The sequence below is a fragment of the Nuphar pumila genome, chromosome 17 (genome assembly GCF_984573655.1).
Source record: "Nuphar pumila chromosome 17, dmNupPumi1.hap1.1, whole genome shotgun sequence".
NCBI lineage: Eukaryota > Viridiplantae > Streptophyta > Magnoliopsida > Nymphaeales > Nymphaeaceae > Nuphar > Nuphar pumila.
In genome coordinates, this window is record NC_143265.1 from 4,258,981 (window position 1) to 4,331,069 (window position 72,089).

General features: G+C 39.7%; 3 protein-coding genes and 2 pseudogenes across 5 annotated transcripts; 3 read left to right on the forward strand and 2 right to left on the reverse strand.

Moving 5' to 3' along the window:
- Positions 1-1,186: 1,186 nt before the first annotated feature.
- LOC149811400 (uncharacterized) lies at positions 1,187-11,926 on the forward strand. Its single transcript, XM_089992746.1, has 11 exons — positions 1,187-1,520; positions 2,059-2,121; positions 2,293-2,393; positions 4,708-5,571; positions 6,915-7,011; positions 7,101-7,157; positions 7,246-8,088; positions 8,179-10,506; positions 10,623-10,686; positions 11,099-11,250; positions 11,343-11,926. The coding sequence occupies exons 1-11, from the start codon at positions 1,445-1,447 to the stop codon at positions 11,660-11,662; spliced, it is 4,965 nt and encodes a 1,654-aa protein (XP_089848872.1). The 5' UTR covers positions 1,187-1,444; the 3' UTR covers positions 11,663-11,926.
- A 2,549-nt stretch (positions 11,927-14,475) lies between these two features.
- Positions 14,476-16,664, forward strand: LOC149811401 (pentatricopeptide repeat-containing protein At5g66520 pseudogene; annotated as a pseudogene). The gene has a single exon (XR_016428475.1). The product of XR_016428475.1 is annotated as a pentatricopeptide repeat-containing protein At5g66520 pseudogene (transcript).
- A 351-nt stretch (positions 16,665-17,015) lies between these two features.
- On the reverse strand, positions 17,016-17,903 carry LOC149811402 (pentatricopeptide repeat-containing protein At1g08070, chloroplastic pseudogene; annotated as a pseudogene).
- Positions 17,904-18,963: 1,060 nt separating this feature from the next.
- On the forward strand, positions 18,964-28,580 carry LOC149811403 (mediator of RNA polymerase II transcription subunit-like protein). 2 transcript variants are annotated; one of them, XM_089993185.1, is made up of 3 exons: positions 18,964-19,455; positions 27,501-28,154; positions 28,267-28,580. In XM_089993185.1, exons 1-3 carry the CDS (start codon positions 18,995-18,997, stop codon positions 28,271-28,273), a joined length of 1,122 nt encoding a protein of 373 aa, XP_089849311.1. In that variant the 5' UTR covers positions 18,964-18,994; the 3' UTR covers positions 28,274-28,580. The 2 variants fall into 2 exon arrangements, with proteins under 2 accessions (XP_089849311.1, XP_089849312.1); XM_089993186.1 differs by having other exon boundaries at positions 18,966-19,455; positions 27,501-28,164.
- Positions 28,581-33,633: 5,053 nt separating this feature from the next.
- Positions 33,634-39,268, reverse strand: LOC149811404 (TPD1 protein homolog 1A-like). Its single transcript, XM_089993875.1, has 2 exons — positions 39,133-39,268; positions 33,634-33,950 (listed from the first exon to the last, which is right to left on the reverse strand). Exons 1-2 carry the CDS (start codon positions 39,266-39,268, stop codon positions 33,634-33,636), a joined length of 453 nt encoding a protein of 150 aa, XP_089850001.1.
- Positions 39,269-72,089: the final 32,821 nt, after the last annotated feature.

The window sequence follows — 72,089 nt, forward strand, 5'->3', positions numbered from 1 at the left end:
AATAAGTTCATCCCTGCCTCCATCCCACAAGGGGCCCCCATTTTTTTCCAGTCCGCTGCCATCCCTAATGATTAGCATGCCTTATCTCAACTACGTATGGGTCAGCTTCTTGTCTATCTGCATCTAATACTTCAGTTATTTTACAATATTTCATGTCATCTTTATCTGACAAACTTCACTTTTGTCTTAACGACAAAAACACAAAAAAATGCAGTTAAACGTAATAAAGAAATGGTTGTTCAACACAATTTTCTTAAATTTGATTTTTTGGTTTATATCGGTGTTTTGTTCATTGCAATATTTTTCAAATATGGGTGATGGTGTTAGTGACATAAACAAAAAGTATATAGACTTATCCAACAGCAAAAACACATTGACTACACTCTTTATTTCATTGATTTGACCCCTTAAATGTATTAGCATGGGTTATTTAACGAGAAAATGCATTTTTTATCATGTAATTTCAACATAAAAACATGGTTTTCTCAATTGTAAAATTTGTGAACATTGTAGACTACTAAATTTTGAAGCCTTTAAAAAATCTGCTATACAATATCTACAACTTGTTTTTAACCAAACAAACATGGTTAGATCCATAAAAAAGGAAATGAAGAAAATGCGATGGAATGGGCTATTTCCACTAGAAGGTAGCCAATATTTTCCTTTTTATCAAGAAAATCTTTTTGTACCATATGCACTAATTTTAAAATGAATTGACAAAAAATAAAAGCGGTACAACGTAATAATTGAAAAGATTTATTTTGATAAGTTTTTTATTTTTTTTAGTATTTATACAAAAAGAACCCACTCTCAAGATCATAGACCTATAGACCTAGCTGCATGAACACACCTGGCCACACCGGCTCAGCCTGCCATACTTACGGTCATCGTGCCAGCTGCATAAAACTCTAAGATTAATTTCCCTCATTGGCTTGTGCAGAGAAATGACACCCATGAGAATCGAACCTCGACGGATCGTTTAGCAGCCACGGCACCACCCACTACACCGACCCGTTTTTTATTAACCGGCAGCGTTTTGTAAATTATTTTTCCGGTAACATAATAAAAGTTAAAAAAAGGGGCTGCTCTGCAATTTTTGTTTTGAACCCCACCCATCTCGTCGATTCGATATCTCAAGAAACCTCCTTCCTCCCGCATTTCCAGCTCACTCCAATCCCAACCCAAACACTCTCCCTCTCCCTCAGAAAACCCTTTCTCTCTCTCTCGACTCCTCTTCCTTCTTTCCTCCTCCACCTTACGTGCCTCTCTGCTACGTCTCCCCGCCGGTTCTCCCTTCCATTCCCATTGCGATTCCCACCCCTCCTCGCCCTAATTCCAGCCGATTCTTCGCCTGATTCTTCCCCCGTTTGCCGGAGTTCCGAGAACTTCCGCTCCCGATCGGTTCGTTTATCTCGATCTTCTTCCGCCTGACTAAGGTTGAACGATGGCCGACGGGAAGGTCGATCTGCCGGGCGATCTTTTATCGGTGAAAACCCCTGATGATGCGTGGAACGTGAAAGGTAATCTAGGCTTCCCGGGATCGCAGCTGTGCGAATTTTTTGTTTTGATTTTGTTTAGGATGTTTGGCTTAAGGAAAGCTCGATAAGCTCGTTGTGGCTGTTGAGGAATTGTTCGATGCAGATCACTTCTTGTGGTTTTGAATGTGATTGATCTCGAAATGCGCGGGAAATTCGTCATTGAATCTGATTTTAGGTTTTTGTTTTGGTTCTGGAATGATTTTTCTGTTTAGATAGGCGTTTTGTTTTCCTTTTTTGATTTTTTTTTTTTATATTTTGTTTGCTTCCACTTAAAGTATCTTAGAGGATGTGACTAACATATTAAAAGTCATAATCATGATATCCGGCTGTTGTCTAAGTATCATTATCTGACTTAAAAAAAAACTTTGTATGCTTTATTTTCTCTATAAATGCTCTTTCTTGATTGTTATGTCTGTCGTTTTGCTTGGAAATTCAAGATAAGGGAATATTTTGGCCATATTTATCACTATGATTTTGTTCAGATGGTTCTTGTGATGATGATGTTTCCTTTGCTTATCAGATGAAGCCTGTGGAGGGCATCGGGAAGACAGAAGCGTGATGGGATTTTTCGATGAGTCAAAAGGTAATCAACTAGTCGCGCTGTTTTTTCAGTTTTAAGCTGCACATGATTATTTGGAATGCTTTGATTTTCTGTGCGTACTATTATCTCGTTGGATTCCCATGGTTGCGCTTTTGTGTCTTCTGCAGTTTTTAAGTATTTATGTTTTTGGTAAGTGAATTAATTTGTGTGCAGTTGATTCGGATCAACCGGTATCCGAGACTATACCGTTGTCACCACAGTGGCTCTACTCGAGACCCAGTGAGAGCAAGGCTTTTCTTTCAGCACCATCAGGGGTATGTAAATCACTGTCGATGCAGCTTGCTTTATTCTTGATGATGTTGATATTTCCAAACCATGATCCTCCCTTCAACTAAATAATGTGCATCAAACAGTTGCTAAGTATTGATTGCCTACAGCTTTCTGGGACTGATTTTATTTTGTGTGGCCTTCTCCTGTCAATAAAATGTAGATATTGATTTTAACAAAAACGGCCTCATCCTGTGGTCTCCCTTTGGTCGATGTTGATTTTATGAAATGCATTTGTTGCTGCATCTTCTTTTCACATCATACAATTCAATTTTCATTGTCTTGACACAGCCTTGCTAATTTGTATTTCATATTGCATATTCTAAATATTGCAAGATGGCTAGAATCTCACAAGACTAGGTAATAACAAAAGTCAGCTGCAGGAATAGTGATGTAAATAGTTTGGATTTGAGGTAGATCAAGATGGATTCAGGGATGTGTATTTATTACATTTTCCTAACTTAATCTTCCCAAGATCCAATTTGAACTGTTAAAAAATAGTCGGATTAGGGCACAGGTTAGATGAATAACCATTTCTGGTTTCTCAAGATCCAAGTGCGTTTGTGTTAATTGCTTCAGAATTCATGTTTATCAGGATATGGATAACTAGATCTAGTCAAATCTATTTCAGGATCCAAAGTGGCGCCTTTGGATATGGAGTTGAGATTTTAATCTCCACTCCAAACAAAATGGATCGAGAGTAACCATCTCAGATTTGACCCTTTCCCAACACTAAGCAGATAGCATTTGTACTATGGGCACACCCGGCACAGTGATAATCATATTGCTTATGTTCAATGGGTATAAGCGTTGGTGTCTGAGATATAGACATGATTTTAGATCCTTTGAGATTTGGAAAACAGGATCCAGATCAAATCTTATAAACTTGGCTGCGAACACCTATAAGATTTTAGCAGGAGTGTTCTACTCAAGTTTAACTGCGAGAGTTTTTTGTTTTTGCTCTCTATGTATGTTAGGTTTTAGTATAGTTATTGCCTTTTGCTTGTTTGTTTATCATCCAAATGTTATTGTTCTCAAGATTGCTTGCTGAATGTTATTAGATGCGGAGAGGAGTCCACGGTTGCTGGTTTTATCATCCTCATTCTCATCTTTTACCATTACAGCTATGGCCAAATGCTGTATACATGATTGCATCTCTTGTGGTTCACCATCTTAAGCAGCCTTTGGCACTAATATGTGATTAACAAGTTTTTTTAGTATAATATGTGATTAAAATGTTATAAAAATGGGTGTGATATTATAAAAATGGGCAGTTTAGCCAGTGTTATTTCTTATTGGCTATTAAATTGGAATAATACCACTCTACTCAAAGATGTAGGCCAATACAAATTGGCCAAGACCTGGCCTGCTAACTAGTGAAATTTAGGTGCCACTGACTTGACCTATTAAGCATCATGTTCCAATGATAAGGACACATTGTCCTTTGTTTTATCTTATTTGAAGATTGAACTTGGTGTGGCTGCATTTCTTGATGTACGTTAAAAAGAGTGGTGGAAAAACTGATGTATAAAACTTAAAAGAGAAGATTAATTAGTAAGATGTAGATAATGAAAAAGAAAGGTAAGATTATAGTGGGGGATAGTGCTGAGATGAAGAAATGCTTTGTGCCTTTGGACCTAGGTCAACAAAGCAGCCGGGCTTAGTTGTTGGACACAAGATGGATGAGAGAAGGTGCCAGTTACCCATTTAATGAGTCTCGTGATTAATTATGTTGGTGTTGTTTCTTTTGTTCTTTTATATTGATGAAACATGAAACTGATGTATTACCCATTATACTTTGTGGAAACATGATGCAATATACGTAATTAGTCAATGATATAAAATCTTGCATGTACAAGATTTTGGCTTGCCAGATATACAAGTTAATGACTATTTATCTTTTATGTTCAATCCTGATTTATTCATAAGATCTTTCAATAACTGGACATTTCTGGGACAATTTCCAATTCCAGTTGATCTATGTGTGTCCTATTCAAATTCCATCATTCTGTTGCTGCATATGACTGATGAGTTTTACTCTTGTTTTGTGGAAATCATGATGCATTCTATAGCCTTCTCTCACTATTTTATGGATCAGTTCCTTCTAGATGGAGGGTCGCAAAATTTTTTCTTTCTTTGGCTTGGTCTAGATAACTTTTCAAGTGCATTGTTGGTTTTGCCATATTCTGGTGCTTTTGGTAACCAAGGATGTCAAAAGCTTTTCCCTGGTCACTGGCTAACTTTTTTTTGATGATTTGGTGAATATATGTTGAAGTTTTCCAGATCCTTTCTGTTGTGCAGGATATCCGTGCTCTGGAACCTCAGAAAGAGGTGTGGCGTTCAGATAGCTCCCAAGATAAGAAAGACTGGAGAAGGAATGCATCTGAGATTGAAAGCGGTCGTCGCTGGCGCGAGGAAGAGAGGGAAACCAGTGCACTTGCTCGGAGAGATCGCCGAAAAGGAGATAGAGAAAGTGAATTCCGCAAAAGTGATTGCCGTATAGATAGTTCTTCAATAAGAGAAGTCGGTGAGGGAAGATCCTTTCCTTCATCAGATAAATGGCATGATGTTAATGGCCGTAATTCTGGACATGAAACACGGCGTGACAGCAAGTGGTCCTCTAGGTGGGGTCCTGAAGAGAGGGAGAAGGACTCTCGGAATGAAAAAAGAATGGAGGCTGAGAAGGAAGAGTCTTATAACGAGAAACAGTCTTTCTCTGGCACTAACCGTGAGCGTGAAACAGACTCTCGTGACAAGTGGAGGCCACGTCACCGGTTGGAAGTTCATTCCACAGGTTCGATGGTGCACCGATCTGCTCCAGGGTTTGGTTTGGAGAAAACACAGTCTGATGGTACCAATGTTGGATTTGCTCCAGGGCGTGGGAGGTCAAGGTTCAGTGGAAGTCAACAGCTTAATGGTCTATCTTTATCAATCCCTATTGGTGCCTCACAAGTAGAGGCAAATGGATCTCAGCATGGGAAGTCTGGTCTGTCTGCCAATGGTTTTTGCTACCCACGAGGAAAACTTCTTGACATCTACAGGAAACATGATATCTTTTCTTGTGCTGATATTGTGCCAAATGGACTCCGTGAAGAAGTTCCTCAAATCACACAGGCTGACCCTATAGAACCTTTAGCATTTGTATCTCCTGATGCAGATGAGGAGGTAAGCTAATCCTATACTCTCTATGTCTTCTTTTTTTTATAAATCTATGTTTTTGTATATTGGGATAGAAGAATAGGCTAGCCTTCTAACTTTATTCCACATGGTGTTACTTGGTTGATATCTCTTTCTAGTTCCATTGATGTTTTATCATCTAACTTTGGACAAGTTGTTGTGGAACAAATTTCTATGGCAATTTCATTGTTAGTGACATGCTGGCATGAGAGATATGGGATTATGTTGCCTTTGGGAATATATTCGAAATTATATAGAATGATATGGAGGTTGTCAGTCTCTATGTAATGAGACCCCAGAACTCGGGGGTGGGTTGGTGGGTGGGTGGATTAAATACCAATATACTTAAGAACATCATGGGAAGGTTATCAGGCTGTTCAAAATGCTAATGAATATAGAATTCAAATATTTTTTACTATTTTGCTTAGTTATGAATGTAGGAATTTCATACTGGGTTTAAGTCAAACTTAAACTACCAAAGTTTCTTTTTATTAAAGAAACTCCTTTAACCCAACTTGTTAACTATTTGTTTCTTTTTTTGTTTAAAACTAGCGTAGGAAGAATTGGATGATTTCCTCTCTCTATGTGTCTTACAGTGTTGAAGTGTACATTATCTTCTGAAGAGTACTTACAAGCATCCTATTAAAAAAGATGGGAAAAAAGTGACTAACGAAAAAAAGGACTCAATCTCAATGTCATTTTTTGAAATTCTTACAACAGCAAATTATGTTTGCACTTGGCTCAAAAATTTAAAACGGATAAAAAATATGCATGAATGCATGCATGTAAGTGTGTGTGTGTGTGTGTGGTGACACTTTGCATATGGATGGCCATGTCAAGCATGCTGGTTCGTGGTTGCAGGTTGTGTTCTGAAGTAAAGTAATGCTCATCATAACTCCAAATACCTGGATTGGTTATAGTTCTTTCTGTAATACTCCAACCACCCCATGAATTGGTTATTCCTAATATGTGTATGTCAGTTATATTTGCATATCTATGCCTATATGAGATAGGGTTGAAGTGTATGGGAAGCTTGAAACATATGATTCCTTGTCTATGTTTCTAGTGCATTGTCACTGATAGTTTAGTGCAGTTGTAGAATCAATTACGATCAATTGGACTTTTTTTTTGTATCTGTGCATTACTGTCAGCATTATCTTGTATTTTCTTTTTATTCCTTACATTACGCCTTTTCAAGTGTTTTAAGTTGCAAATGCCTGTCCTACATCAAAATTTAACCAAATAATGATGCTTTTGTTTTCCAGTAACCAATTAACCTTTATTTCCCCCTTTTCTGCTGTCTTGATTTACATTGTTAATCTGCGTTTCAGGCCATCTTGGAAGGTATATGGAAGGGAAAAACCACAAGCAGTGGCATGTCATATGATGCAACTAGAGATAGGGTGGGGAATTATGAATCTGGGGCAGGTAGACATAATTATCTACTTGATGCTTTATGAAGGGATTTCCTTTTTTTATTTTTGAGGGCATTTACAGACAATTATATCTTTCCATAGGTGTTCGAGATCCTAATGCAGCTGATAAAAATGCCGTACAAGCAAGCACATTTATTGGTAAATAATTGTGTTTTCCTCTCTGAATCAGTCTGATATTATCAGATGCCTTCTGTCTTTGCATCTGACATGGTCTTTGTGGTTTCAGAACAACATGACTTTTTTGGCTGGAGTCAGAAGAAGGTTTCCTCCTCTATGGAGGGGACCAGCTCTGGTGACTTTAGTTTGAAAGCTTCTAATTCTGATAGTGACACCAATACAGAAAAAGGTGATCCTAACTACAGTGATTTGGGTTTCATGATTGGCAATAAAAGTTCGATGAGCAGTGATGCACAGGTTTCCAATGCTGTTTCTCTCAAACCTTCAAAATATAGTGTTGCCGATCCTCCACTATTATCTGATATGCAGTCCAAGCTGCCCACCGATGCAGATTGCCTTTTTGATCTACCAAGTCTCGTGGAGACTTCTGTTCATGTGCCGAAGATAGTGGATAACAGTGACCTGACATCTTCTGATAAGAGCTACAATCCTGAAGAACTGAGCCTATTTTACAGGGACCCACAGGGGGATATACAGGGTCCTTTCCTTGGTGTTGACATTATTTCTTGGTTTGAACAGGGTTTCTTTGGCAGCGACTTGCCTGTATGTCTTTCAGATGTCCCAGAAGGGACACCTTTCCAGGAGCTTGGTGATGTCATGCCTCATTTGAAATTTAAGAGGATGTCTGGAGTTGGCACTGGAAATAAGGAAGATTTAACAGACGCTGTTGTAGAGAAAAATGAAGGTAGCAATGGTCCTGAATTCTCTTTATCTGTTCCTGTAAACAGCCAGACATGGTCTTTCTCTGAAATGGAGGGCCATCAAATGTCCAAACATGAAGAGTCAATGGAAGCTCTTTATGGTAGATTTTATGATGTTAATTCAGAAGCTCCACAGAACATTCTCAATGCTGACAATCAAGGTGGCAAGGATCTTGCACAAAATATTGATGGTTTGTGTTTCTGCCTGTACTTTTTAGGAAAAACTGGATTTTTCTTGTGTGCTTTACCCCCTAACTCCATTTGTACTGCTTTGGGTGCAGAAGCGTTATTCTTGAAGGGGCAACTAAGTGGTATCAGTAATCTGGGAAAACCAACTGAAAGCCTACCTGATCCTTTAGATCTTTCAATGAAGCATTTTCCTGCAAATGCATCAGTTAGCAGTGGTCTGAATCCAGTGGTTTCTGCTAAAGGTGATGCATTGCATCCACTTGGTTCCTTGTGGCGTGATTTTGAAGGGGCCAACCTTCAGCATTTCCGGTCATCAAACATGTCATCTGGTGCTGGCAATCCTGGGTACCTTGGCAATCATGAGATGGGAAACGATGCAAGTCTTTTTTTACATAGGCAGAATCCTCTTGGGGGTGTTACTGATTCTGATGTTGGAGAAACATGGTCTGATGTTGGCAAAAGAGGTGCAAGTGCAGGCCCTAGTGTTGTTCATGAAACAATGGATGCTTGCCGCTTATCGCACCTTGAACAAGAGGCCCATCAATTGGATCTAATGGACCACTTGTTCTCACAACAGTTGCAGAAGCAACAGTTCGAGCAACAGAACAGCTTGTCTCATCCAAATATGCCTTTTGGAGGGGCGAATATAGAGTTGCCAGGTTCAGCTGTTGGTCATGGATTTAATCATTCTCAAAGACCTATTGCTCACTCTTTATCCGATGTGGAGCATATATTTGAACTTCAGCTTCAACAGCAGCATCTGTTGAAGCTCCAACAACAGCACCAACAACAACTTCGCCATCACCAAATGCAATTACAGCAGCAACGTCATCGTCAGCAGTCCCAACTACTTGAACAGTTGCTTCAGCGGGGTATGCATGATCCTAATTTTGAGCAGTGTCAAATTGATCCACTAAGAAGCAGCAATACATTTGAACAGTTGCTGTCTCGGCAGCATGGTAGCCTTCTACCAGGTGGTCACCCTAGTCTGGAGCCGTCTATGCTTCAACATGACCCTGCACTGGAGCAGCTTCTTCAAGCGAAATTTGGTCAGGGTCTTCATCGAGAACAACACAACAATCTACTGGAACTCCTGTCACAAGCAAAGCATGAGCCAAGGCTCTCTCCTCAAGAGCAATTTCTCTTGGCAATGCATCAAGAGCAACTACATGCCCACCAATTTCCCCTGCAATCCAGGCACCACCAGCAGGCTATGGAAGAAGAGAGGCATTTTGGAGGTGCTTGGGCAGTTGATGAATTGGGTCAATTCGTCAGGTCTGTGCCTAATCCTCATCAATCCGTTTCAACAAGGTTGACTCCGTTGGATCTTTTCCAGCGGCAGCAGAGGTCTATGCAGCCACCACAGTTTGTGGGATCTGGTCCCTTTGAGCAACCAAGCCAGCTTGAGCAGAACCTTCTAATGCAAGAGCATCTGCAGCGTGGGCTGTATGATCACAACACATTGCCTTTTGAGAGGATGGCATCTGTGCCACATTCTGCTTCAGGGGTGAACATGGATTTGGCTAACACTCTTGCTCACCTCCACGATCTAGATTTACAAGAGCGACATGCTCAGACACATCTTGCAGATCGGATGGGTTCATTCAACCAAGAAATTCACCCTTCAAACCCTGGGTCCATTCCTAGTGCATTCCACGGTGTCAAGAGGGACGCTTTGGATGGTCGTTGGCCCGAGCAGCACTTGTCATTCAGTAACCTGATTCAGCCTGGACAGCAAGCAGATTGCTGGGTGGAAGCACACCTCCAGCGGTTGCATCTGGAAACAGCACAGAGGCAAAAAGGAAAGGAAGCTAAACTTGTTGTCGACGACCCAAGATCAAATCTTTCTCTGATGGATTTGTTGCATCAAAAGCAGCATCTTCATCCTTCCCATTCATTGGAGATTGGTGATAGCGAGTTTGCATCTTCCCTGGAAAGACGAGAACCGACATGGCTTTTCCATGAGGCGTCTTCAGCTCATCCATCTAAGCTTCTTCAAGACCAGGAGGTACTAGGAAATTCTTTTGCAGAAAGCGGCTCTGCTGATCATGGGCTGCTAATGCAAGAAAATTTGGTTAATGCTGCTCTTAAAGGGCAAGCAGATGGTGTTGAACTCTGTGAAAGAACGGCGTTCTACTCCGATGCTTTGGTAGAAGATGAAAAAAATTTGTCTGCTGCCGATGACACAACACAAAATTCCAACACAGATCGAGACCTGGTTGGCAGGTCACTGAATGACAGAGTGGAGGTTTTAGAGTCAGTTGAGGGGAAGAAGGGAAAGAAGCGTGGATCTAAGGTCAGGCCTGCCAACAAATTGGTTGTGGAGAATCAGCAGACTGCTCTTGATCAAGAATCAGCAATGATGGATCATGGGAAACTGTTAATTCATACTCCTCGTCATGCTTCTCTGTCTAGTTCTGGTGAGTTATGTGAGAATCTCCCTTTTTCGTGCTACACATTTTCTTGATAGGCTGAGTTGCTCATTGGTCTCTCGTTTTCCTCATTCAATGATTATGGGTTGTTGGGAATGTTGCAGGTGGTGGAAATTCTGGTTTGCAACACCAGAAGTTGGGTGTGGATGAGAGCTTCACTGATGGAAGGTAATCTTTTTTTTCCTTATTGGTGTTTAGAACCCACATAGGAGTATGTCTTTAACTGACCTGATTGTATTGCCAAAATATGGTTTGTTCATTGATCAGCGAAGTCCATATGAATTTGGCATCAGTTATCCATGGATCTATGCACCTTTAGCAGATTTAGTTTAGATCCACAAACCATTCTACACTCCATGTTGATGAGAATGGTGGTGATGATGATCCATAACATGTTGCTTCTTTGATAGTTTACACCATTTCTGGATTTCAGTGGACGATACTGTGCAATGTTGGATCGGTGCCACAAGCTTTGGCAGTTTTAGACCTTATAGTTGAGTTGAATATGGGGAAATTAGTTGTGATTCAGTGTTTGTACAAAAAGTATTATGCATCTAAAGAATCGCTTTGCTCGGTTCAGGGCACCCACATCTCTTTTAAGAGGTCCTGGCGAGTGTGTGCTCAAACCTCAACCCTCACAGCCTTTGCCAGCAAATGAATCATTGCCCAACTTAGCTGCCTCAGCTACATCTAAAGGGAAAATTTCCTCCGCCAACCTTTCATCTTTGGCCGGTAAAGTTGCTTGCTAGTGAACTGGTTCTTTCCACCCTGCATTCATTCTTCCAGCAAATTCCTCGACTGTAAGTTCCTCTTATTAATTCCAGATGGAAGGAGGGAGGCAGCTAGAAACCTGCCAAAGGCAGTGGCAGCAGAAACTCCAGCCATGAACAAGAAAGATGCGAGTACGGGTTTCAGGCGAGCCTCTTCATACATTGACTCGGATACTTCTGAGCCATCCTTCATAGACATGCTTAAGAAGCCAGTGCCTGAGATCGACACCACAGAGGCGCCTGAAACGGCTTCTCAGGTCTCTCGAAGCAACAAGAAGAAAGGGAAGAAAGGGAAACAGATTGACCCAGCACTTCTTGGGTTCAAGGTGTCAAGCAACCGGATCATGATGGGCGAGATTCATCGCCTTGAGTAGAGCATGTCTTCTTTGTACCTCTTGTATTTTTCTCTCGTCCATGTACAGGTCTTCAATATCTTCCTGCACACACTGCACCGCATAATCACATATATATCTTTTTTTTTGTAGGTGTTGGAAATAATTCAGAGCCTGTCAATTTTGTGGTGCTACGTGAGCCGTTGAATATGGAGTAATTAGGCCTCTATTGTAGAATTTGTAATTATGTATATATTTTTTTGGTTGAAGAAAATTTATCAATGAAAAATAAGAGGCCGTGCCTGAAATTGATCATCATAGCCTAATCTTTTGGGATGCTCATCCAGTGATATCTACATCGTATGCCCCCGATTTTTTATGAAGGGCCTTTCTGCATTTTCTGGTTGCAGATATCTCTCCGTTCAAAAGAACGCCGTTTTATGGTAAGTTATCAGTGAAATAGCTGATTACCAACTTACCCGATTCATACCCGAAGTCCTTGTGGAAGTGAAGTGATAACCAAATGAATTCCACCAAGCCATTATGGACCTGACTTTATTTACATCCAAACCCGACTTAACTGGGCCTGTCAGAGAGGTCTTTGTTTGGTACCTATCCAACCTATTTGTACAAACCAAAGTAAACCTCAACTGCTCAACATGATGTCCTATAAGGGTACACTAAACCAGAACCCTAACTTCAATTTATATCAGTTCTGGTTCGAGGCCAATTTATAGATTTTTTTTTCCAATAGTCAAGCTGTGGTTTGGCAGGCCCCTACCAGTGTATTGCTTTCAAGAAATCTGTAAACTTTAGAAAAAATCTATGGACAGTACATTTGCATAACCTGTGGGCTGTGGATTCCCATCTAGAAGGTTTGTCCGCCCAGCAACGGTTTTGCTCAGGCTGAGCAACGTGGGCCAAAATTTTAGCAATCTCATTTTGCGATTTGAATACTGTTTGAACATGAACCTGCCTGCTTCAATTGATGTGAGTTGAGAGTGTCTCAATTGGCCTACTTCTGCCTTCAAAAACTTGTGTTAAGGCGGTTCCAAAATCGCCTCTTGAAACCTCTATGCAAACTCTGCTCTCTGGCCCCAAGGGGGTTTGGCGTAGTGGGGTGGGACATTGGCTGCTAGACGGGCAGTCAAGGTTCGATTCTAATGCGTAGCATGAGTCCTGGTAGGGGTGGACAACCGGCCAGGCTGCCCGATGGGCCAAGTCGGCCCGGCCCATCATGGGCTGGGTTTAGGCAATGATTTTAGGATGGGCCCGTTAGGTACCAGACTGAAACCCGGCCCGTTATATACATGGGCTGGGGTGCAGGCCGGTCCACAGGCTACTGGGCTGGCCCGATACGCCAGAGTTATTCATTAATTTTTTTAATAATATACAAATTTTAAAAATTCGCTATTACATAGTAGCTTGGATAACTATTATTATTTACCTAATTAGTTGCATGAAAACTTACTATTTGTTAATTATTACTATTTGCCTAATTAATTGCACTAATTAAAATTTAGAGGCACGAGAACTTTCTATTCTCTCATTAACCCATAATTTCAGTCAATCATTTATGGATTGGGCAAGGCTGGGCTGGGCCAGACCCGGCCTGCTTCACATTGACCCGTTGAGCCAACGGCCCGGGCCATGGGCTTCTCTTCAAACCTGAGCCCTTTAAGAACCAGGCCAAAACCCAGCCCATTAGTAAACGCGTTGACCGGGCCGGCCCAGTCCATTAGCGGGCCAGGCCGATTCCCATCCAACCACCTCATTCCCTATCCTTCACTGAGCCTCCACAACAAGACCAGCATGCTCTAACAAACAAACCTTTGTGGTCACCTAAAGTGTACTCTGTCCTCCAGTCCCCATTGAACACATTGTAAGCATTCAGTTTCAACCACCCCGGCCAAGGAGCACTCCACCCCCACAATTTATAGAACTTTGATTCAAAACTCAATGTGACAAAATCATAAGACCCTAACCAAACCCAAACTAGCTCAGCACTGTTACACTCCTCTCTGAAGGTACACGTGCGACTACTAGGGACGTGAGCAGGTCGGGTTTGGTTTGAATGTAGGAATATTACTAAATTCGACCCAATCAAGCATTGTCTAATGAGTTTTTAATTTGTCTTAGGCAGCATTGTCCAATCAAATTCAAAGTTCACTTTGAAGTCAGGTGAAAAAGATAAATGTAAAATCCAGATCGAACTAGCTAAATATACTTTTATGTGTGACCTTATTCGAATTGTCCATCAAATTTAGATTCAGATTCGGATCTAGCACTGCATACCATATCTGAAATCTGATTATTAATCGGATGTTATTTACTCTACTGCAGCTAGGGATGCCAAGGGTTCAATTTATATCGGATATCTATCTGAATTCTAATCTATTTAATAGATTTCAGTAGAATAAGTTGCTTCCTGTCAACAATTTGATGCAAATTTGGTTGGGGTTTAACATCTGTGTCAAAATCCAAGTTTGAACTGAACCTGAATGCACCAATATCGGAAACCCATTTAAGAAAACGCATATCTGGTTAGCTATTTCGAGCTAGTCGGATCTGGATTCAGTACTGCACTTTTCCCATCCAAATACAAATCTGATTAGGCAGTGTCCGATTCAGTAAAGCCTACATCTGAACTGAATCCGATCCGTAACTGGATCTGACTAAACGAATTCAGATCCATCTAAATCCAATCCGTTGATTATCCCTTCAAATTAATAAAATTTTCAAATACCCACCAAACTTTTAAGGTTAATTCATTTGCACGAAAAACTTTTTGGATTTTTTTAGTAATTTAGTACCCGCCAAGTGTTTGTCTGGAGAAATGGAAAGGCTGAAGCCTAGAGGAGAAATGATTTGCTTGGTTCCAACATCACCACTTGCCATTACTGATGGCTCCTCTCCTGTTCCCCTAAAACTTGTGGAACAGAGATTGGTGTCTGCGTTTCAATCTAGAAAGACTCTCAACGAGCTCAGAGCGTTACACGGTCGCATGATAACGACTGGGCTGTGCCAAAATGATCTAGTGCTAGGGAAATTTATTATCTGCTGTTCAGATTCAAACGCCGTGGAGTACGCGCGCAAAGTGTTTGATGAAATGTCTCAACCAAGCGTCTTCTTTTGGAACACCATGATCAAGGGGTACCAAGAGAACGGGGATCACATGGATGTTCTGCGCTTGTATTTTCGGATGAGGACTTGTGGGTTTGATTCAGACGCCTTCACGTTCCCGGTCGTCCTCCGCTCGTGTTCCTCTTTGAAGAGAATTCATGAGGGAAAGGGGATCCATGGTCTGGTTGTGAAGACTGGGTATGCGACGAACGTTATCGTACAGACAGCTCTGATGGATATCTACTCGCTTTCTGGTTGTTTAGGTTCTGCACGTCAAGTATTTGATGAAATGCCGCAACGAGATGTGATCTGTTGGAACACAATGATAGCAGGGTATAGTAGATGCGGAGACTTTGCGAATGCCCAGGATCTTTTCTATAGAATGCCGGAGAAGGATATATCATCATGGAACACCCTGATAGACATGAATTGCAAGGCAGGGGATGTAGTGACCGCTCGTAGATTGTTTGATGAAATGCCCAAGAGGGACATTATATCTTGGAATGCCATGATATCTGGATATGCACACATTGGAGACGTAGAAGCAACGCGTCTTCTTTTTTATGAAATGCCTAGGAGAAGTGTAGTATCATGGAACGTAATGATCACTTGTTATGTACATGACCGACGTTTCACCGAGGCATTGGAACTGTTTCGTGAGATGCAGAGATCGGAGGTTAGGCCAAATGAGGTCACAATGGTGGCTGTACTTCCGGCATGTGCTCACCTGGGTGCAATGGACCTAGGACAATGGATACATGCTTATATTGATAGGAATGGGATTCGGATGGATGTGTATGTGACAACAGCACTTATAGACATGTATGGTAAGTGTGGAAATGTGGAGGAGGCATGCCGGGTTTTTGAGGGAGCAAAGGAAAAGGATGCATTCTCTTGCAGTACCATGATTGAGGTCTTGGCATTGAATGGAAAAGCAGAGGAGGCTTTTCAAATATTTTCATATATGCAGAGCCAGGGATTGAAGCCAAATGGTGTCACTTTTGTTGGGCTCTTGACTGCCTGCAGTCATGCAGGGCTGGTGGAGAAGGGTCGTGCATACTTCGACATGATGAAGAGAGAATATGGTTTGGAGCCTATGTCTGAGCACTTTGGTTGTATGGTGGACCTTCTTGGTCGTGCCGGCTATCTTGATGAGGCTCATGAACTTATCAAGAGTATGCCTATAGAACCTCATGCCATTGTATGGGGGGCTTTACTTAATGCTTGCAGAATTCATGGAAATGTCAGGCTTGGGGAAGCTGTCGGCCTTTGTCTCATAGAGTTAGATCCAAACAACTGCGGGAATTATGTCTTGTTAGCCAATATTTATGCAAAGGCCAATAGGTGGGATGATTCTGTTAGGGTGAGGAAGATGATGAAGGATAGAGGTGTTGTAAAGAAGCCTGGGTGCAGTTCAATTGAGCTGAATAATAGTGTCTACGAGTTTATCGCTGGGGATTACTCACACCCGCATTCTGGAGATATTTATAGAACAGTACAAGAAGTAACTGAAAGATTGAAGAAAGAAGGATATGTGCCAGAGATTTCTTCGGCATTGCATGATGTAGACATGGATGAGAAAAAGCAAGCTCTTTCTTATCATAGTGAAAAACTGGCAGCTGCCTTTGGACTCCTGAGTACCAGCCCTGGTACTCCAATTCGGATAGTCAAGAATCTCCGCGTTTGTGAAGATTGCCATGTTATGATGAAGATGATATCCAAACACTATGATAGGAATATCATTCTTAGGGACTGCAACAGGTATCACCATTTCAACAATGGTTCTTGTTCGTGCTCGGACTATTGGTGAACTGCTGTTGATTGAAGGATTTGCTGATCAAACAAACAGAAAAATGTATTTTCTTGATACTTGTTTATGGTGAGATTCATTCATTAAATAGAATATTCTGATTTTCTCAAATTCCGTTCATTCTTCACTCATGATAGCACTTGAAAATGCCACAAAATATAGTTTTCCTGGCCTTGCCAGTGTTGCCAATAGCACTGTGGGAAATGGTTTTGTCTTAATTGGAGGCCTTAACAGTGCAACATTACAAGATTAGACTCTTTGACATCATCATTAAAACATAGACGTGTAGTTGACAATTTGGCAAGAATGTGTTCAATGCTTTACGGTTGCAAGGAACCACCGGTGCTGTTGTTTTGGATATCCTGGAGCTCCAAATGCATCTATACAGTTCATGTGCATTGTGAACACAAAACTTCATGCTGTTCACCATGAATTCAGTTATAGCAGCTGCTTCAGAATGGCTCACCAATAGTCACCACAAGTGCAGATCCCATCCTTAAAATGGTGGAAACGGTTCCGATCCCTGACAATTATCTCTCTGTTATAAATCTTAGAGATCAATTTGGTTGCAAGGTGGCAATCATCACAAGCTCGAAGATTCTTTGCTACTCTGATAGGAGTGTAAGGACCCGTGCTAATAAGCCCGAAGGCAATAGCCAACTTCTCGCTGTGATGGCAGAGAACATTCATTTTACCCTCGGTGTCTAGATCGTGCAGCACCAAGCTGGTGTTTGGAACATAACCCTCAGCCTTTAATCTGATAGCAACATCGTCTAACATCGCATAAATATCCTTGGATAGAGGGTGAGCGCTATCTCCAACCATGAACTCATGCACTATGTTATCCTCCTCAATTGAACTACAACCAGGTACCTTTTGAATCCCTCTATCTTCCATGAACTTCCTCACCTTTGCAGCATCCTGCCACATTCCTACAAATTCATAGATATTTGACATAAGCACGTAATTTCCGCCATTGTAAGGATCCAGTTCAATGAGTTTTTCCATAACACATTCAGCTAGCTCCACATTTTTGTGGATATAACAAGCATAGAGCAAGCTCCCCCACAAGATTCCACTGGGTGCAATCGGCATCCTTTGAGCAATCTCATAAGCCTCATCCAAATGACCTGCTCTCCCAAGAAGGTCCACCAAACATCCATAGTGTTTGACGTTGGGCACAATCCTGTACTTATCACTCATACTATGAAAGAACTCCCTGCCCTCCTCCACCAAACCAGCATGATTGCATGCAGACAACAATCCAACAAACGTGATGTCGTCTGGATTTACATGACATTCTTGCATTTGCCTGAAGAGATCAAGAGCCTTTTCTCCATAGCCATGCATAGCCAGCCCCGTGCAGGGATGAAGGCGGAGATGAAGGTTCAGATTTTGAAATGGGGCGGTGGAGACCTTGTCCCCCGCCCCGGTTCACTGCCATCCCTAATTGAATCACAACATTGTGCACATGCTAGGCCTTGTCTATTGAATAACCTCCACAGATTGGCAACCCAGTTGGAATGTCAATGGATTGGATATGTCTTGAATACCTATCTCGACCCGAACTTGAATTTCTGGGCATAAAATAGCCAACCTAAATTGAGTATTCTATAAGCATTTTTAGATAAAAACATACACTAAAAAGTTTTTTTAGTCATTTATATGCGTTTGCTATGAACTTTCATTTCTTCAACCCTGATATCCAATTTCGCTGACAACCATATACCTGCCGTTTTGAAAGGCTTCATGCTTCATACATTAGGGATTTTTTTAAAATTTTATTCCTTTTTTGCTTGGCGAATCACACGTCACCTTGTGTTGGGAGGTTGCAAGTTCAAAACCCAATGATACCTTGTATAACATTTGGGATCTGCTTAACCCCTTGTCTGTCAAAAAATAAAAAAGCTATTGTTTCAATAACCGTTTTATTGTTATTTTTATTTTTTATTACACAAAGAAACCCTAACATCTGAGTTAGGTATAGATCATGAATCAACATCCAAAGAGGTAAAACTTTGAAGCTAGGACCCTCGCCCTAAAAGCCTATGCCGGGCATTGGCTTACACAAGGGGATGTAAAGCCCGTAGGATACGAGCCTCAACCAGCTTTCCGACCGCCTTGGCCCAACGGCCCCGACCCACTATGCCAACCTCCTTCGGGATGTTCTATGTGTCACAGGGACACAATTAAAAAGACACGGGACACACTATTCTTGTGTAATTTCATAATAAGAATAGCAGCTAAGAGGACACGGCACGTGGGTTAAGTTGGAGAGTATCCCTGTGACATATCCTAAATACAATTCAGAATCTGAGTCCCACGAAACCCGATCCGATCCATTTTCACCGACTGGAGGGGTTGAAGGTAAGTGGGGGTCAGTCAGAAAGAAAATAAAAGCGTTCTAGGGTGGTGGGTGGAGAGAGGGTTTTGGGTCCGAAATGGAGGAGGCGAACGCCATGGCGCAGCAGCAGATGATGATGCAGCAGCAGCAGCTGATGCTTCTCCAGCAGCAATACCAACAGCAGCAGCAACAACAACAGCAGCAAGCCATCTCCAGGTTCCCCTCCAACATCGATGCCCACCTCCGCACCCCTGGCCTCCTCCGTTCCCACCTCCAAACCCAACAGCAACAGCAACAGCAACAGCAACAGCAACAACAACAGCAGCAACACCAGCAACACCAGCAACCTCAGCAACACCAACAACAACACCAGCAATCTCAGCAGCAGCACCAACAATCCCCGCAGCAGCAACAGCCATCCTCCCATCAGCAGCAGCAGAAGGCGATACCACGGCAGGGATCGCAGGCGGAGATCGAATTGGCGCAGCAGGATGCCTGGCGCGTCTGCCACCCCGACGTCAAGCGCCCCTTCTCCTCCCTCGAGGACGCCTGCGAGAGGTTTTTCCCTCTTCTTCCACCTCTATGGCTTTTTCCGCATCTTGGTGTTCGATTGAGACCCCCCACTTTTTTTCGCTTCTCTCCCGTTTATTATTGGGAATTTTGAGGGATTTTTCGTGAGACATTGTGGTTTGTTGGTAAAACGTTTCGCTTTCTTTCTCTCTTCTTTCTGTTGGATCTAATTCCGGGCTTTTGCTTTCGTTACGATTTCCCCAGATCTTTGTTTTGGACTATTGGACCTCCTCCTGCTCGCGATTTTCTGTTTTTTTCCTTTTCTGGATTTGATCGTCGTCGCCGGCGATGTCATCGTCGATGGCGTCGCCATTGTCATTGTCGTTGTTGTCACATGGTCATTAATTGCTCTAGAACTTTTTATGGTACGAGGGATTCTGTCTTTCATGCAAATCATTGTTTGGATTTCAGGATTCCGGGCAAAGGATGATTCCCTTTTTCTCAATTTGTCTTTTTTGAGAAGTTTGTTAGGGGGTTTTGCATGATTTGGGGGATTCCGTTGCTTCAATCCGTATGTTATTGTTTTGTCGAGTTGCTGCTCTGCTGGATTGAATTCTTGATGGCTTGCCTTCTTCTAGGGTTTCTGTAACAATCTGGTAATGAGAAATTTAAAGAATTGGGTTTTTAAGAGGTAACCAATCTGAAATTCAATCCAATTTTCCATATACAACCTAGAAAACCCGCCCAAAGATCTCAAATGAAGACCAGGGAACCCTTTTATTCAAATTCAAGAACACAATCCTAACTGATCCCCCAAACGAATTATACCATCTTACCCAAATGAAGATACTAGTTCCTAGATAAAAATGTCCGCCCATTCTAACTGATTCCCCAAATGGAGAACATAATAGAATTCAAATGGAAAACCCAATTAGGTCGGTGCCTTCTGCATTTCTACTCTGCTTGGTGTACCTTGTTTGTTGAGTTGTTGATACCTTGCTTGCAGCTGCTACCATTTTCCCATCTGGCCATTTTTTGCTTACAATTTAATCGTTGTTGTTCGGTATTGTGCTGAAACATGGGTTACTCATAGCTTTCTTATTGACCCTCTTCATCCCCTTCTGCGCTATAAAATATTGTGTATAGACTTACATTTATGTCCTGGAATGAAATGAATCTTTTATCGCACTTGTAACATGGTCCTTTGGCACATCTTTCTTTCATAAGCGAGCCTGGAGTATGCTTTGAGAAGCATTCAAACTCTGTCTGGTGTTCATGCTAAGATGAATTTGTTGACAAGATCACCATTTCCTCAGCATAGTCTTTATATTTAGTTTGTCCATTGGGATTGCTTTTCTCCAGTTCAATAACGTTCTGTCCAACCTGTCAGTACCACTGAATTGCATCTTTGTCTAAAGAAGCATGCAAATCCAACCGTATGTTCTTCAGAAAATGTCATTGAACTGCATTAATTGGTCTGCACGATATCTCCATCTTGCACTAGCCATCAAACTTTGAAAATTTTATTGTGATTGAAGAGTCATGTCGGGTGGCAGGTTATGAGCATCAGAATCCTTTCCAGCATGACTGTGTAGAATGCGAGGTTTGCCTTGCACTCATGGAAGTCTCTTCCTTCAAAGTCTTGATATGATTATCTTCAATGTTAGTTTAGCCAATATCTCCTTCACTACCTTGCGTTGCTCTCCTTGAACTTCATGCAACCTTGGTTTCCTGTCCAGTCTTCTAGTTGATACCATACATAGAATGTATCACAACACAACAAATGGTGATTGGTTTCTTAAGATTTTCATGTAAGGGATTAGTTAGGATTGTTTTTTAGTCTGAACAAGAGGGTTAGTTAGTTATCTGTTTCTTTTTTGGGGTGGGGTGGGGTGGGGTGGGGTGGGGTGGGGTGGGGGGAGGGGCACAGTCATGTTTATGACTAAATCAATATTGAAAAAGTGAGGTTGCTACCTCATGAAATCCATCCTTCTATGTGTTCTTATTGCCAGGTTGTTACCATTTCATATGCTTACTGAATGTGGATTGTCGGTTAGAATTGCATATATAACTTTGTTTTTTGGGTACTTTGAGAAGCACCTGTATCTGCCGTATTGGTGTTTTGATATCTTGTAAACTATTAGAGTTTTCTTTGATGTATTCTTTTGATTTACGTAGCATTTTCCAAAGTTCTTCTTGTTTGAAGGTTGCAAAGAAATGAGTTTCATGATAGGTGCATTGATTTGGGGATTTTTGCATGTTTAGGCTTTGAAATTAACCCATGGTAGTATTTTTTTCATGACTATAATTTTCATGGTCTCTTAACCAGACTTCTTGGATGCACACATTTTTTCATCTTACTCCTACAGGATCATTGCAGATGGTTATCTTCTAGTCAATGTTAAAATGGGGTTAATGTTTGCTACCCTCGCGGGTGTTAAAAATGTAAATATATAACATATGTATATTTATGTATAACTAACTCAGTAACTAGGTTTACCTTTTTTATTTTTTAGTTTGTTAAAAATGTAAATATATAACATATGTATATTTATGTATAACTAACTTAGCAACTAGGTTTACCTTATTTAATTTTTAGTTAGTTTTTTTTTGGTTTGTATTAAACTAGTCAAAATGTTGACTAGTCAATACAAAGAGAGTCGTTGGGCTCCCAACGCCTCTATTTAGAGCCGTTGGGCTCCAACGACTCTCCATATGCTCCCTTCTTTTGTGTATAAATATGGAGAATAGCCCCCACTCAATGTATCACTTTTTGTGTCGATTACAATCAATAAATTTATTATTTTTCTTTTGCTCTTGAACCCATTTAATGGGTATTTGTATGTGAACCCTTTTTGTGGTTCTTTTGAGTGTTCATTTTGGTATTTTTAGTGGAACTCTTTGAGTGTCCATTGTTGGTGATTTAGTAAACATCTTTAAAAGAACTCGCTTTCTTACATGGTATCAAAGCTTGGTGATCCAGCTGAAATTGTGTTCGGAACATTGGGAAGCGTGCCACTCCAAATTTGAAAGTGTTGAAACTCTCTTGTATTTTCTATTCGTAGTGTTTGTGATTGGTGGCATTTGCGTGGTGGTAAAGTGCTTGTGACTTCCAACGTTACTCCCATTCTTTTCTCTTCTCCTTTTCTATTCTTTTCTTTATATTTTTTCACCCTTATAAAAATGGATGACAATGATAATGTCACCATAAAACCCATTAAACTCAACGACTCAAACTATGTAACATGGGCTTCAATTATGAAGCACCTTATATGGGGAAAATGATTGTGGGGATTAGTGGATGAGACCGATCCGGAACCTAAACTAATCTTTACCAAAGTAGAAGGTGAGAAAGAGGTACCTCTTATGGGGATTGAGAAAAATAAGATAATAACCACTTATTAGAAAAAGTGGAAAGAATGGAGAATGAAACATGCCAAGATTATGTCTTGGCTCATTAGTATCGTCGACATCAATAAGTGTTCGAGTCTTGCTAAATTCGAACTTGCAAACAATGCATGAGTTTATCTTAAGAGAATGTACTCTCTTAAAGATATTGCACATGTGTGCAACTTACAAGATAAAGTATGAAATATGGTTCAAGAGGACAAAAGCATTAGAGAATACTATAATAGTTTGTTCGAATTGTGGAAAAAGTTGACTCTTCTTGAAGTAAAGTGGCATTGTCCGGAAGACATAGAAGTCCGTCAAAATCAAATAGATACGGAGCATTTTTCCAATTTATTAATGGATTGAGATCGGGGTCTGAATCCACCAAATCCGCTCTTCTTCATTGAGGGAAAGTGCCTTCAATAGAAGATACAATAGAAGAATTAAGTATGGAGGAAAATAGGCTTAAAAAGAGAATCTCTTAGTGTAATGATGACTCTGTTCTAGCTGTATCTAGACCAAGAAACTATGTTCGTACCTACAAACCCCCACACTATAGAAGGCCAAATGATGAGAAGCAATGCAATGAGTATGAAAGAAAGAAAGTTATTTGCTACTATTGTCGTGAATTGGGACATGTAAAAACATACAACAACAACAACAACAACAACAACAACTACTACACCTTCATCCCAAACAATTGGGGTCAGCGATATGAACCAAAAAAGAAAATCATTCTGGGTCTTCCACATGAATCCTTCTCCTCCAATCATTTCTATCCAATGCCATGTCCTCGGTGAGGTTCAAAGCATTCATATCCTTTCCTATCACCTTCATCCATGTCTTCCTAGGCCTACCCCGGCCTCTTTTAACTAATATATTTTCCCATGTCTCCATCCTTCTAATTGGAGCATCATTAGGCCTTCGCCGAATATGTCCAAACCACCGTAAACGATTCTCTCTCATCTTATTTTCAATGGGTGCAACACCTACCTTCTTACGTATCTCCTCGTTCCGAATCTTATCTTTTATTGTATTTCCACACATCCATCTCAGCATACGCATCTCAGCTACACTCATTTTTTGAATATGATGTCTCTTGGCAGCCCAACATTCCGTACCATATAGTAAAGCGGGCCTAATAGTCGTCCTATAAAACTTTCCCTTCAACCACAATGGCATTTTACGATCGCACAACACTCCAGTTGCACTTTTCCATTTCATCCACCCAACCTTTATCCTATGATTTACATCTCTATCAATTTCTCCATACTTTTGAATGATAAATCCCAAATATTTGAAACAATCATCCACCGATATTTCTTGCTCACCAAGCCAAATATGGGACATGTAAAAACATATTGTCCTAAATTGAAGAAACCATATGAGAAGAAGATTAAACCATCTATTGAAAACATATCCTTAATATAATTAGTGGAGGCTCTTCAACCTCTACTCAAATGAGCATCTTCATCCATTGGAGTTGTGGTCTCTTCCTTCAGCATCTCTGATCTCGGTAAATCTCTTTGGCTTCTTGACTCTGGTGCCTATTTTCATATGACACCAAATAGTGCTGTGTTATCCGAATGTCATAATTCAAGTGTATCAAATGCTTTTACCACCAATGGAACATCTTTTGAGATAAAAAGAATAGGAAATTTTGAAAAAACATCTCTCAAAACTCATTTTTTTTTATATTTTACAAATTAGATATATTCATAAACTAAACTTAAATCTTTTATCTATTTTTCAATTTTCTGACCATGTATGTAATGTTTCTTTCTCCTCTCGTGGTTGTCGAGTGCAGGATCGCCGGTCAGGGAAGCTAATTGGGGAAGACTATAGAGAAGAAGGCTTGTACTACATGAATTTTTTAGAAATACCCAAGAATATATTTTGTTGTAATATTCAGGAAGTAGATTTGAATCTATGACATAAGAGACTTGGCCATCCTAGTATATCCAAGATCTAGTTTTTTCCAAAGCTGATTTTTTTTTTTGCAATTTTGAAAATTTTACATGTGAAAATTCTTGGTAAAATAAAGAGATTATCATTTCAAGAAAGAACCTTTGTTTCTTCTCGACCACTTGAGTTCATATATTCGGATGTGTGGGGACCAACACCTATTATATCAAAGGGTGATTTTACGTATTGTATAATTTTTGTGGATGATTTTACGAGACACACTTGGATTTATTTTTTTAAACATTAGTCTGCAGTTTTCTCACACTTTTAGATATTTCATAATCTAGTAAAAAATCATTTTAAGAATGATATTTTCATCTTTCATACTGATTTAGGGGAAGAGTTTTTATCAAAAGAATTTAAAGATTACCTAAGCCTTTACGGTATCACACATAAAAAATCATGTCCTTATACCTCTCAACAAAATGATTTAGCTGAAAGGAAACATAAGCATATTATAGAAACAACAAGGACTTTGCTTATTACAAATCAAGTACCTAAAGTTTTTTGGGCTGAAGCCACTTTAACTGTAGTTTATCTTATTAACAAAATGCCACCATCTTCCTTAAAAAATGCATCTCCTATTGATAAACTTTTCATACAAATCCTAGATTATTCTAGTTTAAGGGTTTTTGGATGCAAGTGTTTTGTTTTTACTGACAAAAATGACAAACTCTCTCCTCGTGCTATTTCTTGTGTTTTTCTAGGTATGCAAATAATAAAACATGTTACAAATGTTTTGACTTTAAAACTAAAAGGTTATATGTGTCAAAGAATGTATCTTTTTTGGAAAAGAAAAGTTTTTTTGAAACCAAGAAAACTAAGGAAATAAATGAGTATTCTTTTATGTTGGATTTAATTCCAAAGATTGGTGAGTGTGATATTGATGAAGATCAAAAAGTTAAAAATGATGTGATAAGTGAGGAATCATCCCATAAGGATCAAGATTGTATTCAATATTCTAGGCATGGTAATTTAGAACATCCATGTGCTCTCGAAAAATATATCAGTAATGAAAAACAAGAAGAGATACAAACAAGAAGGTCATCTAGAGTGTCTAAAATACCCGAAACATTTATGTCCTTTGAGTCCTTTTCACCTAAATATCAAACCTACATTGCATTAATACATTCCTATATAGAACCTTCCAACTATGCTGAATCAAGGAACATCTTGAGTGGGTAGAAGCTATAAGAGTGAAATTTGATACCTTAGAAAAGGCGAATATTTGAACTATTCAAGACATTCCCTTAGAAAAGAAGCCTATAGGTTGTCGATGGGTGTCTAAAGTTAAAACCAAGAGTGACGAAATTCATGAAAGGTACAAAGCCAGAGCCAAGGGATATTCCAAGAAATATGGAATAAATTATGGCTTAAACCAATCCTAGCCATTCTGTTTTCGAAAGAAATGATTGTCCATCCCATCACACTTCAGACTAAGTTTTGGCAGAGTGTACAATCTCTCTTGCCACACTAATTCATTGTAGCCTAGGTGTAACTTGCACAAAAGCTGTTGACTGTAAGATTTCCACAAAGTTTTAGGTGCGATGGGGGCAGTTATGGGGGCTAAGAATGCTTTCCATCTTCCGGTGCATGATTATGTTGAGGAGTAATTTCTCCAAAATGAAGGGAGAAATGTTAGGAAAACAATCGGGAGATAAAAAAGGAACAAAAAAGAGAAGGATCTGTTACCAATAGGTAATAGATGATGAATGGTTCCTTCTAAATTGGAAAAGAATACTTGAGCCTATCTTACCTAGACACTTGTGGATGCCTGAGGTGTTGGTTCCAGACACTACTGGACATGGACACTAACACAGGTATGGCTGGACATGCCACAGACATGCGCCTTTTTGAGGTGCAAGTGTTCATGCATGTCTGACACTTTTAGGTGTCTTGGACAGGAAGTCTTCAGTGTTTTGGACACGAAGTGTCCCGTTTATGACACTTTTAGGGAGTCTTGGACATGAAGTGTCCAGTGTCTTGGATATGAAGTATCTAGTTTAGGACACTTTTAGACGTCTTGGACATGAAGTATGCAGTTTCTGACACCAAGTGACCCGTTTTGGGGACACGAAGTGTCCAATTTTTGTAGTTACATGCTCATCTTTCTTGTAAATCATCGCTGATCAGAATGAAAAACGGATGTGCATTTTCTAATTGATTTTAACACTTGTTTTCTTTACAGTTCTTTACTTCCCTCTCTCTCTCTATATCTATGTCACAGGGACTCTCCAACTAGGTGCAGCACCCGTGTCGCACCCGATGCGGTCAACCTGACCCTGGGTGCAGTCAACGCACCCAGGGTCATTTATGTCCAACTTTTGGACTATATATATATATATATATATATATATATATATATATATATATATATAAATTTTTTATATTTTTGCCGCACCCCTGCACCCAAGTTTTTTGAAAGTGCCCCGCACCGGCACCCATGTGACATTATATATATATATATATATATATATATATATATATATATATATATATATATATATATATATATATATATATATAGCCGTGTGCAAGTGTTTAGTTTTTCAATGCCTACCGGATTCAACAATGACACCCATGTTAGTGTTCAAGTGACAGAGTACTTTTAAGTGCATTGACTGAGTTCTTGTTTCCATTCACCTCCTGAAATTGAAAATAGTTGAATATTGGAGCATCATTATTATTCCATTTGTCACATAGCTCATTGTGTTAACATTTCATTATTGGCTTGGCAGGCTATTGCCCTATCATGTTGTAGCAGACTATGAGGCTGAGGAGGATGACAAGCTATTAGATGCTGACCCTACAGGTCAGATGCTAACTCGCTCGCAGCAGTGGGACCACAACATTTCTGTCAAGATTGCTGAGTTCACTTCCACATTTGAGAAACAAGTTCTTGCATTCAATATCTTGACAAGGAAAAGAGCACAAGGTGAAATTCGGTTAGAAGAGAGGCTGATGATAGAGCAGGCACTCCTGCAAGATGAGAAGCAGGCTTACATGGAAGTCAGGGCAGAGATTGAATCGAGGGAGAAGGCTGGCAGAGAAGCTGCAGAGGCAAAGCTACGTATGGCTATGGCACAAGCTGAGCAGGCACGTGCAGAGGCTCAGGCACGTGCTGAGATGATGACACGTGGTGGAGCAACAAACAATGAACCTGTGAGGGTTGGTGTTAATTCTCAAGGCAATGCTGAAGAGAACACCTCCAATGAAATGCCAGCGCAAGAAAAGGGAGTGAACATGGAAGAAATTCTTCATGGGTGGGGGAACGTGCAGAGAGAAGATGAAGAACCACCTGAAGATTTTCTAAATGATGAGCATGAACAGAACAGTGAAAATGGTTTGCAAGATGACTGGCGTGAAGTTGGGGAGCTTGATTTGAATACGAGGTGAATGCTTGTAAGTCATTTGTGATCCTTTGAGCAAGGTCTGTGTTATCATTTTTATTTCAAAATGACGGATATTATCCATTTATCTGGATTTGTTTGGTTGGGTGTGCAGAAAATAAGGAAATGAGACAATGGAACGCATGCACAAGTGGAGACATCTGACCTTGTTATGTGGACAGCGGGATTTTTATTTGCCTATTGTTAGTGATAGAGATATCATCTATCCACTTGGAAGGGTACCGGATGCACCATCTTTCGATGGAAGGATGATGGATAATAATTAACTGAAAAAGATTAAGATGGATTTCTCATGTACGTCATTCAGGCGGGTATTCTTATGTACTTATTTATGTAAGTGCACTTTACTTTTAGAGAATGGCTTATAGGACTTTTATATTGAGAGGCTTTGTTGAGCTGTTAGGCTGTTACTTTCACTAGTTTAAGACCTAGCATCTTGTTGCATGTGTAAATCAAAATGATTGTAGCTGATACATACCATATGATTGATCAAAATCCTAATGTATGGTGGTTAAATTCAACTGAGGTAATTTGTTCTTTTACCTCATTGAAGTCGTGGATCTTGATAGCAATTGAAGAATTTCATCCAGCTCCCTTCTTTTTTATTCAATCTTGCACTTCGAAAATTAATTGAAAGCTACCGTTACATGTTCTAAATTTTATCCTGGAACTCTAGTATCATGCTATGCTATTGTGTTCTTGTTCAGTTGACAGGGCCCCTCTTGTGTCTTTGCTTTATGGCTAATACAAGGATGTATCTTTAAGTATATATGAATGGGTCAATGTTTTTTTTTATAATAAATTAATTCAAAAATAAAATTATCATACATACTAAAATGAAACATGAAATAGTTTCATCACACAATGGTACTATATATTCTGCAGTTAATTTTTTTTCTGATTATCTTTTGCTTTTGGTTGCGGCTCTTAGACTTATCCATATAAAGGGATTTACCAAATCAGCTCTACTAAGAGTCACATGGGTTACTGAATCATCTGCCAAAAGTAGATGGCTAATTGGCAAACTTAGTCATTGGTTTGTCCAAACTCACTACTGTTTCTTTATGATAAATTCACAAGCAGCTAAATCATCCACAAAATTGATATAAATAACCAAGGTTGTAAGTATCGTATCGTTACCTGCAATGGTCGGGCCCAAAGTAACACCATATCATATAATAAAATATCATAATTTTTTAATAATTTTTTTCTAAAATATTCAAGAAAAATCAGAAAAAATAGCAAAAATTCTAAAAAAATCATATCACATGAAATAATGATGAATTACACAAAATATAACCATAAAATCACATATAAACTGTCACATAGGTGCGCGTGTGGATACGGGTGAGGATGCAGCGATGCGGCACTTTAAAAAACCTTGGGTGCGGGGAGGGTACATATATAATTTTTAACAGTTTTAAGATAACACTATGTGTATATGTGTATTTATGTATTTATATATATAATATAGATAAAACTGAATTTGGTTAGGGTTAACTGAATTTACTTTTGGATAGAAATGGACCTCAATGTGGTTTACTTCACTTGATACAATGGAAGCCGTGTCCAAGTGTCGCACTTGCATAAGTGCGGGTGCGACACGGGTGCGGTGCCCTATTAGAAGAGTCCATGTTATATAGCATATGAAGCATTTATGACTCTATGAGCCATATAAGACATCTTCAAACATCAACTAATATAGAATCATAGATAATATTGCATGCTTATCTCACAAGAACAATGCAAAATATTAAATATCTTGTAATTAAGAACATGCCACAAGACTCCATCTTTCATATTACATAAACAAAAACAAAATAACCAAGTTTATGAACAATTAAGTATTGAATAACCAAGTTTTTTTAAAATATATTATATAAAACCTCAATAATCATAATCATCTTCTTCATGAACATTATCTTCTTCTGCTTATCCTTCTTCTTCGACATCTACATCGTTTTCAAGATACGTGGGGTCTTTATCATCTACCTCCTATGCTCTTTTCACGTTAATCTACTGAATGTCCTCTTCGTTCAAAAGTCACTACTTCTTCTTCAACTCATGCATCAACTATTCTCAACAACTTCACACATAAATCTAAAAATTCACTTTTGAATACAATATCTATAATTTCTCTGAGTTTTTTTTTTGTTCATAGGGATATGCATTTCACTCATTTGATGAAAATATTTTTTTTAGTGTAGCTCTATTCTTTACTAGGCCTTGCACTGTCAATTTTTTTTTAGCAAATCTAGTAACTGCACTACAAATCAATTTAGCACCACTAATGTACTTTCTCATCAAGATCAAAACCCATGCTTGTTTGTAAATAAATTTAGTAATTTCTTGGTAGCATTTAACAATCTACATTATCTCATCCATGCTGCTGATGACCTCAAACATGAAGTTTATGCAATGGGCAACACACGAGGTTCAAAAGAATGACCCAAATTTTTTTGTCAATTCTTTACCTGCATTATCAATAATAAAGTGCACAATATTTTGAGGTTCAACCTCTTGCATAACCTGATAAAAAACTTTGAACAACATATCCGTTGTCTTGGGCGTATTAGACATCTCAGTTGATTTAAAAAACATAGTTCTTTTGGGGCAATAGACAAAAAAATTTATCAAGATCCTTGACTTTCTGTCCATACATCCATCTGCCATGATGCTATACTCAATTTCTCTACATGAAAGCCTCATCTCATCACAATATGCCTTTACTTCTTTCACATTAATTTCTAAAACTTTTTCTCTCAAAGCATGATACAAAGGCATCTTGTATCTAGGTCCGATACTGGTTATGACATTTGCCATGACCTAAAATGAAAAGAATTTGCTGCACTGAAAGGAATGCATGAATCATAGAACCATCTCCCAACTACGACATTCGCCTGCTCGACTAAATGTTGAGGAGTTATAGCAATACGAATGTCGGGTTGTGCCTCAAGGATAGTCCAAGGAAGAAAAAAACTTTTAATAGAACCTCTATCTCTACCTCCTCTCGAAGAACTCCCTCGTCCTTTTCTTTTTGTGCCTGCGATGACACTACTACTGACACCAACCACACCTTTCACCTTCGTTGCAAAATTTTCTACTTCTGATCCTATGCTAGGGGTTGTAGTATCAGAGAGCTCATCTTCGTAATACACATCCTCCCAGGGCTCCACATATCCTATTTTTGCCTCATTCATTTCTTTCTTGTCTTTTTCTTCTCGTACCATCAATTGTTGACATTGCCATTTCACATCATTCAACAATTTTTTTGACGTGCATGCTTGCATATTATGATATATCCTAGCTAAATGATGCTTCAACCGAAATACCAACCAAAAAAGAATTTTGGCAATAGTTGCACTTAATTTTTAATCGGTTTTCACTCATTACTTGAGTTCCCCGTTACCGTGCCGAATCTTCTGATGCCATTTAAAAAAAAAGCTCAATAAGAGACCAAGAATATTGATTTTTTACCTTAACCCATGTCTTTGAGTGAAAAATGATGAAAACACACTCTTACTTGAGAAAATCGCAAAAGCCCTTCTCCCTTGCACACGAATCTGCCTCCAAATCGATCTCACGGCTCCCAGGATGCGTGTGTTACCTTTTAACAGCCTGTACACAAAGTGAGAATTCAGCCCTCAAGAGTCTTTTAAAACCCAAAACTTAAAAAGTAAGTTTCATGGGTACGATGCACTCGTATCGCGATACGAGTACGATACATACAACACTGAAATAAACGTTATCATCCTTTTTATATATCATAATAAAATGTGATTTTAGCATAAATTTTTTATAACTTCTTGGTAGCTTTAATTTCTGTTTTATTTTAAATTCATGGAGATTCCTTGACATTTTATAGGAATTTCAATACGATATTTTTCCTTGCTGAGAAAATTCTCGAGAATGACAGTCTTAGATGTCTTTACTCATTTAAGTGATTTAAGAAAGTGGATGTTTTATTAAACATCATAATTTCACTTTCTTTTTTGGGTAAACTATGAATGTATCTTCTCAAGCATGTACTGGAATAACTTTATATTCTACTTGAAATTCGATTGGCTTTTGCACATTAGAAGCTTGTCAGGCTGAGAACAGCTATTTTCTCATTAGTAACCAAGTTACTGTAATTGAGGACTGAGCCTTTACTTTTTAGGATCCTGAACCCACACCCTCAGTTAAAAAGCAACCCAGATTGAATCTAAGGTCAGGAGTTGGATAGCACCCATGTCTAAGTGACTATTATAGGTAAAAGTTGTCAAGGTTTTGAAGGTTTGCCCATTTTCATTAGATATGTACCTGGACCAACTATAGGACCACTGCTGAGATGTACTCTCAATTTCGCCAAAGGCCATGTCTGCCCAAACAGATCATAAGGTTCTTTCTAGCAATAAGTGACGATGCTTGCATCTAGAAATGTTGGTTCATGTGCTGTTTTTTTTTTTGAGGGAAAGAGATGTTGATTAATATTAGTGGGCAGAACTCAGTAACACCTAAGCTTACATTCTCTTCTGTATCCTCTCTCTCTGGCTTCCATGCTCTTATGTATTATTGCAGGACACTAGCATTACATTCAGGAAATCATGGAAAGCTCGTGACTATGCTAACGTGTGGCCATAGTAGCATAGTTTTGCTAGTTTTTCCCTGGTTTTGTGGCTCTTAGACTATCCTTGTTGCATTATATTTTAATTTGAAGACTGCACCTTTCATGTTACTGCAAAATTCCGGATTTCATAGGAAGCAAGCACACTATTTCAACTGCTATACAAGTTTAACGTTCACGGATGTGCAAAGATGCTCTCCATGAATGAGGGGCTTAAACCAGACTGCAAGGCTTTTAAACTGGATGAATGAAAGATAAGTTGGCAATCATTGGTAGATACATGGGCCCTCTTGGTTATGAAAAGCCAATTACAGATTTGTACATCTCCAATTGCTCCCTAGTAACATTATTACAATATCTTGGTTCTTGCGACCTGCAGATTCCTTGGCTTTTTTTCTGTGTGACAACTAACAACTGTTGGAGATTAATTGAATTTATCGAGATAAATTTAGAAAAACTTTGGAGTGTTGATAAAATCGTGATAAATTTATTTTCTCACATTCTCTATATGTTGCAATGAAATCCCAATTTTTTGTGATTATAGCCCTAGCTTTGTTGAATTTTATTTTTTGTTCATATGAAGTCTGAAAAATGTGGTCATATCTTGTTAGAAAAATCTGCAGAACTATTTTTTAACACCGTTTTGTCTAGCATATATTTAGCATGGTGTACTAGAATCATGCATTTGTATATATTGGAATCCCCATGATTTATTTGAAGCTATTCAAAGGGGCAAATAACCGTTACATAAAAAAAATCTCATTCACATATAATACCAATAAATATAATACAAAGACCCCACGTTCATTTTGTTATAGCTCATATAGGACCATTGTTGGGTTTCACAGACATGTTCTAAGGGCAACCGAGTGTGGAAGAGTAAACAAGGAAGAGGAAAGGGTCATCCCAAGCATAAATGAAGGTAACGTTTTCATCCAAGGCAAGGGGCTTTCCATCTTGCAGAATGCAGTAGTTAGGGTCATTTTCATCCTTTCTGAGGATTAAGGGATCGATGGCTTCGACGGTAGAGAATCCGGCACATGTCAACAAGATGGAAGATTGTGGGCAGTCACACGTGTTCTGTACGATCACCTGCCATTCTGGTTTCCCTTCAACCACAAGTTCGGTTATTTGCTGTGAGATGGATATGCTAGCCTTATCGCAAGCACAAGCTGAATCAACATAAGAACAAATAACATTAACAGGTTCCATGTGTGTGCATATATATATATATATATATATATATATATAGAGAGAGAGAGAGAGAGAGAGAGAGAGAGAGAGAGAGAGAGAGAACTGTTGTCCAAAATTCTGATGATAATAGATGGTGTTCCTTCTATAATGATCTAGATCAGACTTTACATATTGGACTTTTATCATTCATTTAGTGAATAACATGTTTTGGATTATGAAATTTCGACGTTTAGATGTATTTTTTAAAGCGCTAAAAATCAACGGCCAACAATACTTTCTATTATAAAGTTTTAAATGCATTGCGAGCGGTTGATTTCACAGTTTGAAAAACATGCTTATATATCGTGGGTCCGATCATTGTTGGTTAAGACATTCTTTTGGTTGGACGGTCCTCCTCGTACCATTCTTTTGATTTTGATGCATAAATAAGATTTTTTTAAGGCTTTAAAACCAATGACTCATAATCTTCATAAATATTCAAGCATTCAAAAATCACATTTTTCATTGAAAATACACGAACCAATGGTTAATTCCTAGCAAATTCACATATGCCAAGCACATCCACATGATTGGATTTGCAAAAAAAGTGTCAAAAATGCTCATATTTTTAGTTCTCATATTCTAGTGACTTATAATCACTAGAATACGAGAAGTGGAAATATGAAAACTAAAGTGTGAACAGTGTTTTCATGTATTTTTTGTTCTAATCTAACTGTACAAACGTGATTTGCATGCTTGGTTTTATAAGAACCCGCTCTTGAATTGTTCAATTTTGATGCATGAACAGGATTTTTTTAAAGCTTTAAAATCAATGGCTCATAATCTTCATAAATATTCAAGCATTCAAAAATCACATTTTTTCATAAAAAAAAATACACAATCCAGTCGTTGATTCATAGTAAATTCACCATGCCGAGCACATCAGCATGGATTTGCAAAAAAAGTGTTGGAAATACCCATATTTCTAGTTCTCATATTTCAGTTTTCATGTTCTAGTGACTATATAGAGAGATAAAGAGAGGCAGAGACTCATCAACAGTTTATGTGCTAGACTTTAAAACACTTTTAAAAATCATAGTTGCATGTGTTTTTACTTAATTTAAACATGCAGATATGTTAAGAGATTTTTGTTTTGTATTGATCAAGATTTGGTGTAATATGAGCTCTTCATGTTGTATCACTTTAAAAACACATTAAAGTACTAACTTCTAAGTGAGCTATAGAGAATGATTAAGCAAATACCCAGAACGTTTTGTCTTTTTAAACTTGTTTAGGTTGGTTTAAGAAACTGTTTTCGAAATATGCACTTTGATATATATAGAGTCACAGTCTACTAAGAGTTTTGAGAATTGAGATATAGCCAAGAGTCATGAGGAACCGCATCTGAAAAATTCTCATGAACCATGGCTGCAAAACGGGCCAAAAAGAGACCAATTAAAAATAGCTGAATTTTTTGATATCTTGTTATTCAACCACAAAATCTGGTTCCTTCTTGGCTGGATGGAATCATCTTTACCGCGTTTGAACCTCACTTAGCTGTAAACAGCAGCAAAAGGAACCATCCCTAAAACTCAAAAAGTTGAAAAAACAACCTATGATCCTCTTTATATATATATATATATATAGAGAGAGAGAGAGAGAGAGAGAGAAAGAGAGAGAGATGATGGAAAGGAATAAGCAAGGAAGCCGTGGCTCCAGGGGAGCACCCATCTTGGTTTTGTTATATATATATATATATATATATATATATATATATATATATATATATATATATATATATATATATATATATATATATATATATAGAGAGAGAGAGAGAGAGAGAGAGAGAGAGAGAGAGCCGAACTATAACCATCAACATTACGAAACGAAAACAGGTTCAACCAACATTGAACCTACCGAGAAACCAAACACGGGCCCAAGACATGCCAAGGAGCCCCAAAAAAGGGAAAAAAAGAAAAGGAGAGATGCAAGGAGAAAAGGAAGAAAGAAACAAGAAGCAAATACAGTTAGGCGACGAGCATCACCCAGGATCATGAATGGTCCCTGGAGGCAGATGGTGTTGCAGATCAGGGATGTTGATGCGGAGAATGGCGTATACGTCCGCCAAAATAAGGTTCACCATTTTGTTGAACACTGCCGGAATATGCCGAAAAATAGCGTTGTTGCGAGTCATCCATACGGCCCACCATGACGAGAGAAGCCAAGTTCGCCAAATAATACGCAATTTGTTGCAATGACGAACTGGTTGAGGACTCCACAACAAATCATTGGCGAACGATTCCTGACGCACGCTGACCTCCGGCTTATTCCAAGTCACCTTAAAGATGTTTTGAAAAACAGAGCACTCCCAAAAAAGGTGAAAGGCAGATTCTTCAGCCGTCTCACACAACACACATTTACTCGGCAGATGAAAACCGATGGATTTGAGGAAGTTGTCAGTCTGCACCCGATTGTGTAAGATTAGCCACGCTAGGAAACATGATCTCGGAGTGGGACCCTTGCCCCAGATCAGGTTCGTCGGAAACCGGTCCACCCCCGACGGAAGGAGAGCGAGGTAGCCTTCTTTAGAGCGGAAAGATCCGTTCGGAGCAAGGTTACGACCAAAGAACAGAGACTGCGATTCAACATTGCCATTATGAGATAGAACTGTAGACCATGCTTGGATCCATGATCGTCGAAGCTTTGACATAGATTGCTGACGCACGCTTGTGACCCCCACCAATGATTCCACACCACCGTATTTAGCTAGAAGCACGCTTGCACACGGAGACCCAGGTTGGTGTGCAAGCCAGCTCTGCTTCACGACAAGAATCATACTCCTCAGCCGGGGGTCCTTGATTCCCAAACCCCCTATTTTGGGGTAGTCGAAGAGTGTCCCACCCTATTAGGTGGCGCTTGTTTTTGTGACCACGCCCAAACCACAGGAAGTGCGTCACTACCTGAGCTATCTTCTTACTAACCCCCATGGGCATCAGGAACATAGACATAAAAAATTCTGGCATAGCAGAAAGAACGTGCTTGATGAGAGTTAGTCTACCTGCGATAGAAAGGTAGGACGCTTGCCAGCCCAAATTTTTTTCCTGAACCCTTTGGATAGTGGTGCTCCAGGCTGCCGTTGATACACGACTGATTTGTAGCGGCAGACCCAGATAAGAGAAAGAGTTATCCGAAACCGAGCATCCGAATATCCGCTGGCCCAAGTCCAACATTAAAGCAGGGGCGTTGACCATGGAAAGACAACACTTCTCGTAGTTCAAGGATAGACCTGACATCGATTGGAAAAAAGAAGGACAAGTTTGAATCTTAACATTTGTTGGATGGAGGCCCTTCCGAAGATAATTATGTCATCAGCGTATGTCAGGATCTGACTACGACACTCTTGAATACCGAGAGATTCAATTAGATCACCCTCCACTGCCCTCTTAACCAAGACCACCAGGCCTTCAGAGACGACGTTAAAGAGTAACGGAGACAGAGGACATCCTTGTCGAAGACCACGACCAAGTTTGAATTGTTTTCTCTTGACCCCATTGATCTGAAACTGAGATTGGGCATTGGTTACCAGCTCATGCACCCAGCTAGAGAAACGCCTACCGAAGCCCAAATTTGCCAACATGTTGAAGAGGAACGACGAATGAACCGAGTCGTAGGCTTTATGAAAGTCAAGCTTCAGAGTGAAAAAGGCCCCCCCGCTGATCTTGAGAGAGTGCAACACTTCTGTGGCCAAAATGAAGGAATGTTGAAGTCTTCTGTTAGGAATGAAGGCGAACTAAGCCTCTGAGAAAATCCTAGGAGCAATTGAACGCATCCTGTTAGCTAAGACCTTGGTGATAATGCGATATAAACTGCCTAACACTGATATAGGTTTAAACCGCGAGATATCCGATGCGGCTTCCTCCTTAGGAATAAGCGACACAATTGCTAGGTGAGAATGAACCAGCAATCAGCCATTTCGATGAAACTCGGCGAAGACACTAAGAATGTTACTTTTAACGCATTGCCAGAATATGCGAAAGAAATCCACAGGATAGCCATCAAATCCTGGAGCTTTCCACCCAGACGACTCCTGCACTGCCGAGACGATTTCTTCTTCGGTGAACAACCCCTGAATCGAGTTGGCTAGCGCTCGATCCATGGACAAAAATAAAGTTGAACCCATATTGCCACCTACAGCTTGGTTGCAGGAATGCATGTTATAAAAATAGTTGGAGACAGCATTGAGTACCTGATCGCCCGCAAAGGAGACACCATTGATATACAGAGTGTGAATCGCATGTCTTCGATGCCTATGAGATGCTAACGAATGAAAGAACCTTGTATTCCCGTCACCCGCTTTAAGCCAATTCACCCTTGACCGCTGCTTCCAACGAATTTCATCCTTTAGACGCCACGATTGCACTAGAAGAGTCAGCTCGACCGATCTAGCATTGAGACATTCAATATCTGATGCATTCATATAGGACGTATCCAAGAGAGACTGATTGATAGAAGCCAGCTCTCGCTCCCAATCCCCCAGATTTTGGAATTTACTTATTCTATTGGAGATAAGCCAAGATTTGATATCGCGGGATAGACGAAAAAGCTTAACCATGCATCTTGTAGCTGCCCGGACAACAAAACAAGGTCTACTCCAAGATTGATGGACTAACGACTCGAAGCCCGCCTCCTTAAGCCACCATTGCTCAAATCTAAAGGATCTATCGCCGGTGAAGCCTTGACCCCATCGGATAACAATCTGACTATGGTCTGAGACAGATGGTGGCAGAAGACAACAAGAGATGTCATTAATAGAACTCAGCAGCTCTGACGAAACGAGCACCCTGTCTAGCAGACGGAAGCACGGAGTAGATCGTTGATTGGACCACGAGAAAGCTTCACCAACATGGGGAACTTGGTACAACCGGTTCATCTGAATAAAATTTTGGAAGCCCCTCATTGAAGCCGAGAAATTAACCGAAAAGCTAGAATCGATAGGAGACATAAGGCAGTTGAAATCTCCCATGATAATATGATGATCCCCGAATGAAGCAATTACCCTATTTAAGTCCAACCAAAACTCCTCCCGACGGCTTTGACGGTGGGGACCATACACCATAGTGACCACAACTGAAATAGTCTGAGTAGGTAAGGGAAGAGTGATGGATATGGAAAACGTACCTTCGTCCACCTGTTGAAAGGCTAGAGAATGCTTCCCGAGGATGAGGATGCCTCCCGCATATTGAGTCGCAGGCTTGAAGAAGGAATCTGCACCACGCCAGATTTCGGAGACGACGGAGCTCGAGATATCTGCCATCTTCGTTTCACAAAGAGCAATAAGATCGGGCTTTTCTTGACGGATCCAACTTGCCAGGAAAAGACGTTTGGTGGGGCAATTCAGTCCCCGAATATTCCAACACAAGATCTTCATAACTGAAAGTCCGGAAATACCCGAGGAGTGTGGATCCTCATAGACCGCCTAGAAGAGACCCCAGACTCGCCGGATGGAGATAGCGAAGGTCGACGACGTCTCCTAATAGGGAGACCACCCCACCCAGGAGGAGATAACCCCTCGACCGAAGGAGAAGTGGTGTTGATGAACGAGATACGCCCAGCATCCGCGACCAAGGTCGGTAAACGATCTGCGATCGCGGTCAAGGACTCACGCATAACAGAATCAACGTTGAGGAGCTGGGCTTGGGAAAGCGCAAGCTTGAGCCGCCGAGCTGCATCGTCCACAGACAGACCCAAAAAGGATGAGAGTTGACCGCTCAAAGATGACGAACCCGCAATTGACGGATAGACCAAGTTTGGGGAGCCCTCCAGGCCTGCGAAGTCGCCCTCCCGGATGAAAGAGGAGGAGTTCAATGCCAATGGAGCCCTGCAAAACACGGCTAACAGAGGGGCACTTACCAAGCTGATGGAGACCAGGCGAATCGGACATACGATGCACTTTGTTGAGAAAGACGAAACCAAGACTGAAAGACCATCAACCAGCTTGAAGAAGAAACACTGTCGGATCGGGACTCCGGTAATAGGCGACCTGTGGGCCCGAGCAAGGAGAGAGTCCTCCGAGAGAGAGAGAGAGAGAGAGAGAGAGAGAGAGAGAGAGAGAGAGAGACCGCAAGTGATGGAAAGGAATAAGCAAGCAAGCCGTGGCTTGAGGGGAGCAACCATCTTGGTTTTGTACCGCTGTTGTTCTCTTGTTCAAGCTGTCTGAGTCTTTGAGTATTTATGCGGAATACAACGGCGATTGGCGTTGAGGCAAATTCATTCTGGAACCTTTTCTGTGAATAATTTGATAACGGTGACAAATGGGAGTTCAGGGCACCATTCTTTGAGTTCGTGGTGATATTGATGTGGGCATTAACTAGTGATTAACCCATTAAGATTCTTGTGTGGGTAAAGAACAGAAAGGTTGAGACAAGTTTCTGTGGCCACGTGTGAGGGTCTGGTGACATTGTTCGGATGTTAGGTGTAACGTAACGTATGAACCTACTCTTCTTTAATTTTCTTCATTTTTCAGCCGATATTGGAAGTCCACTGCGTTAGTTCTTATAGCTAATTGCCGTAATAGGTCTCTGTACCTAAAGCGACGTGAACTCTTTCTATTTCTTTTTCCTCTTGTCCACTTCTATCCTCTGCTGAAAGTGATCCTTTTAGTCTGTATTTGGGTCCCGGTCTATTATAACACTGCAAAAGTTTCTCTTTTGAGAGAGAGAGAGAGAGAGAGAGAGAGAGAGAGAGAGAGAGAGACGAAAAAAGATCAACATTACCACTCATGAAGATCAACAAAATGTTGAACCCATGAGCCGAACAATATAGAAAACAAAACTAAAATATAAAAAAACAAAAGCTAAAGAAAAAAGAAACTACAGACAGCTAGCAACAAACAACAAATCCAAGCTCAACCAGATCCACTGGATTAAAAGAAACCACCGATGAGTGAACGTTGTTTAGACAGAAGGAGAGGTCTCTAAGATGCATACCTAGAATCACATATACATCAACCAGGATTTTATGGACAAGATTATTAAGGATGATTAGAATTTGACGGAAAGTAGCATCATTGCGTGCCATCCAAACAAACTACCAAGTAGTTAGCAAACCATGTCTTCCATATCAGTCTCCATCGCTTGCATCACCTAATTTCAATAGAGCAGATCAAGCGCAAAAGACTCCTCTTTGACAATTACGTCCAAAGATCTCCATGTCCTATTAAATAGGGCCACAAAGATTGGGCAAGACCAAAATAAACGAAAAGTAGTTTCTTCAGTAGCTTGACAAAGCACACACCCACTTGGAAACTGAAAGCCCAACTTTTTTAAATAACTGTGAGTCCGAACCCTACCATGCAAATTTAACCAAGCCAAGACCCGAGATCTTGGGGAAGAGCCCTTATCCCATAACACACACTCAGGGAACCAATCTACCCCGGGGGGAGCAACGATCTATACACTTTGTGGGTATGGAACTCACAATTTGGTGCAATCGCCCATTGCAACCACTGATCATAATTTTTCGCATCCCCAATTTGATCTATGAAGAACGATAAGACTCTCAGCCACATGCTTCGCAAGTGCGAGATCGCCAACCCTCAGGTTCCTTGACGAAAAAGAGATAAATCAGGAGCACCATATTTAGCATGAAGCAAACGAGCACATGAAGAACCTGGTTGATGGGCCATCCAACATTACTTGGCCACAAGAGCAATACTCCTCTGTCTTGGAGCAAAAAACCCTAAGCCAACCATACGCCTAGGTAACACCACCGTTCGCCAACCAACCAAATGACGCTTACTCTTAAGTTGACACCCAGACCAAAGAAAATTCACCATTAGACGACAAATCTGCTTCTCCTCACTCACAGGCATCACGAGTATTGACATGAAGAATTCAGGGATAGAAGAAAGAACATGTCTGATTAAAGTCAGACAGCCAACGATAGAGAGATAAGACGACTGCCACCAAAAAAGCTTGTTTTTCACTTTTTGAATAGTTGGAACCCAAGCAGCGGAAGAGAGGCGCTTCACTTGTAACGGCATGCCCAAATACGTTATCGGCAACTCAGAGATTGCGCAATTAAAAATCCGTTGACCCGCTGCAAGCATAGAAGGCTCAACATTGAACATAGTAAGAAAGCATTTGCTATCATTTAGGGAAAGCCCAAAAAGAGAAAGAAAGAACTGGAGAATAAGCTTGAATCTAAGCATCTGTTGCACGTTTGCTCGCCCAAAAATAATCATATCATCAGCATAAATAAGAATATGGTCCGAAAATTTGGAACATCTAGAGGATCTATTAAGCGCTTCTCCGCAACACGCTTGAGCAACACCACAAGACCCTCAACAATGACATTGAACAACAGAGGCGAGAGAGGACAACCTTGCCTTAATCCATGCTCCAACTTGATCTGGCCACCTCTAATGCCATTAATCTTAATCATGGCCTGAGCATTAGAGACCAATTTCCTCACCCACCCAGAAAAACGACAACCAATGCTAAAATTAGATAACATTTGAAATAAGAAGGGCCAATGCACAAAATCAAAGACTTTATAAAAATCTAATTTAAGTGAAAAATAGGGCTGACCACTAATATGTAAAGAGTGAATGACTTCAGAGGCCAAGATGAATGAATGGTGAATCCTCTTATTGTGGATAAAAGCGAACTGAGAGTTCAAAAAAATTTGGTGAGTCATGACCTTCAACCTATTAGCCAACACCTTGACAATCATCTGATAAATGACACTCATAGCAGAAATCATGCAAAACCTAGAGATATCAGTGGCCGCATCATCTTTCGGAATTAAAGAAATAATTGCCAAGTGGGTTTGAATAGGCAATCTGGAGTTGCGATAGAACTCATCAAAAATGTTAATAACATCAAACTTTACACAAGACCAACAAATTTTGAAGAAATCCATATGAAACCCATCAGAACCTGGAGCTTTCCACCCCGACAAACCTTTGATGGCCCTAAAGATCTTATCTTCAGATAACTTCATTTGCATAATTCTGGCTTGATCTTGCCGAATCGAACCAACAGAAACATGAGCAATGACACCCTTCGCAATAAGTGAAACAAAATATAAATCATTAAAATACTGAGTGAGAGCTGAAATAACATGTTGATTAAAGTACGAAACACTCTCAATGGTGATTGAAGGGACGTCATTCCTCCTATGACGATGAAAAGCATATGAGTGAAAAAATTTTTTATTATCGTCTCCAGCCGCAAGACATTTCACCCTTTCCTGTTGCTTCCATCTAATTTCCTCATTGACCCTCCAGTTCTTCAAAAGCATTGATAACTCAATAGATCTGGCTTGCAAACTCTACAGGTGCAAATCAGATAGAGACTTCGGGAAAGACATAGTTTGATACAATGCTCAAATCTCTTGCTCCCAAGCAGCCATTTGATGAAATTTAACTACATCTCGATTATGAAGCCAAGCTTTGATATCCTTAGTGAGACGAGACAACTTCTCAAGACATTGGATAGCTGCCCACTGCTCATTGGAGGGCTTGTTTCAAGAGTCTGAAATAATCGTGTGAAAGTCTAGCTCCTGGAGCCACCATTGTTCAAACACAAAACTCATGGCGTATTTAAAATCACCCCTCCAAATAGTGATTAACTGACCATGGTCCGAGATAGAAGGAGCCAACAAGACACACTTGGCATCGAAAATGAGATCTAGCAAATTTGGAGTGACAAAAACTCTGCAGCATGGGCGAATCTGCCTATTCGACCAAGAGTAATGCTCCCCGATAAAAGGGATTGGGTAAAGGTGATGCTGATGAACAAAATCTTGAAAACCTCACATAGATGGATTGAGAAGAATGAGGTTATTAGAATCCTAAATACACAAAAGGCAATTAAAGTCCCCCATAAGAAAATGATACTCCCCGTTTGAGACGACGATCCTATTTAAGTCGTTCCAGAAAGCAGGCCTCATGACAGCGTGATTAGGGTCATACACAACAGTGACCACGACTCTCCTGCCACTGTCTTGCAAAGTGAAGACAACAGACAATGAAAAAAGACCCATGTCCAGCTGAAAAATATTTAAAGACTGCTTCTTCAAAATAAGGATACCACCGGCATAGCTGACCGCAGGCTTAAAAAAATAGTCAGCACCCCTCCATATATCAGAGGGAACAGAACGAGAAATATCATCCACCTTAGTTTCACAAATAGCAATCAGGCTAGACTTCTCTTGTCTAACCCAATTAGCCAGAAATATACGCTTAGCAGGGCAATTCAAGCCGAGAGAGAGAGAGAGAGAGATGCCAACAGAGCAGATCCGATGATCGAGCCCGAGTACTTAACAAAGCACATCAATTTTCTTGTATCCACTAGATTTTTTGTGGCACGAGCTGGGTTTGATATCAATAGTTAGGATTGGCATCTGATAAGGTCCACCATATGCCATATGTGCTGGTTGGTGTTCATTACCAGAAAGCAGTTTCTCCGAAGTCTAGATTACTAGGGATGCAAATTGGTCGGAGCCAGGATGGAGGTTTTGTAATTTTTTCTGTATTCGCTCCAGACCCGACTCTCCATGTATTTAGCTGTTGGGATGCGATTATGCTAAGAGCATTTATGGAAGAGTACTCAGGCAGGATGAGGGATTGTTCCTAGCATGGCCGAAGGTAACACTAGAGTTGAAGTTAGTAGGTTGTCCTGCATTCACTACGTAAGTAGCTGGGTTTGATCTCAATCTTTGTTGAATATGTGGAAAACAATAGAGAGTAGATCAGGTAAAACAGTGGGTTATAATGTTAATGTAAAATACCAACACAACACGACTTCTTTCCTGTTTGGTATTCAAAGTAGCTGTGGGACATAGAACACCTTGTGTCGCTTCTGTGCTGCTAGATGTTCTACATGAAACATTTCACCAGATCATTCTGGTGCATGGCAACATTATGAAGTATTGTGCATAGCTTTATGTGTTAGGTGTAAGAAGGAAGAGAGAGAGAATTCCAAGAAGAAACGTGGGTTGCTTTTTACCTTTTGGAAAATGTTGGTTTTGAATAGTCCCATATTGATTGTGCTTGAGTTTTTTGTGGGCTTTATAAGCCACATGTAAACTCATACACTTGTTCCTGAAAACAAGAGAGTGGGATGACCACCACACACATGCGCGCGCGCGCGCGCCCGCCGTGCCGTGTCGTGTCATGTCGTGTCGTGTCGAGCCGGGCCGGGTTCGGGTAATTGGCCCTTTAGGGTCATATCCATTCAAGACCAAAGTACCTTTTTACCCAAAGTTTCTGTGGATACAGGTTATGAGAAATGATAACGGGTCACGACTCCTCGTAGTCTGTGCCCGTTATGGCTCTTCAGATTCTGTAACGGATCTCAATCTTTCGGATTCCGTAACGGGCTCCTTTCACGTTTCATAACCGTTCGTGGGTTATAAAAGCGTGGTCAGAGGTGGGGTTACAGATATGCTGAGAGACAGACGCTCTGGTTTTTGAAGCTCTGCGTTTTCTCTTTTCCCTGTTGTTTTCTCTCTCTCTCTTTTCTGAGTTATCCCGAAAGGGGTTATTCTGCAACATTGGTTCAAAGAGGCTGTTTTCAAAGGACGACCCGCCGAAGTGCACCGTTCGGTTCGTCGTGGCTATTGTATCCTGGGGGAAGAACGCCGGACCCTGATTTGCACTGTATGTGGAGGCGAATCTTCTCTAAGGGGAGTACTTTCGTACGCCTTAGCCTGTTACACAATATTAACATGCTTCTCTTATGTTTATTGTGTTCTATGCATATGTTTGTTTATATGCTGCTGTCTGGATTTTGGTTGCTTGCGGAAACCGACATGCCTGCACCCTGTTATTGTTTCGGTCGTCTGTTGATCATGCTGTATACTTTGTTGTATTTCCTGATTTATATCATGTTTTATATCATGATGACGACTGTGAAACTGTGTGATCCGAAATATGATCTAACAGTCTTAGAGAAGATTCTAAGCATGTCGACCTCTTCAGATTTTATACCAAAAGTGGACATGTCCGGTATGCCGAAAAAGTTTGCCGGCCAGAACTTCAAGCGTTGGCAGCAACGCATGAAGATCTGGTTCACTACGATAGCGCTGTTGTCGGTTCTAGAAATCGACTGCCCTTCGGTTTCTGATACTGACCCTGCTGCAGTCACTGCAGCAGTCCAGTGGAAAGAAAAGGACAGTATATGCCGTGGCTGCATACTGTTGGTTCTGTCCAACACATTGTTCGATGTGTACTGTTCTTCGTCTACCACTGCTAAGGGTCTATGAGATCAACTTGACATGAAGTACAATATCGAATACCAAGGTCTTGAAAAGTACTCGTTGCCAAGTTTCTGAAATATCAGATGGTAGAAGGCAAGTTGGTCACTGAGCAGGCACACGAGTTTCTGCTATTGCTCCATAGTTTGGCTGAGGCTGAAATGAAACTTCCTGAGAAGTTTCAAGTTATGACCATCGTAGAGAAATTTTCTAAGTCTTGGGTAGACTTCGGTATGTCTCTCAAGCACCGTAGAGGAAAGATTTTCCTAGATGATCTTATGGTAGCCATTGCCATTGAAGAGGAGCATAGGAGCCAGAAACAGATCGTGATGCCAATTGAACTGCCTAAGGTGAACATGATGACCAGAGCTTTTAAGGGCAAAGGACAAAAATCGAAATCTGCAATAAAAAACCAGTTTAAACCTAAGGCCAAAATCTAGAAAAAGGCAAAGAACAAACCGTGCTGGAACTGTGGGCATGTTGGGCACTGGGCTAAGGAATGTCTTTCCAAGAAGGCCAAAGCTCATGGGACCACAGACGGAACGCCTCAAGTCAACATGGTGACTGAGGTCGTTGGGACCAGTACTGGGTATGTTTCTGTTAACCCGCAAATCTGTCACGTTTATGAGCCAACTGAGTGGCTGGTTGACACTGGGGCTAATGTGCATGTTTATGCTGATAAGTCTGTCTTTGTCTCATACCAGGCTACTTCAGGTAGATCCGTGACTATAGACAATTCAACGACTGCAAATGTGTTAGGGATTGGACGCATGGATCTGAAGTTTCCTTCAAGACTAATTCTGTCTTTACACAGAGTGTACCATGTGCCTGTAGTTAGAAGGAATATTCTAAGTGGTTCATGTCTTGTTAGAGAAAGTTATGAATTTAACTTTAAATGTAATAAAGTTGTTATTTTACATTCTGGAACATTTATTGGCAATAGGTATTTAGATGATGGTTTGTTTAAACTTCATGTTGAACATGTTTGCAATGATAAATTAGAAAATGATGTTTCTTTTGACTCATTATCTAATGTTGCATATAACATAGAATCATCTGACTTATGGCATAATAGATTAGGTCATGTGAATTTCAATTCTGTGAAACGCATGATGAACTTGAAAATGATTCCTGAGCATTCCATTGATAAAACTAAAAAATGTGAAATTTGTGTGCAAGCAAAACAATGTAGGAAACCATTCCATACGATTGTTAGAGATTCTGAAATTTTGGATCTGGTGTACACAGATATCTGTGAGTTTAATGGAGTGTTAACCAGAAATCATAAAAAGTATTTTATCACTTTTATAGATGATGACACTAAATACTGTTATGTGTATCTGCTAAAATCAAAAGATGAAGCTTTTGATAAGTTTCTTATTTTTAAGAATGAAGCAGAAACACAATCTGGTAGAAAACTTAAAAGATTGAGGTCTGATAGAGGGAGATAATATACCTCTAATAAACTCGATGAATATTGCAAGTCTGTTGAAATAGTTCTTGAGTTTACTGCTCCATATTCTCCTCAATCTAATGGGATTGCAGAAAGGAAGAATAGAACCCTAACTGACATGATAAATACTCTACTTGGGAGTTCTGGATTACCTACCTATATGTGGGGGGATGCTCTGAATACGGCTTGCCATATTTTGAATAGAGTACTTTAGAAGCATAAGGACAGTAGCCCTTTTGAACTCTGGAGAAATAGGAAAGCTAGCTTGAAATACCTTAAAGTGTGGGGGTGCCTTGCTAAGGTACTTGTCCCAAAACACAATAGAAAGAAGTTGGGTCCTAAAATAGTAAATGCTGTATTTTTGGGTTATGTAGAGAACAACTATGCCTACAAGTTCTTAGTAATTAAGTCTAAGATATCTGACATAGATGTTAACTCTATTGTTGAGCTTCGAGAATCTACATTCTTTGAGGATGTATTTCCCATGAAAGTTGGTGTACATCAGAATCTGTCTTCTTTAGATATACCTTCAACTTCTGATTCCATTCCCGAACATGTGGAAATGATGACAAATGTGGGGGTAGAACCATCTTGTTCTCATCCTAGACCTAGTGAGTTTGAGGAAGTTGTTGAACCTAGAAGGAGCAAGAGACCAAGGATTACCAAGGATTTGGGAAGTGACTTTATCACTTACCTTATCGAGGATGATCCTCCCACTTTCCGAGATGCAATGGCTTCACCTGAAGCAAAGCATTGAAAAGACGCCATCAAGAGTGAAATGGACTCCATTATCTCTAATGGTACTTGGGAACTGGTTGACCTCCCTCGTGGTAGTTCCACAATTGGGTGCAAATAGATCTTTAAGAAGAAGTTGAAACCAGATGGATCCATTGACAAGTACAAGGCGAAACTGGTTGCCAAGGGGTTCAAACAAAAGGAGGGAATAGACTATTTTGATACCTATTCTCCGGTTACCCGAATGACCACTATTAGGGTGCTTATTGCACTGGCTTCCATTTATGATCTCTCGGTTCATCAAATGGACGTGAAAACCGCTTTCTTACATGGTGATCTTGAAGAAGAGATCTATATGGATCAACCTGAGGGTTATGTGACTCCTGGTAATGAAGATAAAGTTTGTAGACTTGTTAAGTCATTATATGGACTTAAACAAGCCCCTAAACAATGACATGAAAATTTTGATAATATTATTTTATCATTTGACTTTGTTGTCAATGAATCTGATAAGTGTGTTTATTGTAAAGTTAAAAGTGATGGTTGTATTATTTTATGCCTGTATGTAGATGACATTCTATTATTTGGTTCCAATATGGGAATTGTGAATGAGACAAAGTCGTTTCTTAGTAGTAAGTTTGATATGAAGGATATGGGTGTTGCAAATGTGATCTTAGGCTTAAAGCTGACTCGTTCAGCTGAAGGGTTAACCATTTCTCAATCTCACTTTGTTGAGAAAGTACTTGTGAAATTTGGCTATAACCAAGGGAGATCTGTAACAACTCCATATGACCCTTCTATCCCTCTTCATAAGAATACGACTGATGTTCATGTGTCTCAATTGAAATATTCCCAGATTATTGGAAGTTTGATGTATCTTGTAAATTGCACAAGACCTGATATTTTGTTCTCTCTGACAAAATTAAGTAGATACACAAGTTGTCCAAATCGCACTCATTGGAAGGCATTGGACAAGGTACTTAGGTACCTAAAAGGAACCATTTTCTTGAGTTTGCATTACAAGAGATTCCCTGCAGTTTTTGAGGGATATAGTGATGCGAGCTGGATAACCATGAACTCTGGAAGTTATGACGTGACAGGGTATGTATTTACATTGGGTGGCGGCGCAGTCGCCTGGAGATCAGTAAAGCAGACCATCTTGTCTCAGTCTACTTTTGAGGCTGAACTTTGTGCTTCAGATGTCACAGGATTGGAAGCTGAATGGTTAAAGGGACTTCTTGAGGAACTTCCTTTAATGTGCAAGCCAATTCTTGCGATATCTGTGCATTGTGACAATATGACTACTATTGTAAAGATTAAAAGCACAAAATATAACCAAAAGCAGAGAAGACACATCCAAGTCAGAATAAAATCTATAAGGGAACTGGTGTCTTAGTTAGTGGTTGCTGTGGACTATGTTGGATCCAAAGAGAACACAACTGATCCATTAACGAAAGGACTAGATAAGTCGTTAATCCTGAAATACAGAGAGGGGATGAGACTGAAACCCATCTTTAGTTCATCTGCAGTAGCAACCCAACCTATCTGAGTGGAGATTTCACAAAGTAGGTTCAATGTGGTAATAACAAGCTGTAGGGTGAACTGGATAGCACCTTATTAAATATGATACCTTGTATCTGTGTTTGTTCCCCTGTTTACTCTGGAAAGGTGCTGTAGCTGCAAGTTAAGAAAGAATTAAAACTCTGAATGGGTTCAAAGCCTTCTAGGCGAGATGTTAGCAGTGCATCTTTGGAGAAGCCCACCTATGTGAGTGTGACTGTGTGGCCGCAGTTTAAGGAATTGGGTTATTCCTGAAGTCACTCATGAAACAGGATTCAGGCGCATGGCCTTTAACGCGCCGTCCCTAAAGATTACAACCAGAACCTTTATCATGTTGTTGCTGATGGACACTCCTACACCAAAGGTTCAAGTTCAAGACTTCAGTTCACTTCGTTCCTGTGGGGGTAAAGTTAGTCAACTAAGGTAGTGGTTCAAACCGAAAGGTACCATTGCTGAAAGCATGATATATCCTGTTGCAGATTGTCTCATCTTGCATCTTGGTTTCCTCCTGTTTCATTCTTTGAATTTGTGGGGGAATGTTAGGTGTAAGAAGGAAGGGAGAGAGAATTCCAAGAAGAAACGTGGGTTGCTTTTTACTTTTTGGAAAAGGTTGGTTTTGAATAGTCCCATATTGATTGTGCTTGAGTTTTTTGTGGGCTTTATAAGCCACATATAAACTCATACACTTGTTCCTGAGAACAAGAGAGTAGGATGACCACCACACACACGCATGTGCGCACGCGCCCGCCTGCCGTGCCGTGCCGTGTTGTGTCGTGCCGAGCCAGGCCAGGCCAGGCCGGGTTTGGGTTTGGGTAATTGGCCCTTTAGGGCCATATCCATTCAAGACCAAAGTACCTTTTTACCCAAAGTTTCTGTGGATACGGGTTATGAGAAATGATAACGGGTCATGACTCCTCGTAGTCTGTACCCGTTATGGCTCTTCGGATTCTGTAACGGATCTCGATCTTTCGGATTTCGTAACGGGCTCCTTCCACGTTTCATAACCGTTCGTGGGTTATAAAAGCGTGGTCAGAGGTGGGGTTACATATATGCTGAGAGACAGACGCTCTGGTTTCTGAAGCTCTGCGTTTTCTCTTTTCCCTGTTGTTTTTTTTCTCTCTTTCCTGAGTTATCCCGAAAGGGGTTGTTCTGCAACGTTGGTTCAAAGAGGCTGTTTTCGAAGGATGACCCGCCGGAGTGCACCGTTCGGTTCGTCGTAGCTATTGTATCCTGGGGGAAGGACGCCGGACCCTGATTTGCACTGTATGTGGGGGCGAATCTTCTCTAAGGAGAGTACTTCCGTACGCCTTAGCCTGTTACACAATATTAACATGCTTCTCTTATGTTTATTGTGTTCTATGCATATGTTTGTTTATATGCTGCTGTCTGGATTTTGGTTGCTTGCGGAAACCAACATGCCTGCACCTTGTTATTGTTTCGGTCGTCTGTTGATCATGCTGTATACTTTGTTGTATTTCCTGATTTATATCATGTTTTATATTATGATGACGACTGTGAAACTGTGTGATCCAAAATATGATCTAACATTATATTCTATATCACCACCCTTATCAGTCCTGAATGTTGGTATGTGGGCCCAGCAGCTGAACAATTTGATACCAATGGGTAAAATAAAGTGTTCTCATGTTGGTGATGGTTCTTCATTACCATGCCCTTCATTCATTTTAAGAGAACGATTCTTCTTTCTGAAGAACAGAGTAATTTATTGACCAATACAGAAAAATGGTGACTAGAAGTCGCCTACAAAATGAATCAACAAAAAGCAAAATCAAAGCAAACAGAGAAATTGGTAAACCAGAAATAGAGTATTAGTAGAAGAAGAAGCAGAATCGGTCCCTAACTGCAAAATGAGTAATCACTTCTCACACAAAAACTCTTTATCATTTTGACGATATTGTCATAAGTCACAATATTGATAAGTTGCTGGTTGGTCAGTACCTCTTCGTTATTTTGTTTCCTCTGGCTCCACACAAATTTACTGTCAAAGATTGTGTTCTGATTGTGATTTTAGGTAGGTCACTACTTGTATTCTCTTTGTGGTTATCCACCATTTATACATCTTTGTTGTTATTAGGGGTGGGCATCGGACCGACCCAAGGCCGTTTAGAGCTTGGTCTGCCAGGCTTTAAGTGCAGTGCAGTGCCGTTCTTAGCGGGCTCAGGTTTGAAGAGCAGCTCATCGCCCGGCTCATTGGCCCAATGTGAAGCACGCCGAGACGGGTCCAGCTCGACCCAAACTCATTTATAGGTTATTTTTAATAAAATTAATAAATTATTTTTAGAACACAAAAAAACATAAAATTCAAATTTTCACCTCTGATAATGTTCAAAGTATCCAAATCAAAAGTTCTGGCATAGCAATTGAACTAATTATCTTTCTAGTTTTTATAAAATTAATGAAACTAAGTAGGTAAATGATAATAGTTACCAAGTTACAATGTAATTAATTATTTTCTTTAATTTTTATATTATAAAAAAAATTAATAAATAGCTCAGGCTCGTAGGGCTGGCTTGATAGCCCGTGAGCTGACCTGGACCCGGTCCACGTATATAATGGGCCGAGTTTTGGCCCGGTAACTAACAGGCCTGAGCCTAAAACCTTGACCCAAACCCGGCCCATAGCAGACCGGGTTAGCTTGGCCCATCGGGCTGCCGGATCGTTGCTCACCCTAATTGTTATATCTCTTTATCAAATGCCTTTCTATGCTCGTGTCTCTGAGGCATTATGTCTGTTCAGGGATTTCATGGCATTAGCAACTGCAGTAAAAAATACTATAAAAAAGGAACAGAAATAGCAACAGTTTGGATTTAGTGGCATCAACAACTACCACCCTCCATGGGCAATTCAATGGGATTTTGGTGTAACATCTCGATGAGGTTACGAAGATCAAACTACGTTATGACTACTACTACTACTCGCTATTCAATCTTACCATGAAAAACTAAAGAAAATAAATTCAATTAAATCAAGGGAAAAAATAATTCTTCATCAACCAACCCTACAAGATCCTTACAAGAAGTATTTATAGGAGAACACCAACAAAACCCTAACCTAAGACAAATCTTGGATAAATTTAAAAATAATAGTCCCAAACAAAAAATATATAAATAAAAAACTAAAATCTAATAACTCGATAATTTGGATCCGAATGGATCTAGGATCCTTAATAGCCCTCTGCCTTCTTCTACCCCTGTTTGATATCTTTTTAGTTTATCTAGCTATAGAAATGGGTAAATATTACTAAGGAAGATACGGAACAATATATTGAGTAGAATTTGCCTTTTATTTCATTTTTTGTAGACCAGACCTTGTTTTATTAGGAAATGGGTTTTGGCTTGTAATTGTGACATGCAATGCAAGTAGGTTTCTCAAACATGGTATCAAAAAGACCACCGAGGTGGTATCCCATGCGGTAAGCGGGGTCCTGTGCCAAGCTGAAGGCCTAGGTTCTAATGCCTCTGCCACATAAGGCTTAAGAGATATCTGGTAGGGGTTAGGGATGGCATTGGAACGGGGTGAAACGGGCCCCGCCTGTCTCATCCCGTTTGGACCAACGATGGAGGGCATAAAATGGGGATGGAGGCGGGGATGGACTTACACTTTCCTCTGCCCCACCCCGCCCCTGTCCCAATCCCCACCTTGCCCCGTACCCAATCTTTCTTTAGGGATGGCAATGGACCGAGGGAAAACAGGGCCCTGCCCCGCCTCACCCCATTGAAACAGGGGATGGAGGTTAAAATCAAAACCTGTGCGGGGACGAAGGGCAGGATTTTGAGACGGGGTGGGGGTGGAGACCTTGTCCCTTGCCCTCGCCCCGGTCCACTACCATCCCTAGTAGGGGTCTGCAGCTTGCCTTTCAAAAAAAAAGGGTTTCTAAGATGGTAGTTGAAGTAGGAGATTCGTCAGCCAAATTGCCGATAAACCTCGAATAGCCATTTTGGCAAGGTAATAATCATCAATTTCCCTGAAAATCTCCATGTCACATGGGCACGCCGTTTTGGTGGTGTCCCCATGACACAAGCGGACACGATCTGACATGTGAACACGGACACTGACACATACTATTAATATTTTAATATTTTTATTGATTTTAAGTATTATTTTAATAAACTTATTTTTTAATATTAAAGTATCAAAAATTAGTTATTTATTGTTTAAAAATTTAAAAAAATTCATGTCTTCGTGTCCTGTTTTTTTTTTTAATTTTTTTTGACCTTGCGCATTGAATCCGTGTCACGCGTCCTCGTGCCAAGATGTCTTTGTGACATAGCTCGGCAATAGATAAGAGTCGATACACCGGAATTTACCTCTGTAATAATGAGTAAGAGACTCCGAAACCACTATACTTTAAAACCATAAAAGGCAAAAATATTATGAGAGTTGAAATAACATAACTTGTCTTATTCTGGCTACCTTCATGCAATGTTATTACACTTATTAAATTTTTTATTCGAGTTAGGATACTTTTTTTTATGGATTAGATGTTCAAATTAAAAGACTAAGAATGTACTTGAAGTTATTCACATTCTTTTGTTGAAATTTTTAAAAAAATTAAGGTTTAAGGAAAACTAATCATAAAAATATATTAAAGTAGTTATGAAAATTTTAAAGTGAATGAATAATCATAATTTAGTGTCGAAGTGACCAGTGTGCAGGTGCAATCTTTTCTGAAAATTGATTCTATATATGCTACCAATTTTAAGATTTTTTTAAAACAATTATGGAATATAATCTTTATTCTAATTAATTATTGCTAAAAGCAAATAGCGATTTTTGTGTTGATTAATCAAATTTTTTATTTTTGCCAATTAATCACGATTTTCCAAGAAAACCACGTGACTGATTCTTTTGTCGATTAATCACGAGTTGCTGATAAGAACACTCCCCAAGGAATCACCAAGGCCGAGTTTGGCTACTATGTTCTCAAAAACATAAAAAACCAATGATGTACAATGAACCAACAATTTATGACTCAAAATATCGTGTTGCTACATTGAAAAAATTAAAAAATTATGATTTAAGATTATGCTGAACACATCTATGTAGTCAGATTAAATCAATGCAACTATTTTTTTGATAGGCAAGCTGTCTGTTAAGCCCCATTGTGGAAGAGGGATTCGAATCCCGGCCTTCAGCTTGGCACAGGACCCGGCTTACCACATGGGATTAGGGGTGGCAATTTCTGACACGACCCGCCAACCCGACCCGCCAACCCGCCTCTTAGGCGGGTTCGGGTTGGGCTTAAGCCAACCCGTTTAATAAACGGGTCGACCCGCGTAACCCGTTTATTAAACAGGTCGGGTTCGGGTTGGGGGTATGCCAACCCGCCAACCCGACCCGCCAACCTGTCTGCCCGACCCGTCAATCCGCCAACCCGACCCGCCAACCTGCCTACCTGCCAACCCGATCCGTCGACCCGCCAACCTGACCCGCAAACCTGAAAACCCATTTACCAGACCCAACCCATTTATTAAATGGGTTGGCGGGTCATGTCGGGTTACCCGTTTATTAAACGGGTCGGGTTCGTGTTTGCCACAGCTGACCCGTTTAATAAACGGGTTCGGGTTGAGGTATGCTGACACGCCAACCCGCCAACCCGACCCGATTGCCACCCCTACATGGGATACCACCTCGGTGGTGAATCAATGCAACTTGCACCTAAGATTTCACGCTCAATAGTTTGGTACCCTATAGAAGAACCACTTCAGTACACCTTCATTAGTACCATGACTAATTACAGAAAGCAGGTTCATAGTTCTTTGAGTCTGCAAAGACATGTTTTTGCCAACCTAACTCCGGATAGGGTAAGCTCTAGCAAAATTTGGCCAATGAACAATCCAACATTTTCTCCACTTGTCCACCATGTTCGTCGTGAAGGACATGGTCTGTCATGGGCTTAGAAGCGAAGGCTCCCACGACATAGCTTCGGGTAATTACAAGCACCGAAAGCAAGTCTTTTAAGCGCACAAGCAACTCACAACACATTTTGGTCCGGAACATGGTCAATGAACTTGTTTACTGTTTTCCAAACATCAGGTTTTAGCCTGTTCAACTGTCCATGGAGTCCACAGGATGCCACCATGTGACATAGACGGGCATATCACATGGCGCCGCTTTGAGTGGGGCCCGCATTCAACTAAATCATGGGGCCCACAAGACGGCACCATGTGATTGGTCACAAGAAACACAAGATCATTTGATCAAGTCTCTACTTCGATGCCTAATTTTTCCTTATGCATAACCCTAAAAGGCACACGGGTTTGTCTGCCACTTTGGATTCTTTACCAAACTGACTTTTCATAATATCTTCCTGTTAAGGCTTTCCAAAGAACTGTAGTGTCTGGAGGAAAACTGCATTATCTTCACCCTGGTTTGGATTTGGTAGAGTCTTACTAGGACCCATCAGATCAGGCTTGGACCTGTGATCATAGTCATGGTATGGATATCAAACAGGCTGGACCCGAGTGCTTGGTCTCGTTAAGCTAGCATGGCCCACTTTGCACCTGCAGTTGCTCTCCAATATTGCACACTACTCACTCCGCTCACATGGATACTCCATTTTAACTTTATTCTGTATCCCACTATGTAGGGATGCACAACTAGCTGAGCTAGCTCGAGCTCCGACTCGTTTAAGCTCGGCTCAAACTCATTCGAATAAGTAAACAGGCCGAGATTGAATAAGAGTTCTTAAATATAAACAAGCCAAGCCAGCTTGATCAAACATTCGAGCTTGATTAACTCGATTAAGCTTGGCTAATACAGTTATATAATGGCTAGGTTTAGAATATGTACACATTTTGGTAATTCAAAAGCACAAAAAAGGGATTTACCAGAGTGGGTAGGGAGCGAGATGTTCTCCTAAGCGGTGGTGGGTTTAAATCCCACCATCTACACGTTCATCTGAATGCTTTTTTTACTGAATTCAATTCAGCTCGAGTCGAGCTGAGCTGGGTTCGAGCTGAGTTCATACAAAAGGCGTTCAAGCTTGGCTCGAGCTTGAGCAGAGCTTGTTGAGCCTAAGCTCGATGAGAGCCCGGTTCATGTGCAGGCCCCTACCATAATGTGCTAGTCATATTGAAAGTTTCATAAAAATGACAGTATCCCCATGTGCAGATGTATCTATGTGACATAGCCAGGAGCTCCACATGGTTATCACGCATGGGTGGGTGGGGGAGATTTTGGTGAGTGAGCTTACCCTTTCCTCGCTTTACCTACTTTTGATCAAAGCTTGACTTTCTCATGCAAAGTAACTTATATTCCAATGCTTAGTTACCGCGAAATGAAATGGATACAGGAAGCGATGCATGAAGTGGAAGCGGAAAGGCGAGTGTTATGAAGCAGGATTAGCTTTGGAAGCGATTGTGGAAGCGTGTCAGAAGTGAAAAAGGAAACATAAGAGAAACAAGGAAAAAATAATAATAATAATATGAAAAATACAAAAGCCAAGAGAGAAGCCAGGGAAAATGAGTGGAAAACAAAAAGGATGTGAAAGGGAAGCCGTTTGAAAAGTGAGTGGGAAGTGCACTTCCCACAAACGGGAAGCAAATGGCACTTCCTGTTTCAGAAATTATGCTTCTCTGAGTCCTAGAAGAAACAGAAAAGGGATCCCATGCATTATCCATCATCTGACATATGATGGGATCCATCTTCATTCAATCCTTGCTGTACAATCTATGGCTAGGATTATTCCACATTCTCACTATGATATAAACTAATCCTAGGTGTCTAGATGCAGCAGTTGGACGGCTAGGATCAACATAGATCCTCTGACACCATAAATCAAGGATTCTTTTTTGGGAGAAACATTGTTAATCCTGAAGTTGGTCATCATTTTTTTTTTATATATATCAAACAACTTTTCATATGAAACCAGCAGAGAGAACCAATTTCAATATCAATATTCAACTGTGATCAATAATAATAACAAAGCTTACAATTGATGTAACACTATATATTAAACACATTGCTTGCATTAAGCATCAAACCACACCATGTCCTCTATGTTACATGGGGGTATACATCTAAGTGCAGTGAGGTTGGGCCGAGAAGAAAGGAAGGTCATAAGGGGTTAGCCAAGCATAGTTGAACCGGATGATGGAGCGTGGGCCAATGGGCTTGCCATTATTCACCAGGCAGTGGTCTTGGTCGTTGATGATGCTTCTAAAGAGACTGGGGTCCACATCCTTTACAGTGCTGAATCCACTGCATACGAGCTTCACATGTGATAGGTTGCAGTTGCATGTGTTCTTCACCACCACCTCCCATTCAGGCTGCCCTTCCACAACAGCCCCAGTTCTCCCTTGGGTGACAATGACGCTTGATCTATCACAGTTGGCAAAAGCTGCAAAAGAAAAAAAATAGCAAAGCAATAAACAAATAAATAAATGAGAAAAAGGAAAACGATTTTTGCAACTTCCTTACATGTCTTTAAATCAAGCCACTGATACAAGATATCCCTAATTTTGCTTTTTAGTATATAAGATATAGTTCCTGTCCAAGTGGCAGAGCAGAAATGCAGGCTTGATTTTTATGTGTCATCGAATTTTTTGCTGTACGAATGCATGAATGGATAATTTCATCATCTAACGCAAGTACCGACATATTGCAAAAGCAAAACAACAAAGGTTGGAATAAAAAAATTGATTCACATGCACTCCAATCAGTACAAAATCCGCGGGCAAGAAGAAATTTAAAATAATAGATTTGATAGCAAAAATTATAATTCGTTAATAATCATAAAATTAACCCGTTTTTTGCAAATTTTTTTTTTATGACAGGAAAACCCTCACTGAGATCGGGGTCACTTAATGGGCCGTCCTCCCTGCAAGGTAAAGCTCCGGGACAAGGACACCACCACCCAGCCTTACGTGCCATAAAGCAATGGAATCCTCCATGCACCAGAGGGATTCGATCCTAGGCATCAGCTTGACATAGGACCCCACTGACCACATGGGTAACCACAGTGGTGGTTGGTTTTCACGAAATTGAATCTTATATCCTGTTAATAACAGGTCTTTGCCTTCTTTCCAAAAAAAGAAAGAAAAAAGAAAGATCTGTGCCACTGCTAAGGATACGGGGGCAGGTTATATGTTGCCCCCAACATGCACTATAGCTACAGTGCGTGTTTGGGGTCCGACTGAACGCTGCATAACGTTCAGTCGAGTGTACGAGACCCCGTACACTGCCGTACATCTGCAGGCGAGACGGTGTATGAGGAGTCTCGTACACCCGACTGAGCGCTATGCGGTGCTCAGTCCCAACCCTGAACATGCACTTTAGCTACAGTGCATGTTCAGGAAAGAACTCGCAACACCCTCTCAAGGATATGACACCTGCACACAGGGCCTCCTGGCCAGAGGCTGACCGTAGCTTGTGAATTGACATGGGACATGTATGGTACTAAAAAGGGCATCTCTTTTTTTTGATAAGCAAGATCCCCACCAGTTATATATCTTACTATTGGGATTTGAACTTAACGTCCCAACACAAGGTGACCTACGCTAACAGCTCCTACCAAAGAGCCCCCGTAAGAGGGGGCATCTCTGGCTAAAAGGTCGAAGCTGGGTGTACTCTTTCGTGGACAGGGCAAACCTCAAGAGTTTTACAAACGAGAGGGTTTTCTTTCGTCTATGAGAAAAGATAAAAAGTCGTGCACACCAAAAAGTAATTCATTGCCGAATGTACATATTTACATAGAAAATGGGGATAAGTTGGTATATTGCAGCGTGAAGCACAAAAACTAGGATAAACTGGGACATTTCTTTGCAGAGGTCATCACTTCCACTATGGATTGGCCTTCCCAACTTATCCAAGTTATCTGGATATATAAGTGAGTTCACATCCATTGTTGTTGAGGATGGATGGGAAAAAACCAGTACTGCGCGTAACTTTCTAGTCTGTGCTCCATCACAGGAGAGCAGAGACTACTGCAAACCACAATGAGAGAGAGAGAGAGAGAGAGAGAGAGAGAGAGAGAGAGAGAGAGAGAGAGATTTCTACCATGAGCACTGAAGGAGAGAATGAAAAGGGCAGCCAAGAGCTGTGTAGCCATTCCTAAGGGCACTGCAGTGTTGGTCTCGGCGCTTGCTCTCTTCTAACAGTGACAGAGATGGCAGATACAAGCTTGTAGATGGTAGTGAGGATTCTTGGGAGATTTGAGTTTTGGTTCTTTCTCTATGTTTTTATAGTCCCGTGACTACAAATACTCGTACTAGTCAGGCTTTTCACTCATCAAGTTCACGGCTTGAGCAGAAAAGACAATGCACAATTCCTCTGATGTTTGAAAGCGGATCCAGTGATCGAGTCAGAGTAATTAATCAAAGTACTCGGCCAAAATAGCTGTGTAAGACGGGCAGCTGTCGCGCACAACAATTATGCCTGTCATGACGCAGTGATTTTATGTGGGTCGAGTGCTGGATCCTTTTTTGAATTTATGACCCTAATAAACTGCACCTGGCACAAAGACCCGACAGCGCTGCCTTAGCCTGCCATACCTACTGTTGTCATGCCGACAACATAAAACTTCGAAGCTAGGACCCCTGCCCTTGAGACCTATGCTATGCATTGTTGTGCAGATGGACGACACCCATGAAAATCAAACCTTGATTGCCCATCTAACAACCAAGGTACCCATTGTTGAAACAAAATAGTATGAGTCTACATATGACAATCACACATTATAGGCTGTCTATGGTTCAAGCTTAGTTTAAGTGAATTAGATTGGCCCATATGATATCTCATATAGTATAGTCGTATTATGTAAAGAGACATGTTTTATTTGTCTCCAACTCTATGATGAGCTGAATTGGAGACAGATTCTCAATTGGAGTCAAATTAGGTTATGGCTCTCAAACCATATATAGTGGCCTTCTCTCTTTAAGCTCTCCGTCAATAAAAAGAGAAACATATCTCTCTTATAAGGTTTAGAGAAAGGAATAAGACCACATATATAGGTTCTGAAATATTATGTCATCAACAATCTATCAGAGCATTAATAGATTCAGGTTTGCTTTCTCATCAAGACTTGGTTTCAGTCTTGCTTTCAACGATTTAGTGTAAACATGTTTGACAATCCTTTTAGTTTTTTTGGTGAATTGAAAATTCAACAATTGGTATCAGGGCTACATGTTCTCGTTGAATCATTGAAACATATGATCTTATTATGTATTTCTTATTTTTTCTGTTTGCGATTATGATCCATTATGATCGGTGTCGGGGCACGAGCAGAGGAGGGCTGATCGACCCTTCTTATGCCATTTGGTTATGCCCGAACATAGGGTCGGCCCTCTTCTTGGGGGTTTTCAGATGGGTAGGAGAGCCGATCGACCCTCCCTTTACTGATCATCGGATCATCGTCGGGCAGTGCAGGGTTTGCCCCAATTCAGACTGTTGAACGGGAAGGGCCATCAAGCCCTCCTTTTGCCTGTTGATCGGTCGAAAGGGCCGTTTGGCCCTTCCCCAATTTTCTATTTGCCAGACAGTTGATAGGGGATGTTGACCATTCGATTCACCCTCTTATTAGGTCATTCGAGACAAGGGGGAAGGCTTTGCCCAATCCGATCTCTGGACGGGCGTTAGCCTTCTCATTCTATTGGATGGCTGAGGCAAGCAGCTGTTCCATCCTGGCTCTGTTGGGTCCGACGACAACACATACCCCTTTTTCGATCAACGCTGGCGCCGCTCCCTGGCCGATGACTTTTGTGGTTTGATTCGATCCTTCGCCAACATACATCTAGATCCGCCATCCGTCGACAAAATCTTGAATTGGGCTTGGCCCTTCAGACGGTGCCAGACCGTGTCCGGCAAGCATGGTGATACGAAGGCCATTATCGACCATTTAGAGGGGTACCAAGGCTATTTCTGGCCCTGCAGTCGATGCTAGGCCATGGCCATCAAATAGGGGAGTGCCAGAGCCATTTTTGGCGCTTCAGTTGATGTCAAGCCATGTTTGGAGTGCACAGGGGTGCACAAGCCATTTCGGCCATTCGATTGCTACCGAATTGGTCCTAGACGACCATTGATGATTTATGAAATGCAATAAATTTGAGTCATTAATCACATGAATCTAGGTGAAATTTTATGATTTAAATTCATGATTAGGTCATTGTAAGGTTCAAAGAGCTACGTTTCAAATTTGAGCGAAAACAAAGTTAAAACGAAGGAGTTAGAGGCATTTCAAAATTTTGGAACGAAATCGACAATAAATTGGGTCCAAATTCGACCTAGAATAAGAATTTTGGGTTTTGGATCAAACAAGATCCTAATATCCATCTAACTTCATGTTGTGCAAATTTCAAATTAACTCAAAACAAGAGGGCGTTTTTAGGTAAAATGCAATTTGAAGGGTTTTTGAGTAAAAATGAATTTCTTGAAAATATAAGAGGCATTTTGAATTTTTTTAAAAAGTAGCTTGCTTAACCTCCTCATATGGGACATGTTTTTTATAGAGGGGTTTTTTGTCCATGGTTGAAGGAAGAGCTCCCTTGTGTGTGCCTTGCATCTATTCTCTTCTTCTTCGGCGAATCCAGCCTAAAGTTTTCTTGCTATCAAATCATTCCTCTTTTTCTCTCCATTTTAATTCAGCCTTACATCTTTGTGTTATTTTTCTTCAATCGTGTTTGCTGTTTTTGCAGATTTATGCAGGTGAATGGCGTGAATCATGCTTGAGATATCAAGCATTCTCAAAGATCCAATCGATCTTCTTGCATCTAGCGGCCGGATCTTCTCTTTTCTAGCATTTTCGTGTTCTTCTCTCTACCAATCCACCTTGAAACCTCGCTGGAATTTTGCAGACCTGCAAACAACCATTGAAGGACGTGAATGGAGCTTCTCTAACGCTGTGGTCCACTCTTCTTGCACCCTCATTCATTGGGCTTTCGAAAGGTAAGCCTTCTTGCATCCCCTTTTGTAGTGTAGGATTATAGATCAAAACCGTGTAGTTAGTTGTTCCTCTTATTTTATTTGATTTTTATTGAGTAAGCCCATATTCGTTTCAGATCTGGATTCGTATAGGCAGTGGATGATCAACAAGTGGTTGATGTATTCGTTACGTAAGTGAAGAAAAAAAATCATCACCGGTGCTTGATTAGGGTTCACATGTATGCTTGAAAATCACATCGATTTCTTTGAAAATCCGGTGTGCCCTTTTTAAAATATGGTGTCATATCCATAGATTCTGGTCTGTTCAATCTACTTTCAGTTCAGATCCAAGCATCTTAGGCAGCCAGTTGAGGAGTTGAAGTTTAAGAACCTATTGAGCTCGCTTTGAGTATCACCGGTTTAGTCTTAGAATTTCATCGATTCTTAGGATTTTTTTCTGGCCTGCTAACGGTGGTTCATTGGTTTGAATCTTTTTTGTTTTTCATAAGGAAGTCATGTGTCCAGGTCATGGTGTTTTTCTTTTGTTTATGTGTTAGTTAATTTTTATTATTTCATTGCATATACATTAAGCATATAGGTAGTATAGCTAAGTGTATTATTCATATTACTGCTAGGTTTTACATATGATAAGACATTGATTTTTGTTTATTGCATATTTTATTAAATTACATCAATGCATGTCGTGCATATATATAAGGGCAGTCTAATGACTAGGTAAAAGTTGTAAGGGTATTTGTGGTACAAGGGAGTCAATCCTTGTTTTTAGAAACTATCTATTAGTTTTTTGAAAATCAAATTTTTGAATATATCAAGGAACTTTCAAGGAAATTAACTTCCTTGAAGGACGTCTTTCATTAGTTGGTTTAGCTAGAGTCAAGGTTTGAAAAGTGAAAAAAAGTAGTTTCCTAAATTGTTGGGTGCGTGAGTTGTTTGCCTTGAATAGAGTCTTGTTTTAAAATCATATTTCCTTTAAGATAGATCTACGTTTCATTTAGAATAGCCTTTATTGGGTAACTCTTATGCATTTAGTTAATTTTGAATTACATTTAGGTAAGTAGTAGAGTAGAATTAAAACTTAGAAATGTTGACCTTCCCCTCTCACGTTGTCTTTCATTTTCTCTCCCCATTAGGCCTAATAGTTTTCCTTTTTTTTTTTCACTCGTAGGTGTCATTCTCCAAGACTCCACCTTACGCTGAGTTTAGTAATTTTTTTTGTTACTTCCTAATGCTACCATCTAGTTTGTAAATTTTACATAAATTAATTAAGGAAACTTCTAGAATTTATCTTAGTTGTTTTACTTGCCTTAGTCTTATGGTAGTTAGTGATTTAATTTAATTTAAGATTAATTTTTCCTTGATGGTTCCACCCCAGCCACGTGTCAGCCACTCTTGTTTGCCATTTAGCTGGTATGGACCCCACATAGGAAGTGACATAGCTTAGGCGTTAGTCTCTTGGTTGTTTTATTTTAGTTTTAAATTACATGCATATTTAAGATAATTCTAGACTAATATTAAGTAGTTAAGTGTTTTAAATTTTCATCATGGTTTCATTCAATACTAATAGCGCATCATGTTGACGTGGTTGAGTTCAGTCGTTTATTGAATTTACTTAGTCATCATTTGTGTTACTGCATTAGATAGGTTGGCTGTTAGATGGAACATAAGTGTGTCATAGTTTTTTTTAGTGAGATAGATCACCATATTAGGTTAGATAGTTTTTACTTGTTTGTTTTGAGTACTAAAGTATTCTCTTAGAGTGTTGGCAAGGCGTGTGCACATTCTTCAGGTCGAGTTCAACAATTTGGAAGTGAATGCACCACTTGTAGAAGAAGGCAAAATTGACTTGAGAGCTCTGAGTGCTCATGCTTGCCAGATATAAATCTTTCTTTTTATTTTATTCTTTTAGTTCTGACTTGTAATCTGAATGCTTGTACTCAGCATGTTCTTCATTACTATTATGTTCAAATATTAATAAAGTAAAGTTTGATTAGATAATGGATCTTGAAGTGTTCCCGTTCCCTGTGGATCGACCCAACTCACTACAATAGTGAAAGTCGGTTTTTAATATTTGATGGATGATTTTTGCTAGCGGTTTTTATTAAAAATAATTTTATAAAAATTTCCAAACGAGAAAAAGTACCATCAAATGTATCAATGACCAGTTCAGCGCACTGTCCGGCGACTCGATCGAGTAGACTGATTTGGCTGACCGTCCTAGGCCGGTTCAACACTCATCACCCGAGACAGTTGCCTGGGCTGGTTCGACCGTCTGTGTTGGGCCGATTCAGTCTCCTGCATAGGACCGGTTTGACCACTATGCTTGTTGGGTACAAGCCTCACCAGCGACTCAGCCGGTTCAGTGCCCAGTCTGGGGCCGAGTAAGCCTGACTATCATTCAGAATGGGGCCTACTGACCCGGTTTAGCCTCATTCAGTTGAGAGGTTGAATCGAGTCAGGTGGGGTTCTGGGATCGGTTCAGTCCACATTTGGATTTGGGGGCCCAAACCGGTTCAGACCATGCTTTATTGGTCGGTTCTGGTAAGACCCAACCCATTGCATGGTAACTCATCAGGTTGTCGTGTGATGTGTCAGACAAATTTTTTGACCTGCAGGTGGGTTCGATTGGCCAGACCCGTACACATGCCATAATAAAAAAATATTTTTTTATAAGGATATTATTAAAGCTATTTGGTGTGCTTCATGGGTTATTTTCGATTATTTTTCCACCCATACATATTATGTTTGCGCTTTCTTTATGTTCATGTGCATTAATTAACATACTTAAACCTTGGTAATCATTTATTTTTGGCTATGATATTCTAAATTGAATTGATTAAATCAATATGTTGCCAAAGTAAACTCTATTGTGTAGATTAGTTCATTTTAAAATATTGTAATGTTTATATGTTTGTGGTTCATGCGAATAGTAATCGGCCTAAAAGAAAACTACTATTTGGCCGAGCCCAAAATATATATTTTTAGTAATAAATATGGGACAATTGTACGATTTTGCATGTGAATAACGAGTCAGACTAAAGAAAGACTCGTTGTATTTAGCATATGCAACAAGCCCTTTAAACCCCTAGATTACCCCAGTGGACGTGTAAGGTTCCTTGAGGGTTTCCGGTGATGATACCCACAAACATCTGTATCATGCATAACTTTCTCAATTCTCTAAAATATCAGGCAAGTAAAAAGCTCTTTTTAACAAATATATTTTTGATATTCACATTCTTTTTCATTTATTGAATCATCTATGCCTCCATAGCAGAAAAATTTTCTTCTATCTCTTTAGATTTCTGGATTAGCTATGTTTTATTTTTAGAAAAACTTGCTTACTCTTGTCATCCTCTATTTATCATTACCTAAACACTTTTGCACTGTTTGTAAAGATTTTTAAGCAATATTTTCTTTTCTTTAAGCTCTTTTTTATTTTATTTTTCTTTCATTGAGCATTATGTCAATTTTTTGATTTCATGACACATGTAACGAGCTTTAGTCCAGTGACTCCCAGGTTAGATAACCTTAGGGCACTAGACACCGAGTGTCCCTCAGATTTAGTCACTCGAGTCACTAGATCTTGGATTTTCATAGTTACATATAATTTTTCCTCTCTGTTTAAGCAATATCTCTATTAACTGGGCTTTCTAATTGATCCTTATAGCGAGCTTTGGGCCGATGGCTCCCAAACCAGATGGCTTTAGGACACCAGGTGTAGAACACCCCTCAAGCTTAATTACTCGAATCCAAAAAGGCTTTATATGATAATTACACAAAGAGTTTTGATATTCTAGCTGCCCTTCTCTTGAGTACAAACACTTCAACTCATGTCTGTTCTCAATTATTAGGAATTCAATCACATTAGTGCAAGCACTTCAACTTTTGCTTGAACCTTGCTTTTAAATGCACTACAGCTAGAAGTGTCAAAATACTATTTGTATGCTCTTTCTTTTCTTTCTTTGCTAACATTGCTTATTTTTGAAAAAATTGAGCACATCTATATTTATGTAACTCATAATAAACTTTAACAGTTATAAACAACTATTTTCTTTAAATGCCACATAAGTAACATTTTCATTTAAATTGATTTTTGAAAATTTTTCACATGGGGCTTAAAATTCATCTCAAAATTTAAAAGACATGCAAAGACCATCATATATTGTTAAACCTTTGCTTTAAAAACGCCCAATTTCATGAGTTTTTAAATTTTTTTTTATACATAGACAAATTTTTTTAGATATATCATACCTTCCCCCATGCTTAAATGTCACTGTCCTCAATGACACTCCCCCATGCTTGAATTAGACTATATGAATGCATGAATGCTCGAAAAGACATAGGGACACATAAGAAAGGAAAGATATGTCGAGACAAATTTTTTTTGTTGGAGTGATATGATGCCTTGTGTTGTGGAACTCTAGACTGTTCTATATCTGTAACTCATCCTGGTATGTATGCATGATATATCATTTATGCTCATAGAAACAAAAGGAATAAAAGAAACAAATAAACAACTGAACAAAAAAACTCTTCTAATATACACTAATGTCTGTTGCCTCCCACAAAGCACTAATTTTTACGTCTTTAGCTAGACGAATCTCTGGTTTTCCTCCATCGTCTAAGAGATCAATGGATGGATGGTCATCCTAAATCTGGAGGTCTCAAAAATATTGTTTCATCTTTTCCCCTTTCAACGACATTACCCCCAACTGACCCTACACTCACTCTGTGGTAGCCCTTTTTCTGATTTTCAATTTGATCATCATCCATACTTAATTGTAATTCAGTGTGTAGTATGTGTGGATGAATGATAGAGCTACAAACTAAGGATTTGTGATGACATTTTCTAGTTGTGGATGAAGATGATGACCATGTTGAATGGCATCATGCAGGGAGAAGTGAGAATGAGTATGCTCAAAAGTCTCAAGCATTCTCTGTATTTGGGCTTCCTGCTTGTTGAAAACCCTTGGTTTGTTCAAGTCCTTAGGAAATGAGGCTTTTGGTATATATGAAGGGGGCTCAGGCCATGGGCCTTGGCCACTTTCCTTGGGCTTGATAAAAGAGGAAGTCGACTGCTCTATAGGTGGGTCTTCAGGATCCTCAATCGTCTTCATAGTTGGGTGAAATTCTTTTCCACTTTGAAGGGTCATGACTATGTTGGCCTGCTCTTGATGAGACTTTGCCCAATGCAAGCCGTGAAGCATTGGTTCTTTACCCCTTGGAATAGACACAGGCTGACTCGGGAAGCTTTCCTTGCTGCGCCTACTCAAGGCCTTAACAAACTGTCCCATTTGAGTCTCTAGCTTAACTATTTATTATGTATGTGAACAAAGGTTGACCTTTATGTCAAAGAAGGCCTCAAGGAGCTTCTCCTTAAAAGACTGACTCACTATGGGTTACTGGAGAGATGGTAGACTCAGTTGAGGAGGTTGTTGGAAAATGAGCTTCTGGTAACATGGTTGAAAGTTATAGGGTCTGGCCTGTGGGTGGGAAGTGGACAAGTCTTGTGGATTTCTTCATAAGAAGCTGGGGTGGTTTTGCCAACCCTGGTTATAAGTGGATGCATATGGGTCATGCGTAAGATTGGCAAAACCTTGAGCAACATTCACCTTTTCCTGAATGTATTCAGGATAGAGTGGTGTTGCAGGATAATCATAAACATTGTGTGCAGGGCTAGAACATAGATCACACACTTGACTCACTTAATTTGAAGTTGGGTTGGCTAGAAATTGATCCAATTTTCTAGCCAACTGGTCCACTTTGATATGCAATTCTTGACTAGACTCAACTTTAAATATTTCTTCATTTTTTGGACCACTAAGATCAGAGGTGGTCCTATCACATCTAGAAGATGAAGCATGATACATGAAATTGTCACTAAATGTTTCAAAAAGTGACAATGCTTCATCTTCATTTTTTAGCATAAATGTGCCCCCACACACAACATCCACCATTTGACGATTCTTTTTAGTAACACCATCAGAAAAATATTGTATAAGTTGCCATTTTGGAACTTGGTGGAGGGGACACTTTTTGAGTAGGTCATTCAGCCTATCCCAGGTCTCATGAAACTGTTTCCCATCCATTTTGGAGAAAATTGGTTATCGACTTTCGATATTGGTTTATTTTTTCAATGAGAAAATATTTTTTCAAAAATTCTTTTTGCATTTGATCCCAAGTAGCAATATGAACAATATCTAAGGATTTAAGCCAATGTTTCACTTTATCCTTAAGGGAAAATAGAAAAAAGTTAACCTCAAAGCGTCATCCCCAAAATTGTGGATCCGCACAGTGGAGAAGATCTCTAGAAATCTGTCGAGGTGACGATGTGGGTCCTCATTGCTAAGAACATAAAAAGATGGAAGCATTTGTATAACACTGACCCAGATTTCAAATTGGTTTGCCCTCACATTAGGTCTCGTGATGCAAGAGGGAGGGGTATAGACATTGGGAATAAAGTATTCCCGAAGTGGACGGGTTAATCTTTGATCTTCTTCCATGGGGTTAGATCATTTGGATTTTCTAACCAAGGACTCAGGGTCCTTAATTGGCAACACAAGCTCGGGATCTTGGGACCTATGCCTTTGCATACACTTAATGCGAGACCGGTGTAAGCAAATGTCCTAAATTTGGGTTTTCTACCTAACTCTAATGTGCACTCGCGATCAAACCACGCAAACCATGAAGCAAGTAGTGATTTGAAAAATTGAAAAGCAAAAAGCAAGTAAACAAACAAATAATCACGCACTTGCAATCACATAATTAAAATTTCAAAATTAAACTAAGTTTAAGGTACCAATCAAGTACAAGTCATAACCTATGATAGGATTTTTCTATTTTGGTGAACCGTGCAAGAAAGTAAACTCGGCACTATGGCTTTGCAAGCAACATGGATCTAATCCTAATTTGCAAAAACAAACTATCAATCCTAATTCAAGTGCAAAAATTTAAACTAACATTCTTAATTATTTTGCAAAAATCAAATCTAACAATCCTAATTAAGCGTAAACAAACAATTAGGCAATGAATGAATGTCGTGAGAACAAAAAATTTGGTATACATTTTTGAAGTATATTTTTAAAAGATATTTTTATAAAAAAATGTTTATAAAAGTTGGTTAACAATTTAAAAATCCAACTCTCACAAGTAGTGAGAACTGGGTCGAACACAAGGAATGGGTTGAAATAAACTTTGTATTCCACAAATGCTAATTATTTATTGCCTTAAAAAGAAAAACTTAAACTACTTAAGAGTAATTACAAATTGAAAATTGAAGAATTATTACGAACTCTAAATATCTGAAATTGAAATTAATTACAAGTTTGAATGTGGCCAAGAAGGCCCTAATTAACTACAAATTAAAAATTGCTAAAAAGCTAAATTGGAGCTCTTTCGCCGTTGCTTCTTCAATTGGACTTCAGATCCACTTCACTTCACAATATAGAATCAACAAATGATGCCATTCCCTACAGAAAAATAAAAAAAAATACAAAAATATGAAATTCTATGCTACTTTGAATTATTACACGAATTTATAATTCTGCCACTATCTATTACAAAAACTCTTATTAAAATAGGTTTCTGTAATTTGACAGAATCAGATAGTAAATGGATTTCAATTCTTCTTAATTTTTTAAGATATAATATTAACACATAAATGAAGAGGATCTAATTTACAGAATTATAAAATTCAATATAGAACTTGATTTATTGACTAATGAACAACAACTTTAAAAACCTATAATTGTCTGCCAAGATTTTTGACAGCTTCTGATCTTCGACATAATTTAAATAGTAAATCAAATTGAATCTTATGAAAATTTTACACAACAAACTAGACAAACTCAAGAATCCAATTCAATTTACAAGATTAGATTTAAAGTTCAGAAACTTCAGATCTAATCAAAACAAAATACAAAAATTAGAAATTACAGAAAACATAGATGCCAGAATATACAATCGCAAAAAGCTTAAAACGACCCATCAATTAGACTCCAATCGTGCTGAATTTTTGCAGAGAGAAACTAGACTCAAACACAAATCAGATCCAATTTACGAATCATGATTTGAATTCCAAAATTTCCAAATATACTAAAAAAAAAAGATACAAAAAATGAGGAAAAATAAAATTCCAGAATTCTAGAATTTCACACTTTGATCTATTACATTAGATCAAAGAAAGATCAATTCCAAATTCTTGAAATTAGATCTATCTATTTAACTAATCTAATTCTAGAAAAAACCATAAAGAAACAAAAATTAAATTGTAAAAATTACAAAAATTAAAATCTAATATATTAGATGAATTGATCTAATGTCTAATTGAATCAAAATCAATCAAGCATAGATCCCCATCTTATTTTTGGATTTTCTTAAGAATAAAAAGAAAATTATAGCAAAAGAGAAATTGCAACAAACAAATTTCAGAAAGAACAAAAGAAATCCAAAAAGAAAGACAAGAAAAAGTAAAGAGAATTCATAGGAAATTAAGAAGAGAGGGATTGGAAAACTCACCAAACCTTTGATCTAGTGAATTTGATTGATCATCAACCTTGTAAATGTATGCAACTCCACTTCAGATTTGGCTTCAAGTACTCCTCCATTGTTGATTTAGAAGAAAAGAATAAGAAAGGATTAAGAAGAAGAAGAGAAAGGAGAGAGAAAAGAAGGAAGCAATGGAAAAATCACTTGGAAAAGAGAAAGAAGGGGAAAGGAAGGGATGGAGTTGGCTTGAAATGGGCTGAGATTCTTTTCTCTCCAGCCCATTAAGAGGTATTTATAACACTAATTAGCTTTTTAGATTTTACAAATTAAGTTTCCTATTTTAGCAAAATTTTTAAAACAAGACCTAAATATGTTAAAATTGTATAAAAGGGTATGGTGTCATTTCAAAAGAGGATTTCTAGAAAAATTATGAAATGAGTTTTATTTTAGGTATTTGATGATCACATTAGCATTAGATCCAATATCCAATTAATGTGTTTTGGATTGGACAGGGTCCGAATTGTCTTGGGATTCGGTCTAGAACCATAAAATGCCATACTTTTCTCATTTTAACTTCAAATTCTACAATATTCAAACCATGATTTTTTTAACCTTAAAACATCATAAGAATGAAATGCAAACCAATAAAACACACTTAAATGCATGATTTATGTAATAAAATGAATGTATATTCATGCATTATCATTAGTTTTTCTTACATTCGAAGTAGTTGTATTGTCAA

What these genes read in the sequence shown, in the direction of transcription:
- LOC149811404 (XM_089993875.1), bottom strand. Translation starts at nt 39,268, where the DNA reads ATGGCAGATATCTCGAGCTCCGTCGTCTCCGAAATCTGGCGTGGTGCA. An exon ending in CTTTCAACAGGTGGACGAAG is followed by an intron (nt 33,951 to 39,132) that starts GTACGTTTTCCA and finishes ATGTTGATTCAG; the next exon opens with CTTGTGCTTGCGATAAGGCT.
- LOC149811400 (XM_089992746.1), top strand. Translation starts at nt 1,445, where the DNA reads ATGGCCGACGGGAAGGTCGATCTGCCGGGCGATCTTTTATCGGTGAAA. An exon ending in TGATGCGTGGAACGTGAAAG is followed by an intron (nt 1,521 to 2,058) that starts GTAATCTAGGCT and finishes TTTGCTTATCAG; the next exon opens with ATGAAGCCTGTGGAGGGCAT. An exon ending in TTCTTTCAGCACCATCAGGG is followed by an intron (nt 2,394 to 4,707) that starts GTATGTAAATCA and finishes TCTGTTGTGCAG; the next exon opens with GATATCCGTGCTCTGGAACC.
- LOC149811403 (XM_089993185.1), top strand. Translation starts at nt 18,995, where the DNA reads ATGGAGGAGGCGAACGCCATGGCGCAGCAGCAGATGATGATGCAGCAG. An exon ending in CTCGAGGACGCCTGCGAGAG is followed by an intron (nt 19,456 to 27,500) that starts GTTTTTCCCTCT and finishes TTGGCTTGGCAG; the next exon opens with GCTATTGCCCTATCATGTTG.